This window comes from Nicotiana sylvestris, chromosome 5, assembly GCF_000393655.2.
Source record: "Nicotiana sylvestris chromosome 5, ASM39365v2, whole genome shotgun sequence".
NCBI lineage: Eukaryota > Viridiplantae > Streptophyta > Magnoliopsida > Solanales > Solanaceae > Nicotiana > Nicotiana sylvestris.
In genome coordinates this window covers 7,598-79,686 of record NC_091061.1, presented here as the reverse complement: position 1 = coordinate 79,686, position 72,089 = coordinate 7,598, and positions in this window count along the sequence as shown.

Genomic DNA, 72,089 nt, shown 5'->3' with positions numbered 1-72,089 from the left:
CGCGGATTTGTAGCTTTATGGCTGTAAAATGCTAAAGAATATTATGTGGTCATTTCGGGTGGGTGGAAATTATTTCTTAGGCCGTATTTGATGTCCGGGACAAATATTAGGCGATTCCACGACGGATCCATCCGGGCCCAATGCGGAAGGCATGGGCTATAGCACACAAAAATTTGGGACTCACGCGGATTTGTAGTTTTATGGCTGTAAAATGCCAAAAAATATAATGTGGTCATTTTAGGTGGGTGGAAATTGTTTCTTAGGCCGTATTTGATGTCCGGGACAAATATTAGGCGATTCCACGACGGATCCATCCGGGCCCAAGGCGGAAGGCATGGGCTATAGCACACAAAAATTTGGGACTCGCGCGGATTTGCAATTTTATGGCTGTAAAATGCCAAAGAATATAATGTGGTCATTTCGGGTGGGTGGAAAATGTTTCTTACGCCGTATTTGATGTCCGGGACAAATATTAGGAGATTCCACGATGGATCCATCCGGGCCCAAGGCGGAAGGCATGGGCTATAGCACACAAAAATTTGGGACTCGCGCGGATTTGTAGCTTTATGGCTGTAAAATGCTAAAGAATATTATGTGGTCATTTCGGGTGGGTGGAAATTATTTCTTAGGCCGTATTTGATGTCCGGGACAAATATTAGGCGATTCCACGACGGATCCATCCGGGCCCAATGCGGAAGGCATGGGCTATAGCACACAAAAATTTGGGACTCACGCGGATTTGTAGTTTTATGGCTGTAAAATGCCAAAAAATATAATGTGGTCATTTTAGGTGGGTGGAAATTGTTTCTTAGGCCGTATTTGATGTCCGGGACAAATATTAGGCGATTCCACGACGGATCCATCCGGGCCCAAGGCGGAAGGCATGGGCTATAGCACACAAAAATTTGGGACTCGCGCGAATTTGCAGTTTTATGGCTGTAAAATGCCAAAAAATATAATGTGGTCATTTCGGGTGGGTGAAAATTGTTTCTTAGGCCGTATTTGATGTCCGGGACAAATATTAAGCGATTCCACGACGGATCCATCTGGGCCCAATGCGGAAGGCATGGGCTATAGCACACAAAAATTTGGGACTCGCGCGGATTTGTAGTTTTATGGCTGTAAAATGCCAAAGAATATAATGTGGTTATTTCGGGTGGGCGGAAATTGTTTCTTAGGTCGTATTTGATGTCCGGGACAAATATTAGGCGATTCCACGATGCATCCATCCGGGCCCAAGGCGGAAGGCATGGGCTATAGCACACAAAAATTTGGGACTCGCGCAGATTTGCAGTTTTATGGCTGTAAAATGCCAAAGAATATAATGTGGTCATTTCAGGTGGGTGGTAATTATTTCTTAGGCCGTATTTGATGTCCGGGACAAATATTAGGCGATTCCACGACGGATCCATCCGGGCCCAATGCGGAAGGCATGGGCTATAGCACACAAAAATTTGGGACTCGCGCGGATTTGTAGTTTTATGGATGTAAAATGCCAAAGAATATAATGTGGTCATTTCGGGTGGGTGGAAAATGTTTCTTATGCCGTATTTGATGTCCGGGACAAATATTAGGCGATTCCACGACGGATCCATCCGGGCCCAAGGCGGAAGGCATGGGCTATAGCACACAAAAATTTGGGACTCGCGCGGATTTGCAATTTTATGGCTGTAAAATGCCAAAGAATATAATGTGGTCATTTCGGGTGGGTGGAAAATGTTTCTTACGCCGTATTTGATGTCCGGGACAAATATTAGGAGATTCCACGATGGATCCATCCGGGCCCAAGGCGGAAGGCATGGGCTATAGCACACAAAAATTTGGGACTCGCGCGGATTTGTAGCTTTATGGCTGTAAAATGCTAAAGAATATTATGTGGTCATTTCGGGTGGGTGGAAATTATTTCTTAGGCCGTATTTGATGTCCGGGACAAATATTAGGCGATTCCACGACGGATCCATCCGGGCCCAATGCGGAAGGCATGGGCTATAGCACACAAAAATTTGGGACTCACGCGGATTTGTAGTTTTATGGCTGTAAAATGCCAAAAAATATAATGTGGTCATTTTAGGTGGGTGGAAATTGTTTCTTAGGCCGTATTTGATGTCCGGGACAATATTAGGCGATTCCACGACGGATCCATCCGGGCCCAAGGCGGAAGGCATGGGCTATAGCACACAAAAATTTGGGACTCGCGCGGATTTGCAGTTTTATGGCTGTAAAATGCCAAAAAATATAATGTGGTCATTTCGGGTGGGTGAAAATTGTTTCTTAGGCCATATTTGATGTCCGGGACAAATATTAAGCGATTCCACGACGGATCCATCTGGGCCCAATGCGGAAGGCATGGGCTATAGCACACAAAAATTTGGGACTCGCGCGGATTTGTAGTTTTATGGCTGTAAAATGCCAAAGAATATAATGTGGTTATTTCGGGTGGGCGGAAATTGTTTCTTAGGTCGTATTTGATGTCCGGGACAAATATTAGGCGATTCCACGATGCATCCATCCGGGCCCAAGGCGGAAGGCATGGGCTATAGCACACAAAAATTTGGGACTCACGCAGATTTGCAGTTTTATGGCTGTAAAATGCCAAAGAATATAATGTGGTCATTTCAGGTGGGTGGTAATTATTTCTTAGGCCGTATTTGATGTCCTGGACAAATATTAGGCGATTCCACGACGGATCCATCCGGGCCCAATGCGGAAGGCATGGGCTATAGCACACAAACATTTGGGACTCGCGCGGATTTGTAGTTTTATGGATGTAAAATGCCAAAGAATATAATGTGGTCATTTCGGGTGGGTGGAAAATGTTTCTTATGCCGTATTTGATGTCCGGGACAAATATTAGGCGATTCCACGACGGATCCATCCGGGCCCAAGGCGGAAGGCATGGGCTATAGCACACAAAAATTTGGGACTCGCGCGGATTTGCAGTTTTATGGCTGTAAAATGCCAAAGAATATAATGTGGTCATTTCGGGTGGGTGGTAATTGTTTCTTAGAACGTATTTGATGTCCGGGACAAATATTAGGCGATTCCACGACGGATCCATCCGGGCCCAAGGCGGAAGGCATGGGCTATAGCACACAAAAATTTGGGACTCGCGCGGATTTGTAGTTTTATGGATGTAAAATGCCAAAGAATATAATGTGGTTATTTCGGGTGGGTGGAAAATGTTTCTTATGCCGTATTTGATGTCCGGGACAAATATTAGGCGATTCCACGATGCATCCATCCGGGCCCAAGGCGGAAGGCATGGGCTATAGCACACAAAAATTTGGGACTCGCGCGGATTTGTAGCTTTATGGCTGTAAAATGCTAAAGAATATTATGTGGTCATTTCGGGTGGGTGGAAATTATTTCTTAGGCCGTATTTGATGTCCGGGACAAATATTAGGCGATTCCAACGACGGATCCATCCGGGCCCAATGCGGAAGGCATGGGCTATAGCACACAAAAATTTGGGACTCACGCGGATTTGTAGTTTTATGGCTGTAAAATGCCAAAAAATATAATGTGGTCATTTTAGGTGGGTGGAAATTGTTTCTTAGGCCGTATTTGATGTCCGGGACAAATATTAGGCGATTCCACGACGGATCCATCCGGGCCCAAGGCGGAAGGCATGGGCTATAGCACACAAAAATTTGGGACTCGCGCGGATTTGCAGTTTTATGGCTGTAAAATGCCAAAGAATATAATGTGGTCATTTCGGGTGGGTGGAAATTGTTTCTTATGCCGTATTTGATGTCCGGGACAAATATTAGGCGTTTCCACGACGGATCCATCCGGGCCCAAGGCGGAAGGCATGGGCTATAGCACACAAAAATTTGGGACTCGCGCGGATTTGCAGTTTTATGGCTGTAAAATGCCAAAAAATATAATGTGGTCATTTCGGGTGGGTGGAAATTATTTCTTAGGCTGTATTTGATGTCCGGGACAAATATTAGGAGATTCCACGACGGATCCATCCGGGCCCAAGGCGGAAGGCATGGGCTATAGCACACAAAAATTTGGGACTCGCGCGGATTTGCAATTTTATGGCTGTAAAATGCCAAAAAATATAATGTGGTCATTTTAGGTGGGTGGAAATTGTTTCTTAGGCCGTATTTGATGTCCGGGACAAATATTAGGCGATTCCACGACGGATCCATCCGGGCCCAAGGCGGAAGGCATGGGCTATAGCACACAAAAATTTGGGACTCGCGCGGATTTGTAGTTTTATGGATGTAAAATGCCAAAGAATATAATGTGGTCATTTCGGGTGGGTGGAAAATGTTTCTTATGCCGTATTTGATGTCCGGGACAAATATTAGGCGATTCCACGATGCATCCATCCGGGCCCAAGGCGGAAGGCATGGGCTATAGCACACAAAAATTTGGGACTCACGCAGATTTGCAGTTTTATGGCTGTAAAATGCCAAAGAATATAATGTGGTCATTTCGGGTGGGTGGAAATTGTTTCTTAGGCCGTATTTGATGTCCGGGACAAATATTAGGAGATTCCACGACGGATCCATCCGGGCCCAAGGCGGAAGGCATGGACTATAGCACACAAAAATTTGGGACTCGCGCGGATTTGCAGTTTTATGGATGTAAAATGCCAAAGAATATAATGTGGTCATTTCGGGTGGGTAGAAATTGTTTCTTAGGCCGTATTTGATGTCTGGGACTAATATTAGGCGATTCCACGACGGATCCATCTGGGCCCAAGGCGGAAGGCATGGGCTATAGCACACAAAAATTTGGGACTCGCGCGGATTTGCAATTTTATGGCTGTAAAATGCCAAAGAATATAATGTGGTCATTTCGGGTGGGTGGAAAATGTTTCTTACGCCGTATTTGATGTCCGGGACAAATATTAGGAGATTCCACGATGGATCCATCCGGGCCCAAGGCGGAAGGCATGGACTATAGCACACAAAAATTTGGGACTCGCGCGGATTTGCAGTTTTATGGATGTAAAATGCCAAAGAATATAATGTGGTCATTTCGGGTGGGTAGAAATTGTTTCTTAGGCCGTATTTGATGTCTGGGACAAATATTAGGCGATTCCACGACGCATCCATCCGGGCCCAAGGCGGAAGGCATGGGCTATAGCACACAAAAATTTGGGACTCACGCAGATTTGCAGTTTTATGGCTGTAAAATGCCAAAGAATATAATGTGGTCATTTCGGGTGGGTGGAAATTGTTTCTTAGGCCGTATTTGATGTCCGGGACAAATATTAGGAGATTCCACGACGGATCCATCCGGGCCCAAGGCGGAAGGCATGGACTATAGCACACAAAAATTTGGGACTCGCGCGGATTTGCAGTTTTATGGATGTAAAATGCCAAAGAATATAATGTGGTCATTTCGGGTGGGTAGAAATTGTTTCTTAGGCCGTATTTGATGTCTGGGACTAATATTAGGCGATTCCACGACGGATCCATCTGGGCCCAAGGCGGAAGGCATGGGCTATAGCACACAAAAATTTGGGACTCGCGCGGATTTGCAATTTTATGGCTGTAAAATGCCAAAGAATATAATGTGGTCATTTCGGGTGGGTGGAAAATGTTTCTTACGCCGTATTTGATGTCCGGGACAAATATTAGGAGATTCCACGATGGATCCATCCGGGCCCAAGGCGGAAGGCATGGGCTATAGCACACAAAAATTTGGGACTCGCGCGGATTTGTAGCTTTATGGCTGTAAAATGCCAAAAAATATAATGTGGTCATTTCGGGTGGGTGAAAATTGTTTCTTAGGCCATATTTGATGTCCGGGACAAATATTAAGCGATTCCACGACGGATCCATCTGGGCCCAATGCGGAAGGCATGGGCTATAGCACACAAAAATTTGGGACTCGCGCGGATTTGTAGTTTTATGGCTGTAAAATGCCAAAGAATATAATGTGGTTATTTCGGGTGGGCGGAAATTGTTTCTTAGGTCGTATTTGATGTCCGGGACAAATATTAGGCGATTCCACGATGCATCCATCCGGGCCCAAGGCGGAAGGCATGGGCTATAGCACACAAAAATTTGGGACTCACGCAGATTTGCAGTTTTATGGCTGTAAAATGCCAAAGAATATAATGTGGTCATTTCAGGTGGGTGGTAATTATTTCTTAGGCCGTATTTGATGTCCGGGACAAATATTAGGCGATTCCACGACGGATCCATCCGGGCCCAATGCGGAAGGCATGGGCTATAGCACACAAAAATTTGGGACTCGCGCGGATTTGTAGTTTTATGGATGTAAAATGCCAAAGAATATAATGTGGTCATTTCGGGTGGGTGGAAAATGTTTCTTATGCCGTATTTGATGTCCGGGACAAATATTAGGCGATTCCACGACGGATCCATCCGGGCCCAAGGCGGAAGGCATGGGCTATAGCACACAAAAATTTGGGACTCGCGCGGATTTGCAGTTTTATGGCTGTAAAATGCCAAAGAATATAATGTGGTCATTTCGGGTGGGTGGTAATTGTTTCTTAGAACGTATTTGATGTCCGGGACAAATATTAGGCGATTCCACGACGGATCCATCCGGGCCCAAGGCGGAAGGCATGGGCTATAGCACACAAAAATTTGGGACTCGCGCGGATTTGTAGTTTTATGGATGTAAAATGCCAAAGAATATAATGTGGTTATTTCGGGTGGGTGGAAAATGTTTCTTATGCCGTATTTGATGTCCGGGACAAATATTAGGCGATTCCACGATGCATCCATCCGGGCCCAAGGCGGAAGGCATGGGCTATAGCACACAAAAATTTGGGACTCACGCAGATTTGCAGTTTTATGGCTGTAAAATGCCAAAGAATATAATGTGGTCATTTCAGGTGGGTGGAAAATGTTTCTTAGGCCGTATTTGATGTTCGGGACAAATATTAGGCGATTCCACGACGGATCCATCCGGGCCCAAGGCGGAAGGCATGGGCTATAACACACAAAATTTGGGACTCGCGCGGATTTGTAGTTATATGGATGTAAAATGCCAAAGAATATAATGTGGTAATTTCGGGTGGGTGGAAATTGTTTCTTAGAATGTATTTGATGTCCGGGACAAATATTAGGCGATTCCACGACGCATCCATCCGGGCCCAAGGAGGAAGGCATTATAGCACACAAAAATTTGGGACTCACGCAGATTTGCAGTTTTATGGCTGTAAAATGCCAAAGAATATAATGTGGTCATTTCGGGTGGGTGGAAATTGTTTCTTACGCCGTATTTGATGTCCGGAACAAATATTAAGCGTTTCCATGACGGATCCATCCGGGCCCAAGGCGGAAGGCATGGGCTATAACACACAAAAATTTGGGACTCACGCGGATTTGCTGTTTTATGGCTGTAAAATGCCAAAAAATATAATGTGGTCATTTCGGGTGGGTGGAAATTGTTTCTTAGGCCGTATTTGATGTCCGGGACAAATATTAGGAGATTCCACGACGGATCCATCCGGGCCCAAGGCGGAAGGCATGGACTATAGCACACAAAAATTTGGGACTCGCGCGGATTTGCAGTTTTATGGATGTAAAATGCCAAAGAATATAATGTGGTCATTTCGGGTGGGTAGAAATTGTTTCTTAGGCCGTATTTGATGTCTGGGACTAATATTAGGCGATTCCACGACGGATCCATCTGGGCCCAAGGCGGAAGGCATGGGCTATAGCACACAAAAATTTGGGACTCGCGCGGATTTGCAATTTTATGGCTGTAAAATGCCAAAGAATATAATGTGGTCATTTCGGGTGGGTGGAAAATGTTTCTTACGCCGTATTTGATGTCCGGGACAAATATTAGGAGATTCCACGATGGATCCATCCGGGCCCAAGGCGGAAGGCATGGGCTATAGCACACAAAAATTTGGGACTCGCGCGGATTTGTAGCTTTATGGCTGTAAAATGCTAAAGAATATTATGTGGTCATTTCGGGTGGGTGGAAATTATTTCTTAGGCCGTATTTGATGTCCGGGACAAATATTAGGCGATTCCACGACGGATCCATCCGGGCCCAATGCGGAAGGCATGGGCTATAGCACACAAAAATTTGGGACTCACGCGGATTTGTAGTTTTATGGCTGTAAAATGCCAAAAAATATAATGTGGTCATTTTAGGTGGGTGGAAATTGTTTCTTAGGCCGTATTTGATGTCCGGGACAAATATTAGGCGATTCCACGACGGATCCATCCGGGCCCAAGGCGGAAGGCATGGGCTATAGCACACAAAAATTTGGGACTCGCGCGGATTTGCAGTTTTATGGCTGTAAAATGCCAAAAAATATAATGTGGTCATTTCGGGTGGGTGGAAATTGTTTCTTATGCCGTATTTGATGTCCGGGACAAATATTAAGCGATTCCACGACGGATCCATCTGGGCCCAATGCGGAAGGCATGGGCTATAGCACACAAAAATTTGGGACTCGCGCGGATTTGTAGTTTTATGGATGTAAAATGCCAAAGAATATAATGTGGTCATTTCGGGTGGGTGGAAAATGTTTCTTAGGCCGTATGTGATGTCCGGGACAAATATTAGGTGATTCCACGACGGATCCATCCGGGCCCAATGCGGAAGGCATGGGCTATAGCACACAAAAATTTGGGACTCACGCGGATTTGCAGTTTTATGGCTGTAAAATGCCAAAAAATATAATGTGGTCATTTTAGGTGGGTGGAAATTGTTTCTTAGGCCGTATTTGATGTCCGGGACAAATATTAGGCGATTCCACGACGGATCCATCCGGGCCCAAGGCGGAAGGCATGGGCTATAGCACACAAAAATTTGGGACTCGCGCGGATTTGCAGTTTTATGGCTGTAAAATGCCAAAAAATATAATGTGGTCATTTTGAGTGGGTGGAAATTGTTTCTTATGCCGTATTTGATGTCCGGGACAAATATTAGGCGATTCCACGACGGATCCATCCGGGCCCAAGGCGGAAGGCATGGGCTATAGCACACAAAAATTTGGGACTCACGCAGATTTGCAGTTTTATGGCTGTAAAATGCCAAAGAATATAATGTGGTCATTTCAGGTGGGTGGAAAATGTTTCTTAGGCCGTATTTGATGTTCGGGACAAATATTAGGCGATTCCACGACGGATCCATCCGGGCCCAAGGCGGAAGGCATGGGCTATAACACACAAAAATTTGGGACTCGCGCGGATTTGTAGTTATATGGATGTAAAATGCCAAAGAATATAATGTGGTAATTTCGGGTGGGTGGAAATTGTTTCTTAGAATGTATTTGATGTCCGGGACAAATATTAGGCGATTCCACGACGCATCCATCCGGGCCCAAGGAGGAAGGCATGGGCTATAGCACACAAAAATTTGGGACTCACGCAAATTTGCAGTTTTATGGCTGTAAAATGCCAAAGAATATAATGTGGTTATTTCGGGTGGGTGGAAATTGTTTCTTAGGCCGTATTTGATGTCCGGAACAAATATTAAGCGATTCCACGACGGATCCATCCGGGCCCAATGCGGAAGGCATGGGCTATAACACACAAAAATTTGGGACTCACGCGGATTTGCTGTTTTATGGCTGTAAAATGCCAAAAAATATAATGTGGTCATTTCGGGTGGGTGGAAATTGTTTCTTAGGCCGTATTTGATGTCCGGGACAAATATTAGGAGATTCCACGACGGATCCATCCGGGCCCAAGGCGGAAGGCATGGACTATAGCACACAAAAATTTGGGACTCGCGCGGATTTGCAGTTTTATGGATGTAAAATGCCAAAGAATATAATGTGGTCATTTCGGGTGGGTAGAAATTGTTTCTTAGGCCGTATTTGATGTCTGGGACTAATATTAGGCGATTCCACGACGGATCCATCTGGGCCCAAGGCGGAAGGCATGGGCTATAGCACACAAAAATTTGGGACTCGCGCGGATTTGCAATTTTATGGCTGTAAAATGCCAAAGAATATAATGTGGTCATTTCGGGTGGGTGGAAAATGTTTCTTACGCCGTATTTGATGTCCGGGACAAATATTAGGCGATTCCACGATGGATCCATCCGGGCCCAAGGCGGAAGGCATGGGCTATAGCACACAAAAATTTGGGACTCGCGCGGATTTGCTGTTTTATGGCTGTAAAATGCCAAAAAATATAATGTGGTCATTTCGGGTGGGTGGAAATTGTTTCTTATGCCGTATTTGATGTCCGGGACAAATATTAGGCGATTCCACGACGGATCCATCCGGGCCCAAGACGGAAGGCATGGACTATAGCACACAAAAATTTGGGACTCGCGCGGATTTGCAGTTTTATGGATGTAAAATGCCAAAGAATATAATGTGGTCATTTCGGGTGGGTAGAAATTGTTTCTTAGGCCGTATTTGATGTCTGGGACTAATATTAGGCGATTCCACGACGGATCCATCTGGGCCCAAGGCGGAAGGCATGGGCTATAGCACACAAAAATTTGGGACTCGCGCGGATTTGCAATTTTATGGCTGTAAAATGCCAAAGAATATAATGTGGTCATTTCGGGTGGGTGGAAAATGTTTCTTACGCCGTATTTGATGTCCGGGACAAATATTAGGAGATTCCACGATGGATCCATCCGGGCCCAAGGCGGAAGGCATGGGCTATAGCACACAAAAATTTGGGACTCGCGCGGATTTGTAGCTTTATGGCTGTAAAATGCTAAAGAATATTATGTGGTCATTTCGGGTGGGTGGAAATTATTTCTTAGGCCGTATTTGATGTCCGGGACAAATATTAGGCGATTCCAACGACGGATCCATCCGGGCCCAATGCGGAAGGCATGGGCTATAGCACACAAAAATTTGGGACTCACGCGGATTTGTAGTTTTATGGCTGTAAAATGCCAAAAAATATAATGTGGTCATTTTAGGTGGGTGGAAATTGTTTCTTAGGCCGTATTTGATGTCCGGGACAAATATTACGCGATTCCACGACGGATCCATCCGGGCCCAAGGCGGAAGGCATGGGCTATAGCACACAAAAATTTGGGACTCGCGCGGATTTGCAGTTTTATGGCTGTAAAATGCCAAAAAATATAATGTGGTCATTTCGGGTGGGTGAAAATTGTTTCTTAGGCCGTATTTGATGTCCGGGACAAATATTAAGCGATTCCACGACGGATCCATCCGGGCCCAATGCGGAAGGCATGGGCTATAGCACACAAAAATTTGGGACTCGCGCGGATTTGTAGTTTTATGGATGTAAAATGCCAAAGAATATAATGTGGTCATTTCGGGTGGGTGAAAAATGTTTCTTAGGCCGTATGTGATGTCCGGGACAAATATTAGGTGATTCCACGACGGATCCATCCGGGCCCAATGCGGAAGGCATGGGCTATAGCACACAAAAATTTGGGACTCGCGCGGATTTGTAGTTTTATGGATGTAAAATGCCAAAGAATATAATGTGGTCATTTTAGGTGGGTGGAAATTGTTTCTTAGGCCGTATTTGATGTCCGGGACAAATATTAGGCGATTCCACGACGGATCCATCCGGGCCCAAGGCGGAAGGCATGGTCTATAGCACACAAAAATTTGGGACTCACGCGGATTTGCAGTTTTATGGCTGTAAAATGCCAAAAAATATAATGTGGTCATTTTAGGTGGGTGGAAATTGTTTCTTAGGCCGTATTTGATGTCCGGGACAAATATTAGGCGATTCCACGACGGATCCATCCGGGCCCAAGGCGGAAGGCATGGGCTATAGCACACAAAAATTTGGGACTCGCGCGGATTTGCAGTTTTATGGCTGTAAAATGCCAAAAAATATAATGTGGTCATTTCGGGTGGGTGGAAATTGTTTCTTAGGCCGTATTTGATGTCCAGGACAAATATTAAGCGATTCCACGACGGATCCATCTGGGCCCAATGCGGAAGGCATGGGCTATAGCACACAAAAATTTGGGACTCGCGCGGATTTGTAGTTTTATGGATGTAAAATGCCAAAGAATATAATGTGGTCATTTCGGGTGGGTGGAAAATGTTTTTTAGGCCGTATGTGATGTCCGGGACAAATATTAGGTGATTCCACGACGGATCCATCCGGGCCCAATGCGGAAGGCATGGGCTATAGCACACAAAAATTGTGGATTTACGCGGATTTGCAGTTTTATGGCTGTAAAATGCCAAAAAATATAATGTGGTCATTTTAGGTGGGTGGAAATTGTTTCTTAGGCCGTATTTGATGTCCGGGACAAATATTAGGCGATTCCACGACGGATCCATCCGGGCCCAAGGCGGAAGGCATGGTCTATAGCACACAAAAATTTGGGACTCGCGCGGATTTGCAGTTTTATGGCTGTAAAATGCCAAAGAATATAATGTGGTCATTTCGGGTTGGTGGAAAATGTTTCTTATGCCGTATTTGATGTCCCGGACAAATATTAGGCTATTCCACGACGGATCCATCCGGGCCCAAGGCGGAAGGCATGGGCTATAGCACACAAAAATTTGGGACTCACGCGGATTTGCAGTTTCATGGCTGTAAAATGCCAAAGAATATAATGTGGTTATTTCGGGTGGGTGAAAATTGTTTCTTAGGCCGTATTTGATGTCCGGGACAAATATTAGGCGATTCCACGATGGATCCATCCGGACCCAAGGCGGAAGCCATGGGCTATAGCACACAAAAATTTGGGACTCGCGCGGATTTGTAGCTTTATGGCTGTAAAATGCCAAAGAATATTATGTGGTCATTTCGGGTGGGTGGAAATTGTTTCTTAGAACGTATTTGATGTCCGGGACAAATATTAGGCGATTCCACGACGGATCCATCCGGGCCCAAGGCGGAAGGCATGGGCTATAGCACACAAAAATTTGGGACTCGCGCGGATTTGTAGTTTTATGGATGTAAAATGCCAAAGAATATAATGTGGTCATTTCGGGTGGGTGGAAAATGTTTCTTAGGCCGTATGTGATGTCCGGGACAAATATTAGGTGATTCCACGACGGATCCATCCGGGCCCAATGCGGAAGGCATGGGCTATAGCACACAAAAATTTGGGACTCACGCGGATTTGTAGTTTTATGGCTGTAAAATGCCAAAAAATATAATGTGGTCATTTTAGGTGGGTGGAAATTGTTTCTTAGGCCGTATTTGATGTCCGGGACAAATATTAGGCGATTCCACGACGGATCCATCCGGGCCCAAGGCGGAAGGCATGGTCTATAGCACACAAAAATTTGGGACTCGCGCGGATTTGTAGTTTTATGGATGTAAAATGCCAAAGAATATAATGTGGTCATTTCGGGTTGGTGGAAAATGTTTCTTATGCCGTATTTGATGTCCCGGACAAATATTAGGCTATTCCACGACGGATCCATCCGGGCCCAAGGCGGAAGGCATGGGCTATAGCACACAAAAATTTGGGACTCACGCGGATTTGCAGTTTCATGGCTGTAAAATGCCAAAGAATATAATGTGGTTATTTCGAGTGGGTGAAAATTGTTTCTTAGGCCGTATTTGATGTCCGGGACAAATATTAGGCGATTCCACGATGGATCCATCCGGGCCCAAGGCGGAAGCCATGGGCTATAGCACACAAAAATTTGGGACTCGCGCGGATTTGTAGCTTTATGGCTGTAAAATGCCAAAGAATATTATGTGGTCATTTCGGGTGGGTGGAAATTGTTTCTTAGGCCGTATTTGATGTTCGGGACAAATATTAGGCGATTCCACGACGGATCCATCCGGGCCCAAGGCGGAAGGCATGGGCTATAGCACACAAAAATTTGGGACTCGCGCGGATTTGCAATTTCATGGCTGTAAAATGCCAAAGAATATAATGTGGTTATTTCGGGTGGGTGGAAATTGTTTCTTAGGCCGTATTTGATGTCCGGGACAAATATTAGGCGATTCCACGACGGATCCATCAGGGCCCAAGGCGGAAGGCATGGGCTATAGCACACAAAAATTTGGGACTCGCGCGGATTTGTAGCTTTATGGCTGTAAAATGCCAAAGAATATTATGTGGTCATTTCGGTTGGGTGGAAATTGTTTCTTAGGCCGTATTTGATGTCCGAGACAAATATTAGGCGATTCCATGACGGATCCATCCGGGCCCAAGTCGGAAGGCATGGGCTATAGCACACAAAAATTTGGGACTCGCGCGGATTTGTAGTTTTATGGATGTAAAATGCCAAAGAATATAATGTGGTCATTTCGGGTTGGTGGAAAATGTTTCTTATGCCGTATTTGATGTCCCGGACAAATATTAGGCTATTCCACGACGGATCCATCCGGGCCCAAGGCGGAAGGCATGGGCTATAGCACACAAAAATTTGGGACTCGCGCGGATTTGTAGCTTTATGGCTGTAAAATGCCAAAGAATATTATGTGGTCATTTCGGGTGGGTGGAAATTGTTTCTTAGGCCGTATTTGATGTTCGGGACAAATATTAGGCGATTCCACGACGGATCCATCCGGGCCCAAGGCGGAAGGCATGGGCTATAGCACACAAAAATTTGGGACTCGCGCGGATTTGCAATTTCATGGCTGTAAAATGCCAAAGAATATAATGTGGTTATTTCGGGTGGGTGGAAATTGTTTCTTAGGCCGTATTTGATGTCCGGGACAAATATTAGGCGATTCCACGACGGATCCATCAGGGCCCAAGGCGGAAGGCATGGGCTATAGCACACAAAAATTTGGGACTCGCGCGGATTTGTAGCTTTATGGCTGTAAAATGCCAAAGAATATTATGTGGTCATTTCGGTTGGGTGGAAATTGTTTCTTAGGCCGTATTTGATGTCCGAGACAAATATTAGGCGATTCCATGACGGATCCATCCGGGCCCAAGTCGGAAGGCATGGGCTATAGCACACAAAAATTTGGGACTCGCGCGGATTTGCTGCTTTATGGCTGTAAAATGCCAAAGAATATTATGTGGTCATTTTGGGTGGGTGAAAATTGTTTCTTAGGCCGTATTTGATGTCCGGGACAAATATTAAGCGATTCCACGACGGATCCATCCGGGCCCAATGCGGAAGGCATGGGCTATAGCACACAAAAATTTGGGACTCGCGCGGATTTGTAGTTTTATGGATGTAAAATGCCAAAGAATATAATGTGGTCATTTCGGGTGGGTGGAAAATGTTTCTTACGCCGTATTTGATGTCCGGGACAAATATTAGGAGATTCCACGATGGATCCATCCGGGCCCAAGGCGGAAGGCATGGGCTATAGCACACAAAAATTTGGGACTCGCGCGGATTTGTAGCTTTATGGCTGTAAAATGCTAAAGAATATTATGTGGTCATTTCGGGTGGGTGGAAATTATTTCTTAGGCCGTATTTGATGTCCGGGACAAATATTAGGCGATTCCACGACGGATCCATCCGGGCCCAATGCGGAAGGCATGGGCTATAGCACACAAAAATTTGGGACTCGCGCGGATTTGCAATTTTATGGCTGTAAAATGCCAAAGAATATAATGTGGTCATTTCGGGTGGGTGGAAAATGTTTCTTACGCCGTATTTGATGTCCGGGACAAATATTAGGAGATTCCACGATGGATCCATCCGGGCCCAAGGCGGAAGGCATGGGCTATAGCACACAAAAATTTGGGACTCGCGCGGATTTGTAGCTTTATGGCTGTAAAATGCTAAAGAATATTATGTGGTCATTTCGGGTGGGTGGAAATTGTTTCTTAGGCCGTATTTGATGTCCGAGACAAATATTAGGCGATTCCATGACGGATCCATCCGGGCCCAAGTCGGAAGGCATGGGCTATAGCACACAAAAATTTGGGACTCGCGCGGATTTGCTGTTTTATGGCTGTAAAATGCCAAAGAATATAATGTGGTCATTTCGGGTTGGTGGAAAATGTTTCTTATGCCGTATTTGATGTCCCGGACAAATATTAGGCTATTCCACGACGGATCCATCCGGGCCCAAGGCGGAAGGCATGGGCTATAGCACACAAAAATTTGGGACTCACGCGGATTTGCAGTTTCATGGCTGTAAAATGCCAAAGAATATAATGTGGTTATTTCGAGTGGGTGAAAATTGTTTCTTAGGCCGTATTTGATGTCCGGGACAAATATTAGGCGATTCCACGATGGATCCATCCGGGCCCAAGGCGGAAGCCATGGGCTATAGCACACAAAAATTTGGGACTCGCGCGGATTTGTAGCTTTATGGCTGTAAAATGCCAAAGAATATTATGTGGTCATTTCGGGTGGGTGGAAATTGTTTCTTAGGCCGTATTTGATGTTCGGGACAAATATTAGGCGATTCCACGACGGATCCATCCGGGCCCAAGGCGGAAGGCATGGGCTATAGCACACAAAAATTTGGGACTCGCGCGGATTTGCAATTTCATGGCTGTAAAATGCCAAAGAATATAATGTGGTTATTTCGGGTGGGTGGAAATTGTTTCTTAGGCCGTATTTGATGTCCGGGACAAATATTAGGCGATTCCACGACGGATCCATCAGGGCCCAAGGCGGAAGGCATGGGCTATAGCACACAAAAATTTGGGACTCGCGCGGATTTGTAGCTTTATGGCTGTAAAATGCCAAAGAATATTATGTGGTCATTTCGGTTGGGTGGAAATTGTTTCTTAGGCCGTATTTGATGTCCGAGACAAATATTAGGCGATTCCATGACGGATCCATCCGGGCCCAAGTCGGAAGGCATGGGCTATAGCACACAAAAATTTGGGACTCGCGCGGATTTGTAGTTTTATGGATGTAAAATGCCAAAGAATATAATGTGGTCATTTCGGGTTGGTGGAAAATGTTTCTTATGCCGTATTTGATGTCCCGGACAAATATTAGGCTATTCCACGACGGATCCATCCGGGCCCAAGGCGGAAGGCATGGGCTATAGCACACAAAAATTTGGGACTCGCGCGGATTTGTAGCTTTATGGCTGTAAAATGCCAAAGAATATTATGTGGTCATTTCGGGTGGGTGGAAATTGTTTCTTAGGCCGTATTTGATGTTCGGGACAAATATTAGGCGATTCCACGACGGATCCATCCGGGCCCAAGGCGGAAGGCATGGGCTATAGCACACAAAAATTTGGGACTCGCGCGGATTTGCAATTTCATGGCTGTAAAATGCCAAAGAATATAATGTGGTTATTTCGGGTGGGTGGAAATTGTTTCTTAGGCCGTATTTGATGTCCGGGACAAATATTAGGCGATTCCACGACGGATCCATCCGGGCCCAAGGCGGAAGGCATGGGCTATAGCACACAAAAATTTGGGACTCGCGCGGATTTGTAGCTTTATGGCTGTAAAATGCCAAAGAATATTATGTGGTCATTTCGGTTGGGTGGAAATTGTTTCTTAGGCCGTATTTGATGTCCGAGACAAATATTAGGCGATTCCATGACGGATCCATCCGGGCCCAAGTCGGAAGGCATGGGCTATAGCACACAAAAATTTGGGACTCGCGCGGATTTGCTGCTTTATGGCTGTAAAATGCCAAAGAATATTATGTGGTCATTTTGGGTGGGTGAAAATTGTTTCTTAGGCCGTATTTGATGTCCGGGACAAATATTAAGCGATTCCACGACGGATCCATCCGGGCCCAATGCGGAAGGCATGGGCTATAGCACACAAAAATTTGGGACTCGCGCGGATTTGTAGTTTTATGGATGTAAAATGCCAAAGAATATAATGTGGTCATTTCGGGTGGGTGGAAAATGTTTCTTACGCCGTATTTGATGTCCGGGACAAATATTAGGAGATTCCACGATGGATCCATCCGGGCCCAAGGCGGAAGGCATGGGCTATAGCACACAAAAATTTGGGACTCGCGCGGATTTGTAGCTTTATGGCTGTAAAATGCTAAAGAATATTATGTGGTCATTTCGGGTGGGTGGAAATTATTTCTTAGGCCGTATTTGATGTCCGGGACAAATATTAGGCGATTCCACGACGGATCCATCCGGGCCCAATGCGGAAGGCATGGGCTATAGCACACAAAAATTTGGGACTCGCGCGGATTTGCAATTTTATGGCTGTAAAATGCCAAAGAATATAATGTGGTCATTTCGGGTGGGTGGAAAATGTTTCTTACGCCGTATTTGATGTCCGGGACAAATATTAGGAGATTCCACGATGGATCCATCCGGGCCCAAGGCGGAAGGCATGGGCTATAGCACACAAAAATTTGGGACTCGCGCGGATTTGTAGCTTTATGGCTGTAAAATGCTAAAGAATATTATGTGGTCATTTCGGGTGGGTGGAAATTGTTTCTTAGGCCGTATTTGATGTCCGAGACAAATATTAGGCGATTCCATGACGGATCCATCCGGGCCCAAGTCGGAAGGCATGGGCTATAGCACACAAAAATTTGGGACTCGCGCGGATTTGCTGCTTTATGGCTGTAAAATGCCAAAGAATATAATGTGGTCATTTCGGGTGGGTAGAAATTGTTTCTTAGGCCGTATTTGATGTCTGGGACTAATATTAGGCGATTCCACGACGGATCCATCTGGGCCCAAGGCGGAAGGCATGGGCTATAGCACACAAAAATTTGGGACTCGCGCGGATTTGCAATTTTATGGCTGTAAAATGCCAAAGAATATAATGTGGTCATTTCGGGTGGGTGGAAAATGTTTCTTACGCCGTATTTGATGTCCGGGACAAATATTAGGAGATTCCACGATGGATCCATCCGGGCCCAAGGCGGAAGGCATGGGCTATAGCACACAAAAATTTGGGACTCGCGCGGATTTGCAATTTTATGGCTGTAAAATGCCAAAGAATATAATGTGGTCATTTCGGGTGGGTGGAAAATGTTTCTTACGCCGTATTTGATGTCCGGGACAAATATTAGGCGATTCCACGACGGATCCATCCGGGCCCAATGCGGAAGGCATGGGCTATAGCACACAAAAATTTGGGACTCGCGCGGATTTGCAATTTTATGGCTGTAAAATGCCAAAGAATATAATGTGGTCATTTCGGGTGGGTGGAAAATGTTTCTTACGCCGTATTTGATGTCCGGGACAAATATTAGGAGATTCCACGATGGATCCATCCGGGCCCAAGGCGGAAGGCATGGGCTATAGCACACAAAAATTTGGGACTCGCGCGGATTTGTAGCTTTATGGCTGTAAAATGCTAAAGAATATTATGTGGTCATTTCGGGTGGGTGGAAATTATTTCTTAGGCCGTATTTGATGTTCGGGACAAATATTAGGCGATTCCACGACGGATCCATCCGGGCCCAAGGCGGAAGGCATGGGCTATAGCACACAAAAATTTGGGACTCGCGCGGATTTGCAATTTCATGGCTGTAAAATGCCAAAGAATATAATGTGGTTATTTCGGGTGGGTGGAAATTGTTTCTTAGGCCGTATTTGATGTCCGGGACAAATATTAGGCGATTCCACGACGGATCCATCAGGGCCCAAGGCGGAAGGCATGGGCTATAGCACACAAAAATTTGGGACTCGCGCGGATTTGTAGCTTTATGGCTGTAAAATGCCAAAGAATATTATGTGGTCATTTCGGTTGGGTGGAAATTGTTTCTTAGGCCGTATTTGATGTCCGAGACAAATATTAGGCGATTCCATGACGGATCCATCCGGGCCCAAGTCGGAAGGCATGGGCTATAGCACACAAAAATTTGGGACTCGCGCGGATTTGCTGCTTTATGGCTGTAAAATGCCAAAGAATATAATGTGGTCATTTTGGGTGGGTGGAAATTGTTTCTTCAGCCGTATTTGATGTCCGGGACTAATATTAGGCGATTCCACGACGGATCCATCCGGGCCCAATGCGGAAGGCATGGGCTATAGCACACAAAAATTTGGGACTCGCGCGGATTTGTAGTTTTATGGATGTAAAATGCCAAAGAATATAATGTGGTCATTTCGGGTGGGTGGAAAATGTTTCTTACGCCGTATTTGATGTCCGGGACAAATATTAGGAGATTCCACGATGGATCCATCCGGGCCCAAGGCGGAAGGCATGGGCTATAGCACACAAAAATTTGGGACTCGCGCGGATTTGTAGCTTTATGGCTGTAAAATGCTAAAGAATATTATGTGGTCATTTCGGGTGGGTGGAAATTATTTCTTAGGCCGTATTTGATGTCCGGGACAAATATTAGGCGATTCCACGACGGATCCATCCGGGCCCAATGCGGAAGGCATGGGCTATAGCACACAAAAATTTGGGACTCGCGCGGATTTGCAATTTTATGGCTGTAAAATGCCAAAGAATATAATGTGGTCATTTCGGGTGGGTGGAAAATGTTTCTTACGCCGTATTTGATGTCCGGGACAAATATTAGGAGATTCCACGATGGATCCATCCGGGCCCAAGGCGGAAGGCATGGGCTATAGCACACAAAAATTTGGGACTCGCGCGGATTTGTAGCTTTATGGCTGTAAAATGCTAAAGAATATTATGTGGTCATTTCGGGTGGGTGGAAATTGTTTCTTAGGCCGTATTTGATGTCCGAGACAAATATTAGGCGATTCCATGACGGATCCATCCGGGCCCAAGTCGGAAGGCATGGGCTATAGCACACAAAAATTTGGGACTCGCGCGGATTTGCTGCTTTATGGCTGTAAAATGCCAAAGAATATAATGTGGTCATTTCGGGTGGGTAGAAATTGTTTCTTAGGCCGTATTTGATGTCTGGGACTAATATTAGGCGATTCCACGACGGATCCATCTGGGCCCAAGGCGGAAGGCATGGGCTATAGCACACAAAAATTTGGGACTCGCGCGGATTTGCAATTTTATGGCTGTAAAATGCCAAAGAATATAATGTGGTCATTTCGGGTGGGTGGAAAATGTTTCTTACGCCGTATTTGATGTCCGGGACAAATATTAGGAGATTCCACGATGGATCCATCCGGGCCCAAGGCGGAAGGCATGGGCTATAGCACACAAAAATTTGGGACTCGCGCGGATTTGTAGCTTTATGGCTGTAAAATGCTAAAGAATATTATGTGGTCATTTCGGGTGGGTGAAAATTGTTTCTTAGGCCGTATTTGATGTCCGAGACAAATATTAGGCGATTCCATGACGGATCCATCCGGGCCCAAGGCGGAAGGCATGGGCTATAGCACACAAAAATTTGGGACTCACGCGGATTTGCAGTTTCATGGCTGTAAAATGCCAAAGAATATAATGTGGTTATTTCGAGTGGGTGAAAATTGTTTCTTAGGCCGTATTTGATGTCCGGGACAAATATTAGGCGATTCCACGATGGATCCATCCGGGCCCAAGGCGGAAGCCATGGGCTATAGCACACAAAAATTTGGGACTCGCGCGGATTTGTAGCTTTATGGCTGTAAAATGCCAAAGAATATTATGTGGTCATTTCGGGTGGGTGGAAATTGTTTCTTAGGCCGTATTTGATGTTCGGGACAAATATTAGGCGATTCCACGACGGATCCATCCGGGCCCAAGGCGGAAGGCATGGGCTATAGCACACAAAAATTTGGGACTCGCGCGGATTTGCAATTTCATGGCTGTAAAATGCCAAAGAATATAATGTGGTTATTTCGGGTGGGTGGAAATTGTTTCTTAGGCCGTATTTGATGTCCGGGACAAATATTAGGCGATTCCACGACGGATCCATCAGGGCCCAAGGCGGAAGGCATGGGCTATAGCACACAAAAATTTGGGACTCGCGCGGATTTGTAGCTTTATGGCTGTAAAATGCCAAAGAATATTATGTGGTCATTTCGGTTGGGTGGAAATTGTTTCTTAGGCCGTATTTGATGTCCGAGACAAATATTAGGCGATTCCATGACGGATCCATCCGGGCCCAAGTCGGAAGGCATGGGCTATAGCACACAAAAATTTGGGACTCGCGCGGATTTGTAGTTTTATGGATGTAAAATGCCAAAGAATATAATGTGGTCATTTCGGGTTGGTGGAAAATGTTTCTTATGCCGTATTTGATGTCCCGGACAAATATTAGGCTATTCCACGACGGATCCATCCGGGCCCAAGGCGGAAGGCATGGGCTATAGCACACAAAAATTTGGGACTCGCGCGGATTTGTAGCTTTATGGCTGTAAAATGCCAAAGAATATTATGTGGTCATTTCGGGTGGGTGGAAATTGTTTCTTAGGCCGTATTTGATGTTCGGGACAAATATTAGGCGATTCCACGACGAATCCATCCGGGCCCAAGGCGGAAGGCATGGGCTATAGCACACAAAAATTTGGGACTCGCGCGGATTTGCAATTTCATGGCTGTAAAATGCCAAAGAATATAATGTGGTTATTTCGGGTGGGTGGAAATTGTTTCTTAGGCCGTATTTGATGTCCGGAACAAATATTAGGCGATTCCACGACGGATCCATCAGGGCCCAAGGCGGAAGGCATGGGCTATAGCACACAAAAATTTGGGACTCGCGCGGATTTGTAGCTTTATGGCTGTAAAATGCCAAAGAATATTATGTGGTCATTTCGGTTGGGTGGAAATTGTTTCTTAGGCCGTATTTGATGTCCGAGACAAATATTAGGAGATTCCATGACGGATCCATCCGGGCCCAAGTCGGAAGGCATGGGCTATAGCACACAAAAATTTGGGACTCGCGCGGATTTGCTGCTTTATGGCTGTAAAATGCCAAAGAATATTATGTGGTCATTTTGGGTGGGTGGAAATTGTTTCTTCAGCCGTATTTGATGTCCGGGACTAATATTAGGCGATTCCACGACGGATCCATCCGGGCCCAATGCGGAAGGCATGGGCTATAGCACACAAAAATTTGGGACTCGCGCGGATTTGTAGTTTTATGGATGTAAAATGCCAAAGAATATAATGTGGTCATTTCGGGTGGGTGGAAAATGTTTCTTACGCCGTATTTGATGTCCGGGACAAATATTAGGAGATTCCACGATGGATCCATCCGGGCCCAAGGCGGAAGGCATGGGCTATAGCACACAAAAATTTGGGACTCGCGCGGATTTGTAGCTTTATGGCTGTAAAATGCTAAAGAATATTATGTGGTCATTTCGGGTGGGTGGAAATTATTTCTTAGGCCGTATTTGATGTCCGGGACAAATATTAGGCGATTCCACGACGGATCCATCCGGGCCCAATGCGGAAGGCATGGGCTATAGCACACAAAAATTTGGGACTCGCGCGGATTTGCAATTTTATGGCTGTAAAATGCCAAAGAATATAATGTGGTCATTTCGGGTGGGTGGAAAATGTTTCTTACGCCGTATTTGATGTCCGGGACAAATATTAGGAGATTCCACGATGGATCCATCCGGGCCCAAGGCGGAAGGCATGGGCTATAGCACACAAAAATTTGGGACTCGCGCGGATTTGTAGCTTTATGGCTGTAAAATGCTAAAGAATATTATGTGGTCATTTCGGGTGGGTGGAAATTGTTTCTTAGGCCGTATTTGATGTCCGAGACAAATATTAGGCGATTCCATGACGGATCCATCCGGGCCCAAGTCGGAAGGCATGGGCTATAGCACACAAAAATTTGGGACTCGCGCGGATTTGCTGCTTTATGGCTGTAAAATGCCAAAGAATATAATGTGGTCATTTCGGGTGGGTAGAAATTGTTTCTTAGGCCGTATTTGATGTCTGGGACTAATATTAGGCGATTCCACGACGGATCCATCTGGGCCCAAGGCGGAAGGCATGGGCTATAGCACACAAAAATTTGGGACTCGCGCGGATTTGCAATTTTATGGCTGTAAAATGCCAAAGAATATAATGTGGTCATTTCGGGTGGGTGGAAAATGTTTCTTACGCCGTATTTGATGTCCGGGACAAATATTAGGAGATTCCACGATGGATCCATCCGGGCCCAAGGCGGAAGGCATGGGCTATAGCACACAAAAATTTGGGACTCGCGCGGATTTGTAGCTTTATGGCTGTAAAATGCTAAAGAATATTATGTGGTCATTTCGGGTGGGTGAAAATTGTTTCTTAGGCCGTATTTGATGTCCGAGACAAATATTAGGCGATTCCATGACGGATCCATCCGGGCCCAAGGCGGAAGGCATGGGCTATAGCACACAAAAATTTGGGACTCACGCGGATTTGCAGTTTCATGGCTGTAAAATGCCAAAGAATATAATGTGGTTATTTCGAGTGGGTGAAAATTGTTTCTTAGGCCGTATTTGATGTCCGGGACAAATATTAGGCGATTCCACGACGGATCCATCAGGGCCCAAGGCGGAAGGCATGGGCTATAGCACACAAAAATTTGGGACTCGCGCGGATTTGTAGCTTTATGGCTGTAAAATGCCAAAGAATATTATGTGGTCATTTCGGTTGGGTGGAAATTGTTTCTTAGGCCGTATTTGATGTCCGAGACAAATATTAGGCGATTCCATGACGGATCCATCCGGGCCCAAGTCGGAAGGCATGGGCTATAGCACACAAAAATTTGGGACTCGCGCGGATTTGCTGCTTTATGGCTGTAAAATGCCAAAGAATATTATGTGGTCATTTTGGGTGGGTGGAAATTGTTTCTTCAGCCGTATTTGATGTCCGGGACTAATATTAGGCGATTCCACGACGGATCCATCCGGGCCCAATGCGGAAGGCATGGGCTATAGCACACAAAAATTTGGGACTCGCGCGGATTTGTAGTTTTATGGATGTAAAATGCCAAAGAATATAATGTGGTCATTTCGGGTGGGTGGAAAATGTTTCTTACGCCGTATTTGATGTCCGGGACAAATATTAGGAGATTCCACGATGGATCCATCCGGGCCCAAGGCGGAAGGCATGGGCTATAGCACACAAAAATTTGGGACTCGCGCGGATTTGTAGCTTTATGGCTGTAAAATGCTAAAGAATATTATGTGGTCATTTCGGGTGGGTGGAAATTATTTCTTAGGCCGTATTTGATGTCCGGGACAAATATTAGGCGATTCCACGACGGATCCATCCGGGCCCAATGCGGAAGGCATGGGCTATAGCACACAAAAATTTGGGACTCGCGCGGATTTGCAATTTTATGGCTGTAAAATGCCAAAGAATATAATGTGGTCATTTCGGGTGGGTGGAAAATGTTTCTTACGCCGTATTTGATGTCCGGGACAAATATTAGGAGATTCCACGACGGATCCATCCGGGCCCAAGGCGGAAGGCATGGGCTATAGCACACAAAAATTTGGGACTCGCGCGGATTTGCAGTTTTATGGCTGTAAAATGCCAAAAAATATAATGTGGTCATTTCGGGTGGGTGAAAATTGTTTCTTAGGCCGTATTTGATGTCCAGGACAAATATTAAGCGATTCCACGACGGATCCATCTGGGCCCAATGCGGAAGGCATGGGCTATAGCACACAAAAATTTGGGACTCGCGCGGATTTGTAGTTTTATGGATGTAAAATGCCAAAGAATATAATGTGGTCATTTCGGGTGGGTGGAAAATGTTTCTTACGCCGTATTTGATGTCCGGGACAAATATTAGGAGATTCCACGATGGATCCATCCGGGCCCAAGGCGGAAGGCATGGGCTATAGCACACAAAAATTTGGGACTCGCGCGGATTTGTAGCTTTATGGCTGTAAAATGCCAAAGAATATTATGTGGTCATTTCGGGTGGGTGGAAATTGTTTCTTAGGCCGTATTTGATGTTCGGGACAAATATTAGGCGATTCCACGACGGATCCATCCGGGCCCAAGGCGGAAGGCATGGGCTATAGCACACAAAAATTTGGGACTCGCGCGGATTTGCAATTTCATGGCTGTAAAATGCCAAAGAATATAATGTGGTTATTTCGGGTGGGTGGAAATTGTTTCTTAGGCCGTATTTGATGTCCGGGACAAATATTAGGCGATTCCACGACGGATCCATCAGGGCCCAAGGCGGAAGGCATGGGCTATAGCACACAAAAATTTGGGACTCGCGCGGATTTGTAGCTTTATGGCTGTAAAATGCCAAAGAATATTATGTGGTCATTTCGGTTGGGTGGAAATTGTTTCTTAGGCCGTATTTGATGTCCGAGACAAATATTAGGCGATTCCATGACGGATCCATCCGGGCCCAAGTCGGAAGGCATGGGCTATAGCACACAAAAATTTGGGACTCGCGCGGATTTGTAGTTTTATGGATGTAAAATGCCAAAGAATATAATGTGGTCATTTCGGGTTGGTGGAAAATGTTTCTTATGCCGTATTTGATGTCCCGGACAAATATTAGGCTATTCCACGACGGATCCATCCGGGCCCAAGGCGGAAGGCATGGGCTATAGCACACAAAAATTTGGGACTCGCGCGGATTTGTAGCTTTATGGCTGTAAAATGCCAAAGAATATTATGTGGTCATTTCGGGTGGGTGGAAATTGTTTCTTAGGCCGTATTTGATGTTCGGGACAAATATTAGGCGATTCCACGACGAATCCATCCGGGCCCAAGGCGGAAGGCATGGGCTATAACACACAAAAATTTGGGACTCGCGCGGATTTGCAATTTCATGGCTGTAAAATGCCAAAGAATATAATGTGGTTATTTCGGGTGGGTGGAAATTGTTTCTTAGGCCGTATTTGATGTCCGGAACAAATATTAGGCGATTCCACGACGGATCCATCAGGGCCCAAGGCGGAAGGCATGGGCTATAGCACACAAAAATTTGGGACTCGCGCGGATTTGTAGCTTTATGGCTGTAAAATGCCAAAGAATATTATGTGGTCATTTCGGTTGGGTGGAAATTGTTTCTTAGGCCGTATTTGATGTCCGAGACAAATATTAGGAGATTCCATGACGGATCCATCCGGGCCCAAGTCGGAAGGCATGGGCTATAGCACACAAAAATTTGGGACTCGCGCGGATTTGCTGCTTTATGGCTGTAAAATGCCAAAGAATATTATGTGGTCATTTTGGGTGGGTGGAAATTGTTTCTTCAGCCGTATTTGATGTCCGGGACTAATATTAGGCGATTCCACGACGGATCCATCCGGGCCCAATGCGGAAGGCATGGGCTATAGCACACAAAAATTTGGGACTCGCGCGGATTTGCAATTTTATGGATGTAAAATGCCAAAGAATATAATGTGGTCATTTCGGGTGGGTGGAAAATGTTTCTTACGCCGTATTTGATGTCCGGGACAAATATTAGGAGATTCCACGATGGATCCATCCGGGCCCAAGGCGGAAGGCATGGGCTATAGCACACAAAAATTTGGGACTCGCGCGGATTTGTAGCTTTATGGCTGTAAAATGCCAAAGAATATTATGTGGTCATTTCGGGTGGGTGGAAATTATTTCTTAGGCCGTATTTGATGTCCGGGACAAATATTAGGCGATTCCACGACGGATCCATCCGGGCCCAATGCGGAAGGCATGGGCTATAGCACACAAAAATTTGGGACTCGCGCGGATTTGCAGTTTTATGGCTGTAAAATGCCAAAGAATATTATGTGGTCATTTTGGGTGGGTGGAAATTGTTTCTTCAGCCGTATTTGATGTCCGGGACTAATATTAGGCGATTCCACGACGGATCCATCCGGGCCCAATGCGGAAGGCATGGGCTATAGCACACAAAAATTTGGGACTCGCGCGGATTTGTAGTTTTATGGATGTAAAATGCCAAAGAATATAATGTGGTCATTTCGGGTGGGTGGAAAATGTTTCTTACGCCGTATTTGATGTCCGGGACAAATATTAGGAGATTCCACGATGGATCCATCCGGGCCCAAGGCGGAAGGCATGGGCTATAGCACACAAAAATTTGGGACTCGCGCGGATTTGTAGCTTTATGGCTGTAAAATGCTAAAGAATATTATGTGGTCATTTCGGGTGGGTGGAAATTATTTCTTAGGCCGTATTTGATGTCCGGGACAAATATTAGGCGATTCCACGACGGATCCATCCGGGCCCAATGCGGAAGGCATGGGCTATAGCACACAAAAATTTGGGACTCGCGCGGATTTGCAATTTTATGGCTGTAAAATGCCAAAGAATATAATGTGGTCATTTCGGGTGGGTGGAAAATGTTTCTTACGCCGTATTTGATGTCCGGGACAAATATTAGGAGATTCCACGATGGATCCATCCGGGCCCAAGGCGGAAGGCATGGGCTATAGCACACAAAAATTTGGGACTCGCGCGGATTTGTAGCTTTATGGCTGTAAAATGCTAAAGAATATTATGTGGTCATTTCGGGTGGGTGGAAATTGTTTCTTAGGCCGTATTTGATGTCCGAGACAAATATTAGGCGATTCCATGACGGATCCATCCGGGCCCAAGTCGGAAGGCATGGGCTATAGCACACAAAAATTTGGGACTCGCGCGGATTTGCTGCTTTATGGCTGTAAAATGCCAAAGAATATAATGTGGTCATTTCGGGTGGGTAGAAATTGTTTCTTAGGCCGTATTTGATGTCTGGGACTAATATTAGGCGATTCCACGACGGATCCATCTGGGCCCAAGGCGGAAGGCATGGGCTATAGCACACAAAAATTTGGGACTCGCGCGGATTTGCAATTTTATGGCTGTAAAATGCCAAAGAATATAATGTGGTCATTTCGGGTGGGTGGAAAATGTTTCTTACGCCGTATTTGATGTCCGGGACAAATATTAGGAGATTCCACGATGGATCCATCCGGGCCCAAGGCGGAAGGCATGGGCTATAGCACACAAAAATTTGGGACTCGCGCGGATTTGTAGCTTTATGGCTGTAAAATGCTAAAGAATATTATGTGGTCATTTCGGGTGGGTGAAAATTGTTTCTTAGGCCGTATTTGATGTCCGAGACAAATATTAGGCGATTCCATGACGGATCCATCCGGGCCCAAGGCGGAAGGCATGGGCTATAGCACACAAAAATTTGGGACTCACGCGGATTTGCAGTTTCATGGCTGTAAAATGCCAAAGAATATAATGTGGTTATTTCGAGTGGGTGAAAATTGTTTCTTAGGCCGTATTTGATGTCCGGGACAAATATTAGGCGATTCCACGACGGATCCATCAGGGCCCAAGGCGGAAGGCATGGGCTATAGCACACAAAAATTTGGGACTCGCGCGGATTTGTAGCTTTATGGCTGTAAAATGCCAAAGAATATTATGTGGTCATTTCGGTTGGGTGGAAATTGTTTCTTAGGCCGTATTTGATGTCCGAGACAAATATTAGGCGATTCCATGACGGATCCATCCGGGCCCAAGTCGGAAGGCATGGGCTATAGCACACAAAAATTTGGGACTCGCGCGGATTTGCTGCTTTATGGCTGTAAAATGCCAAAGAATATTATGTGGTCATTTTGGGTGGGTGGAAATTGTTTCTTCAGCCGTATTTGATGTCCGGGACTAATATTAGGCGATTCCACGACGGATCCATCCGGGCCCAATGCGGAAGGCATGGGCTATAGCACACAAAAATTTGGGACTCGCGCGGATTTGTAGTTTTATGGATGTAAAATGCCAAAGAATATAATGTGGTCATTTCGGGTGGGTGGAAAATGTTTCTTACGCCGTATTTGATGTCCGGGACAAATATTAGGAGATTCCACGATGGATCCATCCGGGCCCAAGGCGGAAGGCATGGGCTATAGCACACAAAAATTTGGGACTCGCGCGGATTTGTAGCTTTATGGCTGTAAAATGCTAAAGAATATTATGTGGTCATTTCGGGTGGGTGGAAATTATTTCTTAGGCCGTATTTGATGTCCGGGACAAATATTAGGCGATTCCACGACGGATCCATCCGGGCCCAATGCGGAAGGCATGGGCTATAGCACACAAAAATTTGGGACTCGCGCGGATTTGCAATTTTATGGCTGTAAAATGCCAAAGAATATAATGTGGTCATTTCGGGTGGGTGGAAAATGTTTCTTACGCCGTATTTGATGTCCGGGACAAATATTAGGAGATTCCACGACGGATCCATCCGGGCCCAAGGCGGAAGGCATGGGCTATAGCACACAAAAATTTGGGACTCGCGCGGATTTGCAGTTTTATGGCTGTAAAATGCCAAAAAATATAATGTGGTCATTTCGGGTGGGTGAAAATTGTTTCTTAGGCCGTATTTGATGTCCAGGACAAATATTAAGCGATTCCACGACGGATCCATCTGGGCCCAATGCGGAAGGCATGGGCTATAGCACACAAAAATTTGGGACTCGCGCGGATTTGTAGTTTTATGGATGTAAAATGCCAAAGAATATAATGTGGTCATTTCGGGTTGGTGGAAAATGTTTCTTATGCCGTATTTGATGTCCCGGACAAATATTAGGCTATTCCACGACGGATCCATCCGGGCCCAAGGCGGAAGGCATGGGCTATAGCACACAAAAATTTGGGACTCACGCGGATTTGCAGTTTCATGGCTGTAAAATGCCAAAGAATATAATGTGGTTATTTCGGGTGGGTGAAAATTGTTTCTTAGGCCGTATTTGATGTCCGGGACAAATATTAGGCGATTCCACGATGGATCCATCCGGGCCCAAGGCGGAAGCCATGGGCTATAGCACACAAAAATTTGGGACTCTCGCGGATTTGTAGCTTTATGGCTGTAAAATGCCAAAAAATATAATGTTGTCATTTCGGGTGGGTGAAAATTGTTTCTTAGGCCGTATTTGATGTCCGGGACAAATATTAAGCAATTCCACGACGGATCCATCTGGGCCCAATGCGGAAGGCATGGGCTATAGCATACAAAAATTTGGGACTCGCGCGGATTTGTAGTTTTATGGATGTAAAATGCCAAAGAATATAATGTGGTCATTTCGGGTGGGTGGAAAATGTTTCTTAGGCCGTATGTGATGTCCGAGACAAATATTAGGTGATTCCACGACGGATCCATCCTGGCCCAATGCGGAAGGCATGGGCTATAGCACACAAAAATTGTGGATTTACGCGGATTTGCAGTTTTATGGCTGTAAAATGCCAAAAAATATAATGTGGTCATTTTAGGTGGGTGGAAATTGTTTCTTAGGCCGTATTTGATGTCCGGGACAAATATTAGGCGATTCCACGACGGATCCATCCGGGCCCAAGGCGGAAGGCATGGTCTATAGCACACAAAAATTTGGGACTCGCGCGGATTTGCAGTTTTATGGCTGTAAAATGCCAAAGAATATAATGTGGTCATTTCGGGTGGGTGAAAATTGTTTCTTAGGCCGTATTTGATGTCCGGGACAAATATTAAGCGATTCCACGACGGATCCATCCGGGCCCAATGCGGAAGGCATGGGCTATAGCACACAAAAATTTGGGACTCGCGCGGATTTGTAGTTTTATGGATGTAAAATGCCAAAGAATATAATGTGGTCATTTCGGGTTGGTGGAAAATGTTTCTTATGCCGTATTTGATGTCCCGGACAAATATTAGGCTATTCCACGACGGATCCATCCGGGCCCAAGGCGGAAGGCATGGGCTATAGCACACAAAAATTTGGGACTCACGCGGATTTGCAGTTTCATGGCTGTAAAATGCCAAAGAATATAATGTGGTTATTTCGGGTGGGTGAAAATTGTTTCTTAGGCCGTATTTGATGTCCGGGACAAATATTAGGCGATTCCACGATGGATCCATCCGGGCCCAAGGCGGAAGCCATGGGCTATAGCACACAAAAATTTGGGACTCTCGCGGATTTGTAGCTTTATGGCTGTAAAATGCCAAAGAATATTATGTGGTCATTTCGGGTGGGTGGAAATTGTTTCTTAGGCCGTATTTGATGTTCGTGACAAATATTAGGCGATTCCACGACGGATCCATCCGGGCCCAAGGCGGAAGGCATGGGCTATATCACACAAAAATTTGGGACTCGCGCGGATTTGCAATTTCATGGATGTAAAATGCCAAAGAATATAATGTGGTTATTTCGGGTGGGTGGAAATTGTTTCTTAGGCCGTATTTGATGTCCGGGACAAATATTAGGCGATTCCACGACGGATCCATCAGGGCCCAAGGCGGAAGGCATGGGCTATAGCACACAAAAATTTGGGACTCGCGCGGATTTGTAGCTTTATGGCTGTAAAATGCCAAAGAATATTATGTGGTCATTTCGGGTGGGTGGAAATTGTTTCTTAGGCCGTATTTGATGTCCGAGACAAATATTAGGCGATTCCATGACGGATCCATCCGGGCCCAAGTCGGAAGGCATGGGCTATAGCACACAAAAATTTGGGACTCGCGCGGATTTGCTGCTTTATGGCTGTAAAATGCCAAAGAATATTATGTGGTCATTTTGGGTGGGTGGAAATTGTTTCTTAGGCCGTATTTGATGTCCGGGACTAATATTAGGCGATTCCACGACGGATCCATCCGGGCCCAATGCGGAAGGCATGGGCTATAGCACACAAAAATTTGGGACTCGCGCGGATTTGTAGTTTTATGGATGTAAAATGCCAAAGAATATAATGTGGTCATTTCGGGTGGGTGGAAAATGTTTCTTATGCCGTATTTGATGTCCCGGACAAATATTAGGCGATTCCACGACGGATCCATCCGGGCCCAAGGCGGAAGGCATGGGCTATAGCACACAAAAATTTGGGACTCGCGCGGATTTGCAATTTCATGGCTGTAAAATGCCAAAGAATATAATGTGGTTATTTCGGGTGGGTGAAAATTGTTTCTTAGGCCGTATTTGATGTCCGGGACAAATATTAGGCGATTCCACGACGGATCCATCCGGGCCCAAGGCGGAAGGCATGGGCTATAGCACACAAAAATTTGGGACTCGCGCGGATTTGTAGTTTTATGGCTGTAAAATGCCAAAGAATATTATGTGGTCATTTCGGGTGGGTGGAAATTGTTTCTTAGGCCGTATTTGATGTTCGGGACAAATATTAGGCGATTCCACGACGGATCCATCCGGGCCCAATGCGGAAGGCATGGGCTATAGCACACAAAAATTGTGGATTTACGCGGATTTGCAGTTTTATGGCTGTAAAATGCCAAAAAATATAATGTGGTCATTTTAGGTGGGTGGAAATTGTTTCTTAGGCCGTATTTGATGTCCGGGACAAATATTAGGCGATTCCACGACGGATCCATCCGGGCCCAAGGCGGAAGGCATGGTCTATAGCACACAAAAATTTGGGACTCGCGCGGATTTGCAGTTTTATGGCTGTAAAATGCCAAAGAATATAATGTGGTCATTTCGGGTGGGTGAAAATTGTTTCTTAGGCCGTATTTGATGTCCGGGACAAATATTAAGCGATTCCACGACGGATCCATCCGGGCCCAATGCGGAAGGCATGGGCTATAGCACACAAAAATTTGGGACTCGCGCGGATTTGTAGTTTTATGGATGTAAAATGCCAAAGAATATAATGTGGTCATTTCGGGTTGGTGGAAAATGTTTCTTATGCCGTATTTGATGTCCCGGACAAATATTAGGCTATTCCACGACGGATCCATCCGGGCCCAAGGCGGAAGGCATGGGCTATAGCACACAAAAATTTGGGACTCACGCGGATTTGCAGTTTCATGGCTGTAAAATGCCAAAGAATATAATGTGGTTATTTCAGGTGGGTGAAAATTGTTTCTTAGGCCGTATTTGATGTCCGGGACAAATATTAGGCGATTCCACGATGGATCCATCCGGGCCCAAGGCGGAAGCCATGGGCTATAGCACACAAAAATTTGGGACTCTCGCGGATTTGTAGCTTTATGGCTGTAAAATGCCAAAGAATATTATGTGGTCATTTCGGGTGGGTGGAAATTGTTTCTTAGGCCGTATTTGATGTTCGTGACAAATATTAGGCGATTCCACGACGGATCCATCCGGGCCCAAGGCGGAAGGCATGGGCTATATCACACAAAAATTTGGGGCTCGCGCGGATTTGCAATTTCATGGATGTAAAATGCCAAAGAATATAATGTGGTTATTTCGGGTGGGTGGAAATTGTTTCTTAGGCCGTATTTGATGTCCGGGACAAATATTAGGCGATTCCACGACGGATCCATCAGGGCCCAAGGCGGAAGGCATGGGCTATAGCACACAAAAATTTGGGACTCGCGCGGATTTGTAGCTTTATGGCTGTAAAATGCCAAAGAATATTATGTGGTTATTTCGGGTGGGTGGAAATTGTTTCTTAGGCCGTATTTGATGTCCGGGACAAATATTAGGCGATTCCACGACGGATCCATCCGGCCCAAGGCGGAAGGCATGGGCTATAGCACACAAAAATTTGGGACTCGCGCGGATTTGTAGCTTTATGGCTGTAAAATGCCAAAGAATATTATGTGGTCATTTCGGGTGGGTGGAAATTGTTTCTTAGGCCGTATTTGATGTTCGGGACAAATATTAGGCGATTCCACGACGGATCCATCCGGGCCCAAGGCGGAAGGCATGGGCTATATCACACAAAAATTTGGGACTCGCGCGGATTTGCAATTTCATGGATGTAAAATGCCAAAGAATATAATGTGGTTATTTCGGGTGGGTGGAAATTGTTTCTTAGGCCGTATTTGATGTCCGGGACAAATATTAGGCGATTCCACGACGGATCCATCAGGGCCCAAGGCGGAAGGCATGGGCTATAGCACACAAAAATTTGGGACTCGCGCGGATTTGTAGCTTTATGGCTGTAAAATGCCAAAGAATATTATGTGGTCATTTCGGGTGGGTGGAAATTGTTTCTTAGGCCGTATTTGATGTCAGAGACAAATATTAGGCGATTCCATGACGGATCCATCCGGGCCCAAGTCGGAAGGCATGGGCTATAGCACACAAAAATTTGGGACTCGCGCGGATTTGCTGCTTTATGGCTGTAAAATGCCAAAGAATATTATGTGGTCATTTTGGGTGGGTGGAAATTGTTTCTTAGGCCGTATTTGATGTCCGGGACTAATATTAGGCGATTCCACGACGGATCCATCCGGGCCCAATGCGGAAGGCATGGGCTATAGCACACAAAAATTTGGGACTCGCGCGGATTTGTAGTTTTATGGATGTAAAATGCCAAAGAATATAATGTGGTCATTTCGGGTGGGTGGAAAATGTTTCTTATGCCGTATTTGATGTCCCGGACAAATATTAGGCGATTCCACGACGGATCCATCCGGGCCCAAGGCGGAAGGCATGGGCTATAGCACACAAAAATTTGGGACTCGCGCGGATTTGCAATTTCATGGCTGTAAAATGCCAAAGAATATAATGTGGTTATTTCGGGTGGGTGAAAATTGTTTCTTAGGCCGTATTTGATGTCCGGGACAAATATTAGGCGATTCCACGACGGATCCATCCGGGCCCAAGGCGGAAGGCATGGGCTATAGCACACAAAAATTTGGGACTCGCGCGGATTTGTAGTTTTATGGCTGTAAAATGCCAAAGAATATAATGTGGTCATTTCGGGTGGGTGGAAATTGTTTCTTATGCCGTATTTGATGTCCGGGACAAATATTAGGCGTTTCCACGACGGATCCATCCGGGCCCAAGGCGGAAGGCATGGGCTATAGCACACAAAAATTTGGATTTACGCGGATTTGCAGTTTTATGGCTGTAAAATGCCAAAAAATATAATGTGGTCATTTTAGGTGGGTGGAAATTGTTTCTTAGGCCGTATTTGATGTCCGGGACAAATATTAGGCGATTCCACGACGGATCCATCCGGGCCCAAGGCGGAAGGCATGGTCTATAGCACACAAAAATTTGGGACTCGCGCGGATTTGCAGTTTTATGGCTGTAAAATGCCAAAGAATATAATGTGGTCATTTCGGGTGGGTGAAAATTGTTTCTTAGGCCGTATTTGATGTCCGGGACAAATATTAAGCGATTCCACGACGGATCCATCCGGGCCCAATGCGGAAGGCATGGGCTATAGCACACAAAAATTTGGGACTCGCGCGGATTTGTAGTTTTATGGATGTAAAATGCCAAAGAATATAATGTGGTCATTTCGGGTTGGTGGAAAATGTTTCTTATGCCGTATTTGATGTCCCGGACAAATATTAGGCTATTCCACGACGGATCCATCCGGGCCCAAGGCGGAAGGCATGGGCTATAGCACACAAAAATTTGGGACTCACGCGGATTTGCAGTTTCATGGCTGTAAAATGCCAAAGAATATAATGTGGTTATTTCGGGTGGGTGAAAATTGTTTCTTAGGCCGTATTTGATGTCCGGGACAAATATTAGGCGATTCCACGATGGATCCATCCGGGCCCAAGGCGGAAGCCATGGGCTATAGCACACAAAAATTTGGGACTCTCGCGGATTTGTAGCTTTATGGCTGTAAAATGCCAAAGAATATTATGTGGTCATTTCGGGTGGGTGGAAATTGTTTCTTAGGCCGTATTTGATGTTCGTGACAAATATTAGGCGATTCCACGACGGATCCATCCGGGCCCAAGGCGGAAGGCATGGGCTATATCACACAAAAATTTGGGACTCGCGCGGATTTGCAATTTCATGGATGTAAAATGCCAAAGAATATAATGTGGTTATTTCGGGTGGGTGGAAATTGTTTCTTAGGCCGTATTTGATGTCCGGGACAAATATTAGGCGATTCCACGACGGATCCATCAGGGCCCAAGGCGGAAGGCATGGGCTATAGCACACAAAAATTTGGGACTCGCGCGGATTTGTAGCTTTATGGCTGTAAAATGCCAAAGAATATTATGTGGTCATTTCGGGTGGGTGGAAATTGTTTCTTAGGCCGTATTTGATGTCCGAGACAAATATTAGGCGATTCCATGACGGATCCATCCGGGCCCAAGTCGGAAGGCATGGGCTATAGCACACAAAAATTTGGGACTCGCGCGGATTTGCTGCTTTATGGCTGTAAAATGCCAAAGAATATTATGTGGTCATTTTGGGTGGGTGGAAATTGTTTCTTAGGCCGTATTTGATGTCCGGGACAAATATTAAGCGATTCCACGACGGATCCATCCGGGCCCAATGCGGAAGGCATGGGCTATAGCACACAAAAATTTGGGACTCGCGCGGATTTGTAGTTTTATGGATGTAAAATGCCAAAGAATATAATGTGGTCATTTCGGGTTGGTGGAAAATGTTTCTTATGCCGTATTTGATGTCCCGGACAAATATTAGGCTATTCCACGACGGATCCATCCGGGCCCAAGGCGGAAGGCATGGGCTATAGCACACAAAAATTTGGGACTCGCGCGGATTTGCAATTTCATGGATGTAAAATGCCAAAGAATATAATGTGGTTATTTCGGGTGGGTGGAAATTGTTTCTTAGGCCGTATTTGATGTCCGGGACAAATATTAGGCGATTCCACGACGGATCCATCAGGGCCCAAGGCGGAAGGCATGGGCTATAGCACACAAAAATTTGGGACTCGCGCGGATTTGTAGCTTTATGGCTGTAAAATGCCAAAGAATATTATGTGGTTATTTCGGGTGGGTGGAAATTGTTTCTTAGGCCGTATTTGATGTCCGGGACAAATATTAGGCGATTCCACGACGGATCCATCCGGCCCAAGGCGGAAGGCATGGGCTATAGCACACAAAAATTTGGGACTCGCGCGGATTTGTAGCTTTATGGCTGTAAAATGCCAAAGAATATTATGTGGTCATTTCGGGTGGGTGGAAATTGTTTCTTAGGCCGTATTTGATGTTCGGGACAAATATTAGGCGATTCCACGACGGATCCATCCGGGCCCAAGGCGGAAGGCATGGGCTATAGCACACAAAAATTTGGGACTCGCGCGGATTTGCAATTTCATGGCTGTAAAATGCCAAAGAATATAATGTGGTTATTTCGGGTGGGTGGAAATTGTTTCTTAGGCCGTATTTGATGTCCGGGACAAATATTAGGCGATTCCACGACGGATCCATCCGGCCCAAGGCGGAAGGCATGGGCTATAGCACACAAAAATTTGGGACTCGCGCGGATTTGTAGCTTTATGGCTGTAAAATGCCAAAGAATATTATGTGGTCATTTCGGGTGGGTGGAAATTGTTTCTTAGGCCGTATTTGATGTTCGGGACAAATATTAGGCGATTCCACGACGGATCCATCCGGGCCCAAGGCGGAAGGCATGGGCTATAGCACACAAAAATTTGGGACTCGCGCGGATTTGCAATTTCATGGCTGTAAAATGCCAAAGAATATAATGTGGTTATTTCGGGTGGGTGGAAATTGTTTCTTAGGCCGTATTTGATGTTCGGGACAAATATTAGGCGATTCCACGACGGATCCATCCGGGCCCAAGGCGGAAGGCATGGGCTATAGCACACAAAAATTTGGGACTCGCGCGGATTTGCAATTTCATGGCTGTAAAATGCCAAAGAATATAATGTGGTTATTTCGGGTGGGTGAAAATTGTTTCTTAGGCCGTATTTGATGTCCGGGACAAATATTAGGCGATTCCACGACGGATCCATTCGGGCCCAAGGCGGAAGGCATGGGCTATAGCACACAAAAATTTGGGACTCGCGCGGATTTGCAGTTTTATGGCTGTAAAATGCCAAAGAATATAATGTGGTCATTTTAGGTGGGTGGAAATTGTTTCTTAGGCCGTATTTGATGTCCGGGACAAATATTAGGCGATTCCACGACGGATCCATCCGGGCCCAAGGCGGAAGGCATGGGCTATAGCACACAAAAATTTGGGACTCGCGCGGATTTGCAGTTTTATGGCTGTAAAATGCCAAAGAATATAATGTGGTCATTTCGGGTGGGTGAAAATTGTTTCTTAGGCCGTATGTGATGTCCGGGACAAATATTAGGTGATTCCACGACGGATCCATCCGGGCCCAATGCGGAAGGCATGGGCTATAGCACACAAAAATTTGGGACTCACGCGGATTTGTAGTTTTATGGCTGTAAAATGCCAAAAAATATAATGTGGTCATTTTAGGTGGGTGGAAATTGTTTCTTAGGCCGTATTTGATGTCCGGGACAAATATTAGGCGATTCCACGACGGATCCATCCGGGCCCAAGGCGGAAGGCATGGGCTATAGCACACAAAAATTTGGGACTCGCGCGGATTTGCAGTTTTATGGCTGTAAAATGCCAAAGAATATAATGTGGTCATTTCGGGTGGGTGGAAAATGTTTCTTAGGCCGTATTTGATGTCCGGGACAAATATTAGGTGATTCCACGACGGATCCATCCGGGCCCAATGCGGAAGGCATGGGCTATAGCACACAAAAATTTGGGACTCGCGCGGATTTGCAGTTTTATGGCTGTAAAATGCCAAAAAATATAATGTGGTCATTTCGAGTGGGTGGAAATTGTTTCTTAGGCCGTATTTGATGTCCGGGACAAATATTAGGCGATTCCACGATGGATCCATCCGGGCCCAAGGCGGAAGGCATGGGCTATAGCACACAAAAATTTGGGACTCGCGCGGATTTGCAGTTTTATGGCTGTAAAATGCCAAAGAATATAATGTGGTCATTTCGGGTGGGTGAAAATTGTTTCTTAGGCCGTATTTGATGTCCGGGACAAATATTAAGCGATTCCACGACGGATCCATCCGGGCCCAATGCGGAAGGCATGGGCTATAGCACACAAAAATTTGGGACTCGCGCGGATTTGTAGTTTTATGGATGTAAAATGCCAAAGAATATAATGTGGTCATTTCGGGTTGGTGGAAAATGTTTCTTATGCCGTATTTGATGTCCCGGACAAATATTAGGCTATTCCACGACGGATCCATCCGGGCCCAAGGCGGAAGGCATGGGCTATAGCACACAAAAATTTGGGACTCACGCGGATTTGCAGTTTCATGGCTGTAAAATGCCAAAGAATATAATGTGGTTATTTCGGGTGGGTGAAAATTGTTTCTTAGGCCGTATTTGATGTCCGGGACAAATATTAGGCGATTCCACGATGGATCCATCCGGGCCCAAGGCGGAAGCCATGGGCTATAGCACACAAAAATTTGGGACTCTCGCGGATTTGTAGCTTTATGGCTGTAAAATGCCAAAGAATATTATGTGGTCATTTCGGGTGGGTGGAAATTGTTTCTTAGGCCGTATTTGATGTTCGTGACAAATATTAGGCGATTCCACGACGGATCCATCCGGGCCCAAGGCGGAAGGCATGGGCTATATCACACAAAAATTTGGGACTCGCGCGGATTTGCAATTTCATGGATGTAAAATGCCAAAGAATATAATGTGGTTATTTCGGGTGGGTGGAAATTGTTTCTTAGGCCGTATTTGATGTCCGGGACAAATATTAGGCGATTCCACGACGGATCCATCAGGGCCCAAGGCGGAAGGCATGGGCTATAGCACACAAAAATTTGGGACTCGCGCGGATTTGTAGCTTTATGGCTGTAAAATGCCAAAGAATATAATGTGGTTATTTCGGGTGGGTGGAAATTGTTTCTTAGGCCGTATTTGATGTCCGGGACAAATATTAGGCGATTCCACGACGGATCCATCCGGCCCAAGTCGGAAGGCATGGGCTATAGCACACAAAAATTTGGGACTCGCGCGGATTTGCTGCTTTATGGCTGTAAAATGCCAAAGAATATTATGTGGTCATTTCGGGTGGGTGGAAATTGTTTCTTAGGCCGTATTTGATGTTCGGGACAAATATTAGGCGATTCCACGACGGATCCATCCGGGCCCAAGGCGGAAGGCATGGGCTATAGCACACAAAAATTTGGGACTCGCGCGGATTTGCAATTTCATGGCTGTAAAATGCCAAAGAATATAATGTGGTTATTTCGGGTGGGTGGAAATTGTTTCTTAGGCGGTATTTGATGTCCGGGACAAATATTAGGCGATTCCACGACGGATCCATCCGGGCCCAAGGCGGAAGGCATGGGCTATAGCACACAAAAATTTGGGACTCACGCGGATTTGTAGTTTTATGGCTGTAAAATGCCAAAAAATATAATGTGGTCATTTTAGGTGGGTGGAAATTGTTTCTTAGGCCGTATTTGATGTCCGGGACAAATATTAGGCGATTCCACGACGGATCCATCCGGGCCCAAGGCGGAAGGCATGGGCTATAGCACACAAAAATTTGGGACTCGCGCGGATTTGCAGTTTTATGGCTGTAAAATGCCAAAGAATATAATGTGGTCATTTCAGGTGGGTGGAAATTGTTTCTTAGGCCGTATTTGATGTTCGGGACAAATATTAGGCGATTCCACGACGGATCCATCCGGGCCCAAGGCGGAAGGCATGGGCTATAGCACACAAAAATTTGGGACTCGCGCGGATTTGCAATTTCATGGCTGTAAAATGCCAAAGAATATAATGTGGTTATTTCGGGTGGGTGGAAATTGTTTCTTAGGCCGTATTTGATGTCCGGGACAAATATTAGGTGATTCCACGACGGATCCATCCGGGCCCAAGGCGGAAGGCATGGGCTATAGCACACAAAAATTTGGGACTCACGCGGATTTGTAGTTTTATGGCTGTAAAATGCCAAAAAATATAATGTGGCCATTTTAGGTGGGTGGAAATTGTTTCTTAGGCCGTATTTGATGTCCGGGACAAATATTAGGCGATTCCACGACGGATCCATCCGGGCCCAAGGCGGAAGGCATGGGCTATAGCACACAAAAATTTGGGACTCGCGCGGATTTGCAGTTTTATGGCTGTAAAATGCCAAAGAATATAATGTGGTCATTTCGGGTGGGTGAAAATTGTTTCTTAGGCCGTATTTGATGTCCGGGACAAATATTAAGCGATTCCACGACGGATCCATCCGGGCCCAATGCGGAAGGCATGGGCTATAGCACACAAAAATTTGGGACTCGCGCGGATTTGTAGTTTTATGGATGTAAAATGCCAAAGAATATAATGTGGTCATTTCGGGTGGGTGGAAAATGTTTCTTACGCCGTATGTGATGTCCGGGACAAATATTAGGTGATTCCACGACGGATCCATCCGGGCCCAAGGCGGAAGGCATGGGCTATAGCACACAAAAATTTGGGACTCGCGCGGATTTGTAGTTTTATGGCTGTAAAATGCCAAAAAATATAATGTGGTCATTTTAGGTGGGTGGAAATTGTTTCTTAGGCCGTATTTGATGTCCGGGACAAATATTAGGCGATTCCACGACGGATCCATCCGGGCCCAAGGCGGAAGGCATGGGCTATAGCACACAAAAATTTGGGACTCGCGCGGATTTGCAGTTTTATGGCTGTAAAATGCCAAAGAATATAATGTGGTCATTTCGGGTGGGTGGAAATTGTTTCTTATGCCGTATTTGATGTCCGGGACAAATATTAGGCGATTCCACGACGGATCCATCCGGGCCCAATGCGGAAGGCATGGGCTATAGCACACAAAAATTTGGGACTCGCGCGGATTTGTAGTTTTATGGATGTAAAATGCCAAAGAATATAATGTGGTCATTTCGGGTGGGTGGAAAATGTTTCTTAGGCCGTATGTGATGTCCGGGACAAATATTAGGTGATTCCACGACGGATCCATCCGGGCCCAATGCGGAAGGCATGGGCTATAGCACACAAAAATTTGGGACTCACGCGGATTTGTAGTTTTATGGCTGTAAAATGCCAAAAAATATAATGTGGTCATTTTAGGTGGGTGGAAATTGTTTCTTAGGCCGTATTTGATGTCCGGGACAAATATTAGGCGATTCCACGACGGATCCATCCGGGCCCAAGGCGGAAGGCATGGGCTATAGCACACAAAAATTTGGGACTCGCGCGGATTTGCAGTTTTATGGCTGTAAAATGCCAAAGAATATAATGTGGTCATTTCGGGTGGGTGAAAATTGTTTCTTAGGCCGTATTTTGATGTCCGGGACAAATATTAGGCGATTCCACGACGGATCCATCCGGGCCCAAGGCGGAAGGCATGGGCTATAGCACACAAAAATTTGGGACTCGCGCGGATTTGCAGTTTTATGGCTGTAAAATGCCAAAGAATATAATGTGGTCATTTCGGGTGGGTGAAAATTGTTTCTTAGGCCGTATGTGATGTCCGGGACAAATATTAGGTGATTCCACGACGGATCCATCCGGGCCCAATGCGGAAGGCATGGGCTATAGCACACAAAAATTTGGGACTCACGCGGATTTGTAGTTTTATGGCTGTAAAATGCCAAAAAATATAATGTGGTCATTTTAGGTGGGTGGAAATTGTTTCTTAGGCCGTATTTGATGTCCGGGACAAATATTAGGCGATTCCACGACGGATCCATCCGGGCCCAAGGCGGAAGGCATGGGCTATAGCACACAAAAATTTGGGACTCGCGCGGATTTGCAGTTTTATGGCTGTAAAATGCCAAAGAATATAATGTGGTCATTTCGGGTGGGTGAAAATTGTTTCTTAGGCCGTATTTGATGTCCGGGACAAATATTAAGCGATTCCACGACGGATCCATCCGGGCCCAATGCGGAAGGCATGGGCTATAGCACACAAAAATTTGGGACTCGCGCGGATTTGTAGTTTTATGGATGTAAAATGCCAAAGAATATAATGTGGTCATTTCGGGTGGGTGAAAAATGTTTCTTAGGCCGTATGTGATGTCCGGGACAAATATTAGGTGATTCCACGACGGATCCATCCGGGCCCAATGCGGAAGGCATGGGCTATAGCACACAAAAATTTGGGACTCGCGCGGATTTGCAGTTTTATGGCTGTAAAATGCCAAAGAATATAATGTGGTCATTTCGGGTGGGTGAAAATTGTTTCTTAGGCCGTATTTGATGTCCGGGACAAATATTAAGCGATTCCACGACGGATCCATCCGGGCCCAATGCGGAAGGCATGGGCTATAGCACACAAAAATTTGGGACTCGCGCGGATTTGTAGTTTTATGGATGTAAAATGCCAAAGAATATAATGTGGTTATTTCGGGTGGGTGGAAATTGTTTCTTAGGCGGTATGTGATGTCCGGGACAAATATTAGGCGATTCCACGACGGATCCATCAGGGCCCAAGGCGGAAGGCATGGGCTATAGCACACAAAAATTTGGGACTCGCGCGGATTTGTAGCTTTATGGCTGTAAAATGCCAAAGAATATTATGTGGTCATTTCGGGTGGGTGGAAATTGTTTCTTAGGCCGTATTTGATGTCCGAGACAAATATTAGGCGATTCCACGACGGATCCATCCGGGCCCAAGTCGGAAGGCATGGGCTATAGCACACAAAAATTTGGGACTCTCGCGGATTTGCAGCTTTATGGCTGTAAAATGCCAAAGAATATTATGTGGTCATTTTGGGTGGGTGGAAATTGTTTCTTAGGCCGTATTTGATGTCCGGGACTAATATTAGGCGATTCCACGACGGATCCATCCGGGCCCAAGGCGGAAGGCATGGGCTATAGCACACAAAAATTTGGGACTCGCGCGGATTTGTAGTTTTATGGATGTAAAATGCCAAAGAATATAATGTGGTCATTTCGGGTGGGTGGAAAATGTTTCTTAGGCCGTATGTGATGTCCGGGACAAATATTAGGTGATTCCACGACGGATCCATCCGGGCCCAATGCGGAAGGCATGGGCTATAGCACACAAAAATTTGGGACTCACGCGGATTTGTAGTTTTATGGCTGTAAAATGCCAAAAAATATAATGTGGTCATTTTAGGTGGGTGGAAATTGTTTCTTAGGCCGTATTTGATGTCCGGGACAAATATTAGGCGATTCCACGACGGATCCATCCGGGCCCAAGGCGGAAGGCATGGGCTATAGCACACAAAAATTTGGGACTCGCGCGGATTTGCAGTTTTATGGCTGTAAAATGCCAAAGAATATAATGTGGTCATTTCGGGTGGGTGAAAATTGTTTCTTAGGCCGTATTTGATGTCCGGGACAAATATTAAGCGATTCCACGACGGATCCATCCGGGCCCAATGCGGAAGGCATGGGCTATAGCACACAAAAATTTGGGACTCGCGCGGATTTGTAGTTTTATGGATGTAAAATGCCAAAGAATATAATGTGGTCATTTCGGGTGGGTGGAAAATGTTTCTTAGGCCGTATGTGATGTCCGGGACAAATATTAGGTGATTCCACGACGGATCCATCCGGGCCCAATGCGGAAGGCATGGGCTATAGCACACAAAAATTTGGGACTCGCGCGGATTTGCAGTTTTATGGCTGTAAAATGCCAAAAAATATAATGTGGTCATTTCGAGTGGGTGGAAATTGTTTCTTAGGCCGTATTTGATGTCCGGGACAAATATTAGGCGATTCCACGATGGATCCATCCGGGCCCAAGGCGGAAGGCATGGGCTATAGCACACAAAAATTTGGGACTCGCGCGGATTTGCAGTTTTATGGCTGTAAAATGCCAAAGAATATAATGTGGTCATTTCGGGTGGGTGAAAATTGTTTCTTAGGCCGTATTTGATGTCCGGGACAAATATTAAGCGATTCCACGACGGATCCATCCGGGCCCAATGCGGAAGGCATGGGCTATAGCACACAAAAATTTGGGACTCGCGCGGATTTGTAGTTTTATGGATGTAAAATGCCAAAGAATATAATGTGGTTATTTCGGGTGGGTGGAAATTGTTTCTTAGGCGGTATGTGATGTCCGGGACAAATATTAGGCGATTCCACGACGGATCCATCAGGGCCCAAGGCGGAAGGCATGGGCTATAGCACACAAAAATTTGGGACTCGCGCGGATTTGTAGCTTTATGGCTGTAAAATGCCAAAGAATATTATGTGGTCATTTCGGGTGGGTGGAAATTGTTTCTTAGGCCGTATTTGATGTCCGAGACAAATATTAGGCGATTCCACGACGGATCCATCCGGGCCCAAGTCGGAAGGCATGGGCTATAGCACACAAAAATTTGGGACTCTCGCGGATTTGCAGCTTTATGGCTGTAAAATGCCAAAGAATATTATGTGGTCATTTTGGGTGGGTGGAAATTGTTTCTTAGGCCGTATTTGATGTCCGGGACTAATATTAGGCGATTCCACGACGGATCCATCCGGGCCCAAGGCGGAAGGCATGGGCTATAGCACACAAAAATTTGGGACTCGCGCGGATTTGTAGTTTTATGGATGTAAAATGCCAAAGAATATAATGTGGTCATTTCGGGTGGGTGGAAAATGTTTCTTAGGCCGTATGTGATGTCCGGGACAAATATTAGGTGATTCCACGACGGATCCATCCGGGCCCAATGCGGAAGGCATGGGCTATAGCACACAAAAATTTGGGACTCACGCGGATTTGTAGTTTTATGGCTGTAAAATGCCAAAAAATATAATGTGGTCATTTTAGGTGGGTGGAAATTGTTTCTTAGGCCGTATTTGATGTCCGGGACAAATATTAAGCGATTCCACGACGGATCCATCCGGGCCCAATGCGGAAGGCATGGGCTATAGCACACAAAAATTTGGGACTCGCGCGGATTTGTAGTTTTATGGATGTAAAATGCCAAAGAATATAATGTGGTTATTTCGGGTGGGTGGAAATTGTTTCTTAGGCGGTATGTGATGTCCGGGACAAATATTAGGCGATTCCACGACGGATCCATCCGGGCCCAATGCGGAAGGCATGGGCTATAGCACACAAAAATTTGGGACTCGCGCGGATTTGTAGCTTTATGGATGTAAAATGCCAAAGAATATTATGTGGTCATTTCGGGTGGGTGGAAATTGTTTCTTAGGCCGTATGTGATGTCCGAGACAAATATTAGGCGATTCCACGACGGATCCATCCGGGCCCAATGCGGAAGGCATGGGCTATAGCACACAAAAATTTGGGACTCGCGCGGATTTGCAGCTTTATGGCTGTAAAATGCCAAAAAATATAATGTGGCCATTTTAGGTGGGTGGAAATTGTTTCTTAGGCCGTATTTGATGTCCGGGACAAATATTAGGCGATTCCACGATGGATCCATCCGGGCCCAAGGCGGAAGGCATGGGCAAAAATTTGGGACTCGCGCGGATTTGCAGTTTTATGGCTGTAAAATGCCAAAGAATATAATGTGGTCATTTCGGGTGGGTGGAAAATGTTTCTTAGGCCGTATGTGATGTCCGGGACAAATATTAGGTGATTCCACGACGGATCCATCCGGGCCCAATGCGGAAGGCATGGGCTATAGCACACAAAAATTTGGGACTCACGCGGATTTGTAGTTTTATGGCTGTAAAATGCCAAAAAATATAATGTGGTCATTTTAGGTGGGTGGAAATTGTTTCTTAGGCCGTATTTGATGTCCGGGACAAATATTAGGCGTTTCCACGACGGATCCATCCGGGCCCAAGGCGGAAGGCATGGGCTATAGCACACAAAAATTTGGGACTCGCGCGGATTTGCAGTTTTATGGCTGTAAAATGCCAAAGAATATAATGTGGTCATTTCGGGTGGGTGAAAATTGTTTCTTAGGCCGTATTTGATGTCCGGGACAAATATTAAGCGATTCCACGACGGATCCATCCGGGCCCAATGCGGAAGGCATGGGCTATAGCACACAAAAATTTGGGACTCGCGCGGATTTGTAGTTTTATGGATGTAAAATGCCAAAGAATATAATGTGGTTATTTCGGGTGGGTGGAAATTGTTTCTTAGGCGGTATGTGATGTCCGGGACAAATATTAGGCGATTCCACGACGGATCCATCAGGGCCCAAGGCGGAAGGCATGGGCTATAGCACACAAAAATTTGGGACTCGCGCGGATTTGTAGCTTTATGGCTGTAAAATGCCAAAGAATATTATGTGGTCATTTCGGGTGGGTGGAAATTGTTTCTTAGGCCGTATTTGATGTCCGAGACAAATATTAGGCGATTCCACGACGGATCCATCCGGGCCCAAGTCGGAAGGCATGGGCTATAGCACACAAAAATTTGGGACTCTCGCGGATTTGCAGCTTTATGGCTGTAAAATGCCAAAGAATATTATGTGGTCATTTTGGGTGGGTGGAAATTGTTTCTTAGGCCGTATTTGATGTCCGGGACTAATATTAGGCGATTCCACGACGGATCCATCCGGGCCCAAGGCGGAAGGCATGGGCTATAGCACACAAAAATTTGGGACTCGCGCGGATTTGTAGTTTTATGGATGTAAAATGCCAAAGAATATAATGTGGTCATTTCGGGTGGGTGGAAAATGTTTCTTAGGCCGTATGTGATGTCCGGGACAAATATTAGGTGATTCCACGACGGATCCATCCGGGCCCAATGCGGAAGGCATGGGCTATAGCACACAAAAATTTGGGACTCACGCGGATTTGTAGTTTTATGGCTGTAAAATGCCAAAAAATATAATGTGGTCATTTCGGGTGGGTGAAAATTGTTTCTTAGGCCGTATTTGATGTCCGGGACAAATATTAAGCGATTCCACGACGGATCCATCCGGGCCCAATGCGGAAGGCATGGGCTATAGCACACAAAAATTTGGGACTCGCGCGGATTTGTAGTTTTATGGATGTAAAATGCCAAAGAATATAATGTGGTTATTTCGGGTGGGTGGAAATTGTTTCTTAGGCGGTATGTGATGTCCGGGACAAATATTAGGCGATTCCACGACGGATCCATCAGGGCCCAAGGCGGAAGGCATGGGCTATAGCACACAAAAATTTGGGACTCGCGCGGATTTGTAGCTTTATGGCTGTAAAATGCCAAAGAATATTATGTGGTCATTTCGGGTGGGTGGAAATTGTTTCTTAGGCCGTATTTGATGTCCGAGACAAATATTAGGCGATTCCACGACGGATCCATCCGGGCCCAAGTCGGAAGGCATGGGCTATAGCACACAAAAATTTGGGACTCTCGCGGATTTGCAGCTTTATGGCTGTAAAATGCCAAAGAATATTATGTGGTCATTTTGGGTGGGTGGAAATTGTTTCTTAGGCCGTATTTGATGTCCGGGACTAATATTAGGCGATTCCACGACGGATCCATCCGGGCCCAAGGCGGAAGGCATGGGCTATAGCACACAAAAATTTGGGACTCGCGCGGATTTGTAGCTTTATGGCTGTAAAATGCCAAAGAATATTATGTGGTCATTTCGGGTGGGTGGAAATTGTTTCTTAGGCCGTATTTGATGTCCGAGACAAATATTAGGCGATTCCACGACGGATCCATCCGGGCCCAAGTCGGAAGGCATGGGCTATAGCACACAAAAATTTGGGACTCTCGCGGATTTGCAGCTTTATGGCTGTAAAATGCCAAAGAATATTATGTGGTCATTTTGGGTGGGTGGAAATTGTTTCTTAGGCCGTATTTGATGTCCGGGACTAATATTAGGCGATTCCACGACGGATCCATCCGGGCCCAAGGCGGAAGGCATGGGCTATAGCACACAAAAATTTGGGACTCGCGCGGATTTGTAGTTTTATGGATGTAAAATGCCAAAGAATATAATGTGGTCATTTCGGGTGGGTGGAAAATGTTTCTTAGGCCGTATGTGATGTCCGGGACAAATATTAGGTGATTCCACGACGGATCCATCCGGGCCCAATGCGGAAGGCATGGGCTATAGCACACAAAAATTTGGGACTCACGCGGATTTGTAGTTTTATGGCTGTAAAATGCCAAAAAATATAATGTGGTCATTTCGGGTGGGTGAAAATTGTTTCTTAGGCCGTATTTGATGTCCGGGACAAATATTAAGCGATTCCACGACGGATCCATCCGGGCCCAATGCGGAAGGCATGGGCTATAGCACACAAAAATTTGGGACTCGCGCGGATTTGTAGTTTTATGGATGTAAAATGCCAAAGAATATAATGTGGTTATTTCGGGTGGGTGGAAATTGTTTCTTAGGCGGTATGTGATGTCCGGGACAAATATTAGGCGATTCCACGACGGATCCATCAGGGCCCAAGGCGGAAGGCATGGGCTATAGCACACAAAAATTTGGGACTCGCGCGGATTTGTAGCTTTATGGCTGTAAAATGCCAAAGAATATTATGTGGTCATTTCGGGTGGGTGGAAATTGTTTCTTAGGCCGTATTTGATGTCCGAGACAAATATTAGGCGATTCCACGACGGATCCATCCGGGCCCAAGTCGGAAGGCATGGGCTATAGCACACAAAAATTTGGGACTCTCGCGGATTTGCAGCTTTATGGCTGTAAAATGCCAAAGAATATTATGTGGTCATTTTGGGTGGGTGGAAATTGTTTCTTAGGCCGTATTTGATGTCCGGGACTAATATTAGGCGATTCCACGACGGATCCATCCGGGCCCAAGGCGGAAGGCATGGGCTATAGCACACAAAAATTTGGGACTCGCGCGGATTTGTAGCTTTATGGCTGTAAAATGCCAAAGAATATTATGTGGTCATTTCGGGTGGGTGGAAATTGTTTCTTAGGCCGTATTTGATGTCCGAGACAAATATTAGGCGATTCCACGACGGATCCATCCGGGCCCAAGTCGGAAGGCATGGGCTATAGCACACAAAAATTTGGGACTCTCGCGGATTTGCAGCTTTATGGCTGTAAAATGCCAAAGAATATTATGTGGTCATTTTGGGTGGGTGGAAATTTTTTCTTAGGCCGTATTTGATGTCCGGGACTAATATTAGGCGATTCCACGACGGATCCATCCGGGCCCAAGGCGGAAGGCATGGGCTATAGCACACAAAAATTTGGGACTCGCGCGGATTTGTAGTTTTATGGATGTAAAATGCCAAAGAATATAATGTGGTCATTTCGGGTGGGTGGAAAATGTTTCTTAGGCCGTATGTGATGTCCGGGACAAATATTAGGTGATTCCACGACGGATCCATCCGGGCCCAATGCGGAAGGCATGGGCTATAGCACACAAAAATTTGGGACTCACGCGGATTTGTAGTTTTATGGCTGTAAAATGCCAAAAAATATAATGTGGTCATTTCGGGTGGGTGAAAATTGTTTCTTAGGCCGTATTTGATGTCCGGGACAAATATTAAGCGATTCCACGACGGATCCATCCGGGCCCAATGCGGAAGGCATGGGCTATAGCACACAAAAATTTGGGACTCGCGCGGATTTGTAGTTTTATGGATGTAAAATGCCAAAGAATATAATGTGGTTATTTCGGGTGGGTGGAAATTGTTTCTTAGGCGGTATGTGATGTCCGGGACAAATATTAGGCGATTCCACGACGGATCCATCAGGGCCCAAGGCGGAAGGCATGGGCTATAGCACACAAAAATTTGGGACTCGCGCGGATTTGTAGCTTTATGGCTGTAAAATGCCAAAGAATATTATGTGGTCATTTCGGGTGGGTGGAAATTGTTTCTTAGGCCGTATTTGATGTCCGAGACAAATATTAGGCGATTCCACGACGGATCCATCCGGGCCCAAGTCGGAAGGCATGGGCTATAGCACACAAAAATTTGGGACTCTCGCGGATTTGCAGCTTTATGGCTGTAAAATGCCAAAGAATATTATGTGGTCATTTTGGGTGGGTGGAAATTGTTTCTTAGGCCGTATTTGATGTCCGGGACTAATATTAGGCGATTCCACGACGGATCCATCCGGGCCCAAGGCGGAAGGCATGGGCTATAGCACACAAAAATTTGGGACTCGCGCGGATTTGTAGTTTTATGGATGTAAAATGCCAAAGAATATAATGTGGTCATTTCGGGTGGGTGGAAAATGTTTCTTAGGCCGTATGTGATGTCCGGGACAAATATTAGGTGATTCCACGACGGATCCATCCGGGCCCAATGCGGAAGGCATGGGCTATAGCACACAAAAATTTGGGACTCACGCGGATTTGTAGTTTTATGGCTGTAAAATGCCAAAAAATATAATGTGGTCATTTTAGGTGGGTGGAAATTGTTTCTTAGGCCGTATTTGATGTCCGGGACAAATATTAGGCGTTTCCACGACGGATCCATCCGGGCCCAAGGCGGAAGGCATGGGCTATAGCACACAAAAATTTGGGACTCGCGCGGATTTGCAGTTTTATGGCTGTAAAATGCCAAAGAATATAATGTGGTCATTTCGGGTGGGTGAAAATTGTTTCTTAGGCCGTATTTGATGTCCGGGACAAATATTAAGCGATTCCACGACGGATCCATCCGGGCCCAATGCGGAAGGCATGGGCTATAGCACACAAAAATTTGGGACTCGCGCGGATTTGTAGTTTTATGGATGTAAAATGCCAAAGAATATAATGTGGTTATTTCGGGTGGGTGGAAATTGTTTCTTAGGCGGTATGTGATGTCCGGGACAAATATTAGGCGATTCCACGACGGATCCATCAGGGCCCAAGGCGGAAGGCATGGGCTATAGCACACAAAAATTTGGGACTCGCGCGGATTTGTAGCTTTATGGCTGTAAAATGCCAAAGAATATTATGTGGTCATTTCGGGTGGGTGGAAATTGTTTCTTAGGCCGTATTTGATGTCCGAGACAAATATTAGGCGATTCCACGACGGATCCATCCGGGCCCAAGTCGGAAGGCATGGGCTATAGCACACAAAAATTTGGGACTCTCGCGGATTTGCAGCTTTATGGCTGTAAAATGCCAAAGAATATTATGTGGTCATTTTGGGTGGGTGGAAATTGTTTCTTAGGCCGTATTTGATGTCCGGGACTAATATTAGGCGGTTCCACGACGGATCCATCCGGGCCCAAGGCGGAAGGCATGGGCTATAGCACACAAAAATTTGGGACTCGCGCGGATTTGTAGTTTTATGGATGTAAAATGCCAAAGAATATAATGTGGTCATTTCGGGTGGGTGGAAAATGTTTCTTAGGCCGTATGTGATGTCCGGGACAAATATTAGGTGATTCCACGACGGATCCATCCGGGCCCAATGCGGAAGGCATGGGCTATAGCACACAAAAATTTGGGACTCACGCGGATTTGTAGTTTTATGGCTGTAAAATGCCAAAAAATATAATGTGGTCATTTCGGGTGGGTGAAAATTGTTTCTTAGGCCGTATTTGATGTCCGGGACAAATATTAAGCGATTCCACGACGGATCCATCCGGGCCCAATGCGGAAGGCATGGGCTATAGCACACAAAAATTTGGGACTCACGCGGATTTGTAGTTTTATGGCTGTAAAATGCCAAAAAATATAATGTGGTCATTTCGGGTGGGTGAAAATTGTTTCTTAGGCCGTATTTGATGTCCGGGACAAATATTAAGCGATTCCACGACGCATCCATCCGGGCCCAATGCGGAAGGCATGGGCTATAGCACACAAAAATTTGGGACTCGCGCGGATTTGTAGCTTTATGGCTGTAAAATGCCAAAGAATATTATGTGGTCATTTAGGGTGGGTGGAAATTGTTTCTTAGGCCGTATTTGATGTCCGAGACAAATATTAGGCGATTCCACGACGGATCCATCCGGGCCCAAGTCGGAAGGCATGGGCTATAGCACACAAAAATTTGGGACTCTCGCGGATTTGCAGCTTTATGGCTGTAAAATGCCAAAGAATATTATGTGGTCATTTTGGGTGGGTGGAAATTGTTTCTTAGGCCGTATTTGATGTCCGGGACTAATATTAGGCGATTCCACGACGGATCCATCCGGGCCCAAGGCGGAAGGCATGGGCTATAGCACACAAAAATTTGGGACTCGCGCGGATTTGTAGCTTTATGGCTGTAAAATGCCAAAGAATATTATGTGGTCATTTCGGGTGGGTGGAAATTGTTTCTTAGGCCGTATTTGATGTCCGAGACAAATATTAGGCGATTCCACGACGGATCCATCCGGGCCCAAGTCGGAAGGCATGGGCTATAGCACACAAAAATTTGGGACTCTCGCGGATTTGCAGCTTTATGGCTGTAAAATGCCAAAGAATATTATGTGGTCATTTTGGGTGGGTGGAAATTGTTTCTTAGGCCGTATTTGATGTCCGGGACTAATATTAGGCGATTCCACGACGGATCCATCCGGGCCCAAGGCGGAAGGCATGGGCTATAGCACACAAAAATTTGGGACTCGCGCGGATTTGTAGTTTTATGGATGTAAAATGCCAAAGAATATAATGTGGTCATTTCGGGTGGGTGGAAAATGTTTCTTAGGCCGTATGTGATGTCCGGGACAAATATTAGGTGATTCCACGACGGATCCATCCGGGCCCAATGCGGAAGGCATGGGCTATAGCACACAAAAATTTGGGACTCACGCGGATTTGTAGTTTTATGGCTGTAAAATGCCAAAAAATATAATGTGGTCATTTCGGGTGGGTGAAAATTGTTTCTTAGGCCGTATTTGATGTCCGGGACAAATATTAAGCGATTCCACGACGGATCCATCCGGGCCCAATGCGGAAGGCATGGGCTATAGCACACAAAAATTTGGGACTCGCGCGGATTTGTAGTTTTATGGATGTAAAATGCCAAAGAATATAATGTGGTTATTTCGGGTGGGTGGAAATTGTTTCTTAGGCGGTATGTGATGTCCGGGACAAATATTAGGCGATTCCACGACGGATCCATCAGGGCCCAAGGCGGAAGGCATGGGCTATAGCACACAAAAATTTGGGACTCGCGCGGATTTGTAGCTTTATGGCTGTAAAATGCCAAAGAATATTATGTGGTCATTTCGGGTGGGTGGAAATTGTTTCTTAGGCCGTATTTGATGTCCGAGACAAATATTAGGCGATTCCACGACGGATCCATCCGGGCCCAAGTCGGAAGGCATGGGCTATAGCACACAAAAATTTGGGACTCTCGCGGATTTGCAGCTTTATGGCTGTAAAATGCCAAAGAATATTATGTGGTCATTTTGGGTGGGTGGAAATTGTTTCTTAGGCCGTATTTGATGTCCGGGACTAATATTAGGCGATTCCACGACGGATCCATCCGGGCCCAAGGCGGAAGGCATGGGCTATAGCACACAAAAATTTGGGACTCGCGCGGATTTGTAGTTTTATGGATGTAAAATGCCAAAGAATATAATGTGGTCATTTCGGGTGGGTGGAAAATGTTTCTTAGGCCGTATGTGATGTCCGGGACAAATATTAGGTGATTCCACGACGGATCCATCCGGGCCCAATGCGGAAGGCATGGGCTATAGCACACAAAAATTTGGGACTCACGCGGATTTGTAGTTTTATGGCTGTAAAATGCCAAAAAATATAATGTGGTCATTTCGGGTGGGTGAAAATTGTTTCTTAGGCCGTATTTGATGTCCGGGACAAATATTAAGCGATTCCACGACGGATCCATCCGGGCCCAATGCGGAAGGCATGGGCTATAGCACACAAAAATTTGGGACTCGCGCGGATTTGTAGTTTTATGGATGTAAAATGCCAAAGAATATAATGTGGTTATTTCGGGTGGGTGGAAATTGTTTCTTAGGCGGTATGTGATGTCCGGGACAAATATTAGGCGATTCCACGACGGATCCATCAGGGCCCAAGGCGGAAGGCATGGGCTATAGCACACAAAAATTTGGGACTCGCGCGGATTTGTAGCTTTATGGCTGTAAAATGCCAAAGAATATTATGTGGTCATTTCGGGTGGGTGGAAATTGTTTCTTAGGCCGTATTTGATGTCCGAGACAAATATTAGGCGATTCCACGACGGATCCATCCGGGCCCAAGTCGGAAGGCATGGGCTATAGCACACAAAAATTTGGGACTCTCGCGGATTTGCAGCTTTATGGCTGTAAAATGCCAAAGAATATTATGTGGTCATTTTGGGTGGGTGGAAATTGTTTCTTAGGCCGTATTTGATGTCCGGGACTAATATTAGGCGATTCCACGACGGATCCATCCGGGCCCAAGGCGGAAGGCATGGGCTATAGCACACAAAAATTTGGGACTCGCGCGGATTTGTAGTTTTATGGATGTAAAATGCCAAAGAATATAATGTGGTCATTTCGGGTGGGTGGAAAATGTTTCTTAGGCCGTATGTGATGTCCGGGACAAATATTAGGTGATTCCACGACGGATCCATCCGGGCCCAATGCGGAAGGCATGGGCTATAGCACACAAAAATTTGGGACTCACGCGGATTTGTAGTTTTATGGCTGTAAAATGCCAAAAAATATAATGTGGTCATTTTAGGTGGGTGGAAATTGTTTCTTAGGCCGTATTTGATGTCCGGGACAAATATTAGGCGTTTCCACGACGGATCCATCCGGGCCCAAGGCGGAAGGCATGGGCTATAGCACACAAAAATTTGGGACTCGCGCGGATTTGCAGTTTTATGGCTGTAAAATGCCAAAGAATATAATGTGGTCATTTCGGGTGGGTGAAAATTGTTTCTTAGGCCGTATTTGATGTCCGGGACAAATATTAAGCGATTCCACGACGGATCCATCCGGGCCCAATGCGGAAGGCATGGGCTATAGCACACAAAAATTTGGGACTCGCGCGGATTTGTAGTTTTATGGATGTAAAATGCCAAAGAATATAATGTGGTTATTTCGGGTGGGTGGAAATTGTTTCTTAGGCGGTATGTGATGTCCGGGACAAATATTAGGCGATTCCACGACGGATCCATCAGGGCCCAAGGCGGAAGGCATGGGCTATAGCACACAAAAATTTGGGACTCGCGCGGATTTGTAGCTTTATGGCTGTAAAATGCCAAAGAATATTATGTGGTCATTTCGGGTGGGTGGAAATTGTTTCTTAGGCCGTATTTGATGTCCGAGACAAATATTAGGCGATTCCACGACGGATCCATCCGGGCCCAAGTCGGAAGGCATGGGCTATAGCACACAAAAATTTGGGACTCTCGCGGATTTGCAGCTTTATGGCTGTAAAATGCCAAAGAATATTATGTGGTCATTTTGGGTGGGTGGAAATTGTTTCTTAGGCCGTATTTGATGTCCGGGACTAATATTAGGCGGTTCCACGACGGATCCATCCGGGCCCAAGGCGGAAGGCATGGGCTATAGCACACAAAAATTTGGGACTCGCGCGGATTTGTAGTTTTATGGATGTAAAATGCCAAAGAATATAATGTGGTCATTTCGGGTGGGTGGAAAATGTTTCTTAGGCCGTATGTGATGTCCGGGACAAATATTAGGTGATTCCACGACGGATCCATCCGGGCCCAATGCGGAAGGCATGGGCTATAGCACACAAAAATTTGGGACTCACGCGGATTTGTAGTTTTATGGCTGTAAAATGCCAAAAAATATAATGTGGTCATTTCGGGTGGGTGAAAATTGTTTCTTAGGCCGTATTTGATGTCCGGGACAAATATTAAGCGATTCCACGACGGATCCATCCGGGCCCAATGCGGAAGGCATGGGCTATAGCACACAAAAATTTGGGACTCACGCGGATTTGTAGTTTTATGGCTGTAAAATGCCAAAAAATATAATGTGGTCATTTCGGGTGGGTGAAAATTGTTTCTTAGGCCGTATTTGATGTCCGGGACAAATATTAAGCGATTCCACGACGGATCCATCCGGGCCCAATGCGGAAGGCATGGGCTATAGCACACAAAAATTTGGGACTCGCGCGGATTTGTAGCTTTATGGCTGTAAAATGCCAAAGAATATTATGTGGTCATTTCGGGTGGGTGGAAATTGTTTCTTAGGCCGTATTTGATGTCCGAGACAAATATTAGGCGATTCCACGACGGATCCATCCGGGCCCAAGTCGGAAGGCATGGGCTATAGCACACAAAAATTTGGGACTCTCGCGGATTTGCAGCTTTATGGCTGTAAAATGCCAAAGAATATTATGTGGTCATTTTGGGTGGGTGGAAATTGTTTCTTAGGCCGTATTTGATGTCCGGGACTAATATTAGGCGATTCCACGACGGATCCATCCGGGCCCAAGGCGGAAGGCATGGGCTATAGCACACAAAAATTTGGGACTCGCGCGGATTTGTAGCTTTATGGCTGTAAAATGCCAAAGAATATTATGTGGTCATTTCGGGTGGGTGGAAATTGTTTCTTAGGCCGTATTTGATGTCCGAGACAAATATTAGGCGATTCCACGACGGATCCATCCGGGCCCAAGTCGGAAGGCATGGGCTATAGCACACAAAAATTTGGGACTCTCGCGGATTTGCAGCTTTATGGCTGTAAAATGCCAAAGAATATTATGTGGTCATTTTGGGTGGGTGGAAATTGTTTCTTAGGCCGTATTTGATGTCCGGGACTAATATTAGGCGATTCCACGACGGATCCATCCGGGCCCAAGGCGGAAGGCATGGGCTATAGCACACAAAAATTTGGGACTCGCGCGGATTTGTAGTTTTATGGATGTAAAATGCCAAAGAATATAATGTGGTCATTTCGGGTGGGTGGAAAATGTTTCTTAGGCCGTATGTGATGTCCGGGACAAATATTAGGTGATTCCACGACGGATCCATCCGGGCCCAATGCGGAAGGCATGGGCTATAGCACACAAAAATTTGGGACTCACGCGGATTTGTAGTTTTATGGCTGTAAAATGCCAAAAAATATAATGTGGTCATTTCGGGTGGGTGAAAATTGTTTCTTAGGCCGTATTTGATGTCCGGGACAAATATTAAGCGATTCCACGACGGATCCATCCGGGCCCAATGCGGAAGGCATGGGCTATAGCACACAAAAATTTGGGACTCGCGCGGATTTGTAGTTTTATGGATGTAAAATGCCAAAGAATATAATGTGGTTATTTCGGGTGGGTGGAAATTGTTTCTTAGGCGGTATGTGATGTCCGGGACAAATATTAGGCGATTCCACGACGGATCCATCAGGGCCCAAGGCGGAAGGCATGGGCTATAGCACACAAAAATTTGGGACTCGCGCGGATTTGTAGCTTTATGGCTGTAAAATGCCAAAGAATATTATGTGGTCATTTCGGGTGGGTGGAAATTGTTTCTTAGGCCGTATTTGATGTCCGAGACAAATATTAGGCGATTCCACGACGGATCCATCCGGGCCCAAGTCGGAAGGCATGGGCTATAGCACACAAAAATTTGGGACTCTCGCGGATTTGCAGCTTTATGGCTGTAAAATGCCAAAGAATATTATGTGGTCATTTTGGGTGGGTGGAAATTGTTTCTTAGGCCGTATTTGATGTCCGGGACTAATATTAGGCGATTCCACGACGGATCCATCCGGGCCCAAGGCGGAAGGCATGGGCTATAGCACACAAAAATTTGGGACTCGCGCGGATTTGTAGCTTTATGGCTGTAAAATGCCAAAGAATATTATGTGGTCATTTCGGGTGGGTGGAAATTGTTTCTTAGGCCGTATTTGATGTCCGAGACAAATATTAGGCGATTCCACGACGGATCCATCCGGGCCCAAGTCGGAAGGCATGGGCTATAGCACACAAAAATTTGGGACTCTCGCGGATTTGTAGTTTTATGGATGTAAAATGCCAAAGAATATAATGTGGTTATTTCGGGTGGGTGGAAATTGTTTCTTAGGCGGTATGTGATGTCCGGGACAAATATTAGGCGATTCCACGACGGATCCATCAGGGCCCAAGGCGGAAGGCATGGGCTATAGCACACAAAAATTTGGGACTCGCGCGGATTTGTAGCTTTATGGCTGTAAAATGCCAAAGAATATTATGTGGTCATTTCGGGTGGGTGGAAATTGTTTCTTAGGCCGTATTTGATGTCCGAGACAAATATTAGGCGATTCCACGACGGATCCATCCGGGCCCAAGTCGGAAGGCATGGGCTATAGCACACAAAAATTTGGGACTCTCGCGGATTTGCAGCTTTATGGCTGTAAAATGCCAAAGAATATTATGTGGTCATTTTGGGTGGGTGGAAATTGTTTCTTAGGCCGTATTTGATGTCCGGGACTAATATTAGGCGATTCCACGACGGATCCATCCGGGCCCAAGGCGGAAGGCATGGGCTATAGCACACAAAAATTTGGGACTCGCGCGGATTTGTAGCTTTATGGCTGTAAAATGCCAAAGAATATTATGTGGTCATTTCGGGTGGGTGGAAATTGTTTCTTAGGCCGTATTTGATGTCCGAGACAAATATTAGGCGATTCCACGACGGATCCATCCGGGCCCAAGTCGGAAGGCATGGGCTATAGCACACAAAAATTTGGGACTCTCGCGGATTTGCAGCTTTATGGCTGTAAAATGCCAAAGAATATTATGTGGTCATTTTGGGTGGGTGGAAATTGTTTCTTAGGCCGTATTTGATGTCCGGGACTAATATTAGGCGATTCCACGACGGATCCATCCGGGCCCAAGGCGGAAGGCATGGGCTATAGCACACAAAAATTTGGGACTCGCGCGGATTTGTAGTTTTATGGATGTAAAATGCCAAAGAATATAATGTGGTCATTTCGGGTGGGTGGAAAATGTTTCTTAGGCCGTATGTGATGTCCGGGACAAATATTAGGTGATTCCACGACGGATCCATCCGGGCCCAATGCGGAAGGCATGGGCTATAGCACACAAAAATTTGGGACTCACGCGGATTTGTAGTTTTATGGCTGTAAAATGCCAAAAAATATAATGTGGTCATTTCGGGTGGGTGAAAATTGTTTCTTAGGCCGTATTTGATGTCCGGGACAAATATTAAGCGATTCCACGACGGATCCATCCGGGCCCAATGCGGAAGGCATGGGCTATAGCACACAAAAATTTGGGACTCGCGCGGATTTGTAGTTTTATGGATGTAAAATGCCAAAGAATATAATGTGGTTATTTCGGGTGGGTGGAAATTGTTTCTTAGGCGGTATGTGATGTCCGGGACAAATATTAGGCGATTCCACGACGGATCCATCAGGGCCCAAGGCGGAAGGCATGGGCTATAGCACACAAAAATTTGGGACTCGCGCGGATTTGTAGCTTTATGGCTGTAAAATGCCAAAGAATATTATGTGGTCATTTCGGGTGGGTGGAAATTGTTTCTTAGGCCGTATTTGATGTCCGAGACAAATATTAGGCGATTCCACGACGGATCCATCCGGGCCCAAGTCGGAAGGCATGGGCTATAGCACACAAAAATTTGGGACTCTCGCGGATTTGCAGCTTTATGGCTGTAAAATGCCAAAGAATATTATGTGGTCATTTTGGGTGGGTGGAAATTGTTTCTTAGGCCGTATTTGATGTCCGGGACTAATATTAGGCGATTCCACGACGGATCCATCCGGGCCCAAGGCGGAAGGCATGGGCTATAGCACACAAAAATTTGGGACTCGCGCGGATTTGTAGCTTTATGGCTGTAAAATGCCAAAGAATATTATGTGGTCATTTCGGGTGGGTGGAAATTGTTTCTTAGGCCGTATTTGATGTCCGAGACAAATATTAGGCGATTCCACGACGGATCCATCCGGGCCCAAGTCGGAAGGCATGGGCTATAGCACACAAAAATTTGGGACTCTCGCGGATTTGCAGCTTTATGGCTGTAAAATGCCAAAGAATATTATGTGGTCATTTTGGGTGGGTGGAAATTTTTTCTTAGGCCGTATTTGATGTCCGGGACTAATATTAGGCGATTCCACGACGGATCCATCCGGGCCCAAGGCGGAAGGCATGGGCTATAGCACACAAAAATTTGGGACTCGCGCGGATTTGTAGTTTTATGGATGTAAAATGCCAAAGAATATAATGTGGTCATTTCGGGTGGGTGGAAAATGTTTCTTAGGCCGTATGTGATGTCCGGGACAAATATTAGGTGATTCCACGACGGATCCATCCGGGCCCAATGCGGAAGGCATGGGCTATAGCACACAAAAATTTGGGACTCACGCGGATTTGTAGTTTTATGGCTGTAAAATGCCAAAAAATATAATGTGGTCATTTCGGGTGGGTGAAAATTGTTTCTTAGGCCGTATTTGATGTCCGGGACAAATATTAAGCGATTCCACGACGGATCCATCCGGGCCCAATGCGGAAGGCATGGGCTATAGCACACAAAAATTTGGGACTCGCGCGGATTTGTAGTTTTATGGATGTAAAATGCCAAAGAATATAATGTGGTTATTTCGGGTGGGTGGAAATTGTTTCTTAGGCGGTATGTGATGTCCGGGACAAATATTAGGCGATTCCACGACGGATCCATCAGGGCCCAAGGCGGAAGGCATGGGCTATAGCACACAAAAATTTGGGACTCGCGCGGATTTGTAGCTTTATGGCTGTAAAATGCCAAAGAATATTATGTGGTCATTTCGGGTGGGTGGAAATTGTTTCTTAGGCCGTATTTGATGTCCGAGACAAATATTAGGCGATTCCACGACGGATCCATCCGGGCCCAAGTCGGAAGGCATGGGCTATAGCACACAAAAATTTGGGACTCTCGCGGATTTGCAGCTTTATGGCTGTAAAATGCCAAAGAATATTATGTGGTCATTTTGGGTGGGTGGAAATTGTTTCTTAGGCCGTATTTGATGTCCGGGACTAATATTAGGCGATTCCACGACGGATCCATCCGGGCCCAAGGCGGAAGGCATGGGCTATAGCACACAAAAATTTGGGACTCGCGCGGATTTGTAGTTTTATGGATGTAAAATGCCAAAGAATATAATGTGGTCATTTCGGGTGGGTGGAAAATGTTTCTTAGGCCGTATGTGATGTCCGGGACAAATATTAGGTGATTCCACGACGGATCCATCCGGGCCCAATGCGGAAGGCATGGGCTATAGCACACAAAAATTTGGGACTCACGCGGATTTGTAGTTTTATGGCTGTAAAATGCCAAAAAATATAATGTGGTCATTTTAGGTGGGTGGAAATTGTTTCTTAGGCCGTATTTGATGTCCGGGACAAATATTAGGCGTTTCCACGACGGATCCATCCGGGCCCAAGGCGGAAGGCATGGGCTATAGCACACAAAAATTTGGGACTCGCGCGGATTTGCAGTTTTATGGCTGTAAAATGCCAAAGAATATAATGTGGTCATTTCGGGTGGGTGAAAATTGTTTCTTAGGCCGTATTTGATGTCCGGGACAAATATTAAGCGATTCCACGACGGATCCATCCGGGCCCAATGCGGAAGGCATGGGCTATAGCACACAAAAATTTGGGACTCGCGCGGATTTGTAGTTTTATGGATGTAAAATGCCAAAGAATATAATGTGGTTATTTCGGGTGGGTGGAAATTGTTTCTTAGGCGGTATGTGATGTCCGGGACAAATATTAGGCGATTCCACGACGGATCCATCAGGGCCCAAGGCGGAAGGCATGGGCTATAGCACACAAAAATTTGGGACTCGCGCGGATTTGTAGCTTTATGGCTGTAAAATGCCAAAGAATATTATGTGGTCATTTCGGGTGGGTGGAAATTGTTTCTTAGGCCGTATTTGATGTCCGAGACAAATATTAGGCGATTCCACGACGGATCCATCCGGGCCCAAGTCGGAAGGCATGGGCTATAGCACACAAAAATTTGGGACTCTCGCGGATTTGCAGCTTTATGGCTGTAAAATGCCAAAGAATATTATGTGGTCATTTTGGGTGGGTGGAAATTGTTTCTTAGGCCGTATTTGATGTCCGGGACTAATATTAGGCGATTCCACGACGGATCCATCCGGGCCCAAGGCGGAAGGCATGGGCTATAGCACACAAAAATTTGGGACTCGCGCGGATTTGTAGTTTTATGGATGTAAAATGCCAAAGAATATAATGTGGTCATTTCGGGTGGGTGGAAAATGTTTCTTAGGCCGTATGTGATGTCCGGGACAAATATTAGGTGATTCCACGACGGATCCATCCGGGCCCAATGCGGAAGGCATGGGCTATAGCACACAAAAATTTGGGACTCACGCGGATTTGTAGTTTTATGGCTGTAAAATGCCAAAAAATATAATGTGGTCATTTCGGGTGGGTGAAAATTGTTTCTTAGGCCGTATTTGATGTCCGGGACAAATATTAAGCGATTCCACGACGGATCCATCCGGGCCCAATGCGGAAGGCATGGGCTATAGCACACAAAAATTTGGGACTCGCGCGGATTTGTAGTTTTATGGATGTAAAATGCCAAAGAATATAATGTGGTTATTTCGGGTGGGTGGAAATTGTTTCTTAGGCGGTATGTGATGTCCGGGACAAATATTAGGCGATTCCACGACGGATCCATCAGGGCCCAAGGCGGAAGGCATGGGCTATAGCACACAAAAATTTGGGACTCGCGCGGATTTGTAGCTTTATGGCTGTAAAATGCCAAAGAATATTATGTGGTCATTTCGGGTGGGTGGAAATTGTTTCTTAGGCCGTATTTGATGTCCGAGACAAATATTAGGCGATTCCACGACGGATCCATCCGGGCCCAAGTCGGAAGGCATGGGCTATAGCACACAAAAATTTGGGACTCTCGCGGATTTGCAGCTTTATGGCTGTAAAATGCCAAAGAATATTATGTGGTCATTTTGGGTGGGTGGAAATTGTTTCTTAGGCCGTATTTGATGTCCGGGACTAATATTAGGCGATTCCACGACGGATCCATCCGGGCCCAAGGCGGAAGGCATGGGCTATAGCACACAAAAATTTGGGACTCGCGCGGATTTGTAGCTTTATGGCTGTAAAATGCCAAAGAATATTATGTGGTCATTTCGGGTGGGTGGAAATTGTTTCTTAGGCCGTATTTGATGTCCGAGACAAATATTAGGCGATTCCACGACGGATCCATCCGGGCCCAAGTCGGAAGGCATGGGCTATAGCACACAAAAATTTGGGACTCTCGCGGATTTGCAGCTTTATGGCTGTAAAATGCCAAAGAATATTATGTGGTCATTTTGGGTGGGTGGAAATTGTTTCTTAGGCCGTATTTGATGTCCGGGACTAATATTAGGCGATTCCACGACGGATCCATCCGGGCCCAAGGCGGAAGGCATGGGCTATAGCACACAAAAATTTGGGACTCGCGCGGATTTGTAGTTTTATGGATGTAAAATGCCAAAGAATATAATGTGGTCATTTCGGGTGGGTGGAAAATGTTTCTTAGGCCGTATGTGATGTCCGGGACAAATATTAGGTGATTCCACGACGGATCCATCCGGGCCCAATGCGGAAGGCATGGGCTATAGCACACAAAAATTTGGGACTCACGCGGATTTGTAGTTTTATGGCTGTAAAATGCCAAAAAATATAATGTGGTCATTTTAGGTGGGTGGAAATTGTTTCTTAGGCCGTATTTGATGTCCGGGACAAATATTAGGCGATTCCACGACGGATCCATCCGGGCCCAAGGCGGAAGGCATGGGCTATAGCACACAAAAATTTGGGACTCGCGCGGATTTGCAGTTTTATGGCTGTAAAATGCCAAAGAATATAATGTGGTCATTTCGGGTGGGTGAAAATTGTTTCTTAGGCCGTATTTGATGTCCGGGACAAATATTAAGCGATTCCACGACGGATCCATCCGGGCCCAATGCGGAAGGCATGGGCTATAGCACACAAAAATTTGGGACTCGCGCGGATTTGTAGTTTTATGGATGTAAAATGCCAAAGAATATAATGTGGTTATTTCGGGTGGGTGGAAATTGTTTCTTAGGCGGTATGTGATGTCCGGGACAAATATTAGGCGATTCCACGACGGATCCATCAGGGCCCAAGGCGGAAGGCATGGGCTATAGCACACAAAAATTTGGGACTCGCGCGGATTTGTAGCTTTATGGCTGTAAAATGCCAAAGAATATTATGTGGTCATTTCGGGTGGGTGGAAATTGTTTCTTAGGCCGTATTTGATGTCCGAGACAAATATTAGGCGATTCCACGACGGATCCATCCGGGCCCAAGGCGGAAGGCATGGGCTATAGCACACAAAAATTTGGGACTCGCGCGGATTTGCAGTTTTATGGCTGTAAAATGCCAAAGAATATAATGTGGTCATTTCGGGTGGGTGAAAATTGTTTCTTAGGCCGTATTTGATGTCCGGGACAAATATTAAGCGATTCCACGACGGATCCATCCGGGCCCAATGCGGAAGGCATGGGCTATAGCACACAAAAATTTGGGACTCGCGCGGATTTGTAGTTTTATGGATGTAAAATGCCAAAGAATATAATGTGGTCATTTCGGGTGGGTGGAAAATGTTTCTTAGGCCGTATGTGATGTCCGGGACAAATATTAGGTGATTCCACGACGGATCCATCCGGGCCCAATGCGGAAGGCATGGGCTATAGCACACAAAAATTTGGGACTCGCGCGGATTTGCAGTTTTATGGCTGTAAAATGCCAAAAAATATAATGTGGCCATTTTAGGTGGGTGGAAATTGTTTCTTAGGCCGTATTTGATGTCCGGGACAAATATTAGGCGATTCCACGATGGATCCATCCGGGCCCAAGGCGGAAGGCATGGGCTATAGCACACAAAAATTTGGGACTCGCGCGGATTTGCAATTTTATGGCTGTAAAATGCCAAAGAATATAATGTGGTCATTTCGGGTGGGTGAAAATTGTTTCTTAGGCCGTATTTGATGTCCGGGACAAATATTAAGCGATTCCACGACGGATCCATCCGGGCCCAATGCGGAAGGCATGGGCTATAGCACACAAAAATTTGGGACTCGCGCGGATTTGTAGTTTTATGGATGTAAAATGCCAAAGAATATAATGTGGTCATTTCGGGTGGGTGGAAAATGTTTCTTAGGCCGTATGTGATGTCCGGGACAAATATTAGGTGATTCCACGACGGATCCATCCGGGCCCAATGCGGAAGGCATGGGCTATAGCACACAAAAATTTGGGACTCGCGCGGATTTGCAGTTTTATGGCTGTAAAATGCCAAAAAATATAATGTGGCCATTTTAGGTGGGTGGAAATTGTTTCTTAGGCCGTATTTGATGTCCGGGACAAATATTAGGCGATTCCACGATGGATCCATCCGGGCCCAAGGCGGAAGGCATGGGCTATAGCACACAAAAATTTGGGACTCGCGCGGATTTGCAATTTTATGGCTGTAAAATGCCAAAGAATATAATGTGGTCATTTCGGGTGGGTGAAAATTGTTTCTTAGGCCGTATTTGATGTCCGGGACAAATATTAAGCGATTCCACGACGGATCCATCCGGGCCCAATGCGGAAGGCATGGGCTATAGCACACAAAAATTTGGGACTCGCGCGGATTTGTAGTTTTATGGATGTAAAATGCCAAAGAATATAATGTGGTTATTTCGGGTGGGTGGAAATTGTTTCTTAGGCGGTATGTGATGTCCGGGACAAATATTAGGCGATTCCACGACGGATCCATCAGGGCCCAAGGCGGAAGGCATGGGCTATAGCACACAAAAATTTGGGACTCGCGCGGATTTGTAGCTTTATGGCTGTAAAATGCCAAAGAATATTATGTGGTCATTTCGGGTGGGTGGAAATTGTTTCTTAGGCCGTATTTGATGTCCGAGACAAATATTAGGCGATTCCACGACGGATCCATCCGGGCCCAAGTCGGAAGGCATGGGCTATAGCACACAAAAATTTGGGACTCTCGCGGATTTGCAGCTTTATGGCTGTAAAATGCCAAAGAATATTATGTGGTCATTTTGGGTGGGTGGAAATTGTTTCTTAGGCCGTATTTGATGTCCGGGACTAATATTAGGCGATTCCACGACGGATCCATCCGGGCCCAAGGCGGAAGGCATGGGCTATAGCACACAAAAATTTGGGACTCGCGCGGATTTGTAGTTTTATGGATGTAAAATGCCAAAGAATATAATGTGGTCATTTCGGGTGGGTGGAAAATGTTTCTTAGGCCGTATGTGATGTCCGGGACAAATATTAGGTGATTCCACGACGGATCCATCCGGGCCCAATGCGGAAGGCATGGGCTATAGCACACAAAAATTTGGGACTCACGCGGATTTGTAGTTTTATGGCTGTAAAATGCCAAAAAATATAATGTGGTCATTTCGGGTGGGTGAAAATTGTTTCTTAGGCCGTATTTGATGTCCGGGACAAATATTAAGCGATTCCACGACGGATCCATCCGGGCCCAATGCGGAAGGCATGGGCTATAGCACACAAAAATTTGGGACTCGCGCGGATTTGTAGTTTTATGGATGTAAAATGCCAAAGAATATAATGTGGTTATTTCGGGTGGGTGGAAATTGTTTCTTAGGCGGTATGTGATGTCCGGGACAAATATTAGGCGATTCCACGACGGATCCATCAGGGCCCAAGGCGGAAGGCATGGGCTATAGCACACAAAAATTTGGGACTCGCGCGGATTTGTAGCTTTATGGCTGTAAAATGCCAAAGAATATTATGTGGTCATTTCGGGTGGGTGGAAATTGTTTCTTAGGCCGTATTTGATGTCCGAGACAAATATTAGGCGATTCCACGACGGATCCATCCGGGCCCAAGTCGGAAGGCATGGGCTATAGCACACAAAAATTTGGGACTCTCGCGGATTTGCAGCTTTATGGCTGTAAAATGCCAAAGAATATTATGTGGTCATTTTGGGTGGGTGGAAATTGTTTCTTAGGCCGTATTTGATGTCCGGGACTAATATTAGGCGATTCCACGACGGATCCATCCGGGCCCAAGGCGGAAGGCATGGGCTATAGCACACAAAAATTTGGGACTCGCGCGGATTTGTAGTTTTATGGATGTAAAATGCCAAAGAATATAATGTGGTCATTTCGGGTGGGTGGAAAATGTTTCTTAGGCCGTATGTGATGTCCGGGACAAATATTAGGTGATTCCACGACGGATCCATCCGGGCCCAATGCGGAAGGCATGGGCTATAGCACACAAAAATTTGGGACTCACGCGGATTTGTAGTTTTATGGCTGTAAAATGCCAAAAAATATAATGTGGTCATTTTAGGTGGGTGGAAATTGTTTCTTAGGCCGTATTTGATGTCCGGGACAAATATTAGGCGATTCCACGACGGATCCATCCGGGCCCAAGGCGGAAGGCATGGGCTATAGCACACAAAAATTTGGGACTCGCGCGGATTTGCAGTTTTATGGCTGTAAAATGCCAAAGAATATAATGTGGTCATTTCGGGTGGGTGAAAATTGTTTCTTAGGCCGTATTTGATGTCCGGGACAAATATTAAGCGATTCCACGACGGATCCATCCGGGCCCAATGCGGAAGGCATGGGCTATAGCACACAAAAATTTGGGACTCGCGCGGATTTGTAGTTTTATGGATGTAAAATGCCAAAGAATATAATGTGGTTATTTCGGGTGGGTGGAAATTGTTTCTTAGGCGGTATGTGATGTCCGGGACAAATATTAGGCGATTCCACGACGGATCCATCAGGGCCCAAGGCGGAAGGCATGGGCTATAGCACACAAAAATTTGGGACTCGCGCGGATTTGTAGCTTTATGGCTGTAAAATGCCAAAGAATATTATGTGGTCATTTCGGGTGGGTGGAAATTGTTTCTTAGGCCGTATTTGATGTCCGAGACAAATATTAGGCGATTCCACGACGGATCCATCCGGGCCCAAGGCGGAAGGCATGGGCTATAGCACACAAAAATTTGGGACTCGCGCGGATTTGCAGTTTTATGGCTGTAAAATGCCAAAGAATATAATGTGGTCATTTCGGGTGGGTGAAAATTGTTTCTTAGGCCGTATTTGATGTCCGGGACAAATATTAAGCGATTCCACGACGGATCCATCCGGGCCCAATGCGGAAGGCATGGGCTATAGCACACAAAAATTTGGGACTCGCGCGGATTTGTAGTTTTATGGATGTAAAATGCCAAAGAATATAATGTGGTCATTTCGGGTGGGTGGAAAATGTTTCTTAGGCCGTATGTGATGTCCGGGACAAATATTAGGTGATTCCACGACGGATCCATCCGGGCCCAATGCGGAAGGCATGGGCTATAGCACACAAAAATTTGGGACTCGCGCGGATTTGCAGTTTTATGGCTGTAAAATGCCAAAAAATATAATGTGGTCATTTCGAGTGGGTGGAAATTGTTTCTTAGGCCGTATTTGATGTCCGGGACAAATATTAGGCGATTCCACGATGGATCCATCCGGGCCCAAGGCGGAAGGCATGGGCTATAGCACACAAAAATTTGGGACTCGCGCGGATTTGCAGTTTTATGGCTGTAAAATGCCAAAGAATATAATGTGGTCATTTCGGGTGGGTGAAAATTGTTTCTTAGGCCGTATTTGATGTCCGGGACAAATATTAAGCGATTCCACGACGGATCCATCCGGGCCCAATGCGGAAGGCATGGGCTATAGCACACAAAAATTTGGGACTCGCGCGGATTTGTAGTTTTATGGATGTAAAATGCCAAAGAATATAATGTGGTTATTTCGGGTGGGTGGAAATTGTTTCTTAGGCGGTATGTGATGTCCGGGACAAATATTAGGCGATTCCACGACGGATCCATCAGGGCCCAAGGCGGAAGGCATGGGCTATAGCACACAAAAATTTGGGACTCGCGCGGATTTGTAGCTTTATGGCTGTAAAATGCCAAAGAATATTATGTGGTCATTTCGGGTGGGTGGAAATTGTTTCTTAGGCCGTATTTGATGTCCGAGACAAATATTAGGCGATTCAACGACGGATCCATCCGGGCCCAAGTCGGAAGGCATGGGCTATAGCACACAAAAATTTGGGACTCTCGCGGATTTGCAGCTTTATGGCTGTAAAATGCCAAAGAATATTATGTGGTCATTTTGGGTGGGTGGAAATTGTTTCTTAGGCCGTATTTGATGTCCGGGACTAATATTAGGCGATTCCACGACGGATCCATCCGGGCCCAAGGCGGAAGGCATGGGCTATAGCACACAAAAATTTGGGACTCGCGCGGATTTGTAGTTTTATGGATGTAAAATGCCAAAGAATATAATGTGGTCATTTCGGGTGGGTGGAAAATGTTTCTTAGGCCGTATGTGATGTCCGGGACAAATATTAGGTGATTCCACGACGGATCCATCCGGGCCCAATGCGGAAGGCATGGGCTATAGCACACAAAAATTTGGGACTCACGCGGATTTGTAGTTTTATGGCTGTAAAATGCCAAAAAATATAATGTGGTCATTTTAGGTGGGTGGAAATTGTTTCTTAGGCCGTATTTGATGTCCGGGACAAATATTAAGCGATTCCACGACGGATCCATCCGGGCCCAAGGCGGAAGGCATGGGCTATAGCACACAAAAATTTGGGACTCGCGCGGATTTGTAGTTTTATGGCTGTAAAATGCCAAAGAATATAATGTGGTCATTTCGGGTGGGTGAAAATTGTTTCTTAGGCCGTATTTGATGTCCGGGACAAATATTAAGCGATTCCACGACGGATCCATCCGGGCCCAATGCGGAAGGCATGGGCTATAGCACACAAAAATTTGGGACTCGCGCGGATTTGTAGTTTTATGGATGTAAAATGCCAAAGAATATAATGTGGTTATTTCGGGTGGGTGGAAATTGTTTCTTAGGCGGTATGTGATGTCCGGGACAAATATTAGGCGATTCCACGACGGATCCATCAGGGCCCAAGGCGGAAGGCATGGGCTATAGCACACAAAAATTTGGGACTCGCGCGGATTTGTAGCTTTATGGCTGTAAAATGCCAAAGAATATTATGTGGTCATTTCGGGTGGGTGGAAATTGTTTCTTAGGCCGTATTTGATGTCCGAGACAAATATTAGGCGATTCAACGACGGATCCATCCGGGCCCAAGTCGGAAGGCATGGGCTATAGCACACAAAAATTTGGGACTCTCGCGGATTTGCAGCTTTATGGCTGTAAAATGCCAAAGAATATTATGTGGTCATTTTGGGTGGGTGGAAATTGTTTCTTAGGCCGTATTTGATGTCCGGGACTAATATTAGGCGATTCCACGACGGATCCATCCGGGCCCAAGGCGGAAGGCATGGGCTATAGCACACAAAAATTTGGGACTCGCGCGGATTTGTAGTTTTATGGATGTAAAATGCCAAAGAATATAATGTGGTCATTTCGGGTGGGTGGAAAATGTTTCTTAGGCCGTATGTGATGTCCGGGACAAATATTAGGTGATTCCACGACGGATCCATCCGGGCCCAATGCGGAAGGCATGGGCTATAGCACACAAAAATTTGGGACTCACGCGGATTTGTAGTTTTATGGCTGTAAAATGCCAAAAAATATAATGTGGTCATTTTAGGTGGGTGGAAATTGTTTCTTAGGCCGTATTTGATGTCCGGGACAAATATTAAGCGATTCCACGACGGATCCATCCGGGCCCAAGGCGGAAGGCATGGGCTATAGCACACAAAAATTTGGGACTCGCGCGGATTTGCAGTTTTATGGCTGTAAAATGCCAAAGAATATAATGTGGTCATTTCGGGTGGGTGAAAATTGTTTCTTAGGCCGTATTTGATGTCCGGGACAAATATTAAGCGATTCCACGACGGATCCATCCGGGCCCAATGCGGAAGGCATGGGCTATAGCACACAAAAATTTGGGACTCGCGCGGATTTGTAGTTTTATGGATGTAAAATGCCAAAGAATATAATGTGGTCATTTCGGGTGGGTGGAAAATGTTTCTTAGGCCGTATTTGATGTCCCGGACAAATATTAGGCGATTCCACGACGGATCCATCCGGGCCCAAGGCGGAAGGCATGGGCTATAGCACACAAAAATTTGGGACTCACGCGG